The 72,089-nt window shown below is 39.5% G+C and overlaps 2 protein-coding genes across 2 annotated transcripts; one reads left to right on the forward strand and one right to left on the reverse strand.

Moving 5' to 3' along the window:
* Window positions 1–381: 381 nt before the first annotated feature.
* Window positions 382–21,283, forward strand: LOC139455141 (degenerin-like protein asic-2). The gene is made up of 7 exons (XM_071236696.1): window positions 382–572; window positions 5,889–6,081; window positions 12,935–12,998; window positions 13,354–13,501; window positions 17,045–17,146; window positions 20,099–20,218; window positions 21,136–21,283. Exons 1-7 carry the CDS (start codon window positions 382–384, stop codon window positions 21,281–21,283), a joined length of 966 nt encoding a protein of 321 aa, XP_071092797.1.
* Window positions 21,284–28,765: 7,482 nt separating this feature from the next.
* On the reverse strand, window positions 28,766–39,248 carry LOC139456561 (uncharacterized). Its single transcript, XM_071238343.1, has 2 exons — window positions 39,045–39,248; window positions 28,766–29,965 (listed from the first exon to the last, which is right to left on the reverse strand). Exon 2 carries the CDS (start codon window positions 29,876–29,878, stop codon window positions 28,868–28,870), a length of 1,011 nt encoding a protein of 336 aa, XP_071094444.1. The 5' UTR covers window positions 29,879–29,965; window positions 39,045–39,248; the 3' UTR covers window positions 28,766–28,867.
* Window positions 39,249–72,089: the final 32,841 nt, after the last annotated feature.

Here is a 72,089-nt window from a genome sequence, read left to right on the forward strand (position 1 = left end):
CCGTCATCTCAAACATATCTGTGTACACATTCATCTCACACCAAGACTCTCTGCAGTCACCTTAACCTCTATTGCATTAACTACTGTAAAGTTGAAGTCATCCGTCTTGTCATAAAACACTTTTCCAATCTTGCAACACAACTGTCAGATTATAAATAAAACACGTGCAACGAGTGAAATTGATTCATTTGCAATCAATCGTTCATTATACCGGAGGTAATTTACAAATCGAATATAAATCAAATGTGATGTCATGTGGACAGTATCAATGGTATGTGTGTGTGTATATTGATTACACAACGACGTATGAACGGCTTGCATCGTGATTAGGAGTACGGTGTGTTCTCCTTTGGTACACAAGTGGTGTTTGAACGAGAGAAGATGATCACCGGCAGGAGAGTGCCCACGTCGCGATTGCTGTGCGACTTTGCGGACAACACGTCAGCCCATGGTGTCCGCAAGTTGCACGAGAAGGGTCACTGGCTTCTTAAAGTGCTCTGGCTCCTTCTTCTAATGACAGCAACAGGGGCTATCCTCGTGCAAGTGTGGCAGCTCATCAACCTCTATCAGAGGTGAGTCAAACAGTATCATAGGTGCATCTCTTGACAGCGAAGGGTACTATCCTCATGCAAGTGTGGCAGCGCATCAACCTCTATCAGAGGTGAGTCAAACAGTATCATAGGTGCATCTCTTGACAGCAACAGGGGCTATCCCCATGCAAGTGTGGCAGCTCATCATCCTCTATCAGAGGTGAGTCAACCAGTATCACAGGTGCATCTCTTGACAGCAAAGGGGTCTGTCCTCATGCAAGTGTGGCAGTTCATCAACATCTATCAGAGGTGAGTCAATCAGTATCATAGGTGTGTCTCTTGACAGCAACAGGGATCTCATGCAAGTCTGGCAGCACATCAACCTCTATCAGAGGTGAGTCAACCAGTATCACAGGTGCATCTCTTGACAGCAAAGGGGACTGTCCTCATCCAAGTGTGGCAGCTCATCAACCTCTATCAGAGGTGAGTCAATCAGTATCATAGGTGTGTCTCTTGACAGCAACAGGGATCTCATGCAAGTGTGGAAGCTTATCAACATCTATCATAGGTGAGTCAACCAGTATCACAGGTGCTTCTCTTGACAGTTACAGGGACTATCCTCATGCAAGTGTGGCAGCTCATCAACCTCTATCAGAGGTGAGTCAACCAGTATCATAAGTGTGTCAATCAGTAAGAGAGGTACGTCAATCGGTACCAGAGGTGAGTCAACCGGTATCATTGCTGAGTCACTCAGTATCAGAGGTGAGTCTACTAGTATCATAAGTGAGTTAATCAGTATCAGAGGTGATTCAATGACTACCAGTGTTTAGTCATTCAGTATCATAGGTGAATCAACCAGTACATTTATTAGAGGTAAGCCAACTAGTATTATAGGTGAGTCGATCCCTATCGGAGGTGAGTCAACCAGTATCAGATGTGAGTCAATCAGTATGATATACAAATCATACCCTAACAGACAAGACGACTTATGCATAAAATATAAAGCATAGTATGTATTTATCATAAAATGAATGTAAGACCATTAAGTGCTTTTACAAAATGCATTTTGAAAGTATCTCACTTCCGGTCCTGGATCTGATTGACTCACCTCTGATGCATGTACTGGTTGACTCGCCTATTATACTGATTGACTCTGTCTGCAAAATGGTGACATTTTTGGCCATTCGTGATATTTAAGGAGGTCTTTGAGGCTTGAGGGTTTCGCACCTATGCAGATAATGAAATTTGTTTCCGATATTGTATAACTATATTAACTGAAAAATCTTTTTCTATAATTATATTATGTCAACGCCAAGTTTTTACTGGTAGAGAATGGACCGAAGTTCTGAATTATAAAATAGGTAAATATAGAGAATTCTATCAAAGTTTTGTTTTGTTTAAAGTAATTGACAACATATTCCCTGAGGGCTTGATAATAGTATTTGTTCGACTTATTTGTAAGGACAACGAGACTGTTGAAGGATCTAAAACTATTTCAGATAAACCTATTTTTCAAGTAATTTATCTATAAATGCATCCATGTGTATGGGCTATGATCAGAATTATATTTTGACAAAACATATTTATATTGTACATTGGCTAAATTCATCGGACTCATATTTGGGGTGAATTTAAGCCAGAATGTTATAATTTGTTTATAGATCTTAATAAAAATGAGTTCTAGTCCGAGTTCACTATATGTCTTAATGTGAGGTGTCAGGTTTCTTAATTCGCATGAATAAATATGAATGTTTTCTGTGATATTTTTCAAACACCATATTTCAGAATTGCACTTTGAAATCAGAGCAGCCATTACATCAAAAGCGACAAGTAGGCATTCAAGTGGCAATTTTGCAATTGTTGATTTTTTTTAGTAAAGAGTATTATAACATTTGTTCATTTTCAGTCAAAGCTTAAAACTCGCCACCTTTCTTTTATTTCGATGTACATTTACCCATTTGATACATTAAAGAAACATGTTTCCAAAGTAAAGAATAGATTTGTCTCAATTGCTGGGCTGGTCTTTTTAAACGTTATCGTCTCGTTTAAATACTTTTGAAAATAATCTAAAGATTTTACTTGGTATGTACATGTAAGTATCATCTGCATATAATCACCAAGATGAACCCACATTAGTATGTCACGTTCTTGTTCTTCTTAAATGTGTATACTGGTGTATCCTGTTTCAATCAAACATGATTCTATATCAATACGATATATTGCAATTAGAAGTGGGGATAACCCTTATCCTTGCCTAACCCCAGACATACATAGGAAATGCAAGGATGAGATACCATTTGATATTATCTTTGATTTTATGTCATTATACATATCCTTTATAAGTTCGAAAATGTTTCCTTGTATACCAGTTTTATGCAGTTTTAAGTCTTCCTCTACACACGATATAAAACCTCTGGAATATTCCCTAGCACAAATACATACAGTAGCCTTGTTTCGAATGATTTTGACCCTTTAATCTCAGTCGTTCAGTAAATATCAGAGGAGAATGAGAGAGGTATTGCTGCATGCTCGCTATGACCTACCCAAGAGAACAAAACGAAGAAATGCACATCCAAACTATCGTAGTATCGACTCGATCAGTGTCTAGACTGACAGTGACATCTATAAATTTGCATCAGTATCTATTTGACACACCTTCACAATCACCTTGCAATCATAGGCCAACTGATCAGTGATGATTAACACTTGTAATCGCAACAGGTTCATGAAGAACTTCGGAAATCTCTCCCGTCACGTTTATCGTGTCGGCCATGTTGACGTTCAATATTTGATGTAAAATTAATGTATTCCGACGCGCTGTCACTGTACTTGACTAATTGAGGTTGTTCGTAGGACTCCTTCGTCATTTAATGATGGTAGTATTTGAATTTATTTGTTGGAACTAAGCAACAACAGACGTTCTTGTAGAGCAAGTTGACATACATACGCTAATGTTACCTCGCCTTATGATGAACTGTTCTATTCCGTGTTACAGTTGGTTATTGTATTGCTATCAGTGAGAAAAAGAAGTCACGCGTACTAAATGAAATTGTGTAATACATTCCTCGAGGTATAAAAAAAACTAAGAACTGACTTTCACTTTTTGTGAGTTCATTAGCATATGAACCTTCATTGAGTGATGGCCAAACATTGTATGAACCTCATCGCAAGCACCGACGTTCGTGCCGTTTGGCCCTCTACTCAGAGAAGGTTCATACTCCAATGAACACAAAATGAAGGAGAGTTCTCAACTAAACGTTGGGCAATGAACAGAAGATTATTGTGCAGTCATCTGTTGGTGTTTTCATGGGAAATCCTGTAGGATGAATGCACAACCACAGAAATCTAAATAATTTATCTGGAAAAGCGATAAAGAGCTCTGCGCTTTGTTCTCAAATACATTTTCATGATAACATAATCAAACAACATAGGTCAGATAATTGATAATCGATAATGTTTGAGACATTATAATTGACACCGATTATTGTCTGGCGTTCACGTTTAATATCAACATGAACTGGTTTCGACTGGTGGAGGTGTACTGAAGTCCCCGACTTTTATTATTATCAGCTTATTAGCATTTATCAATTCTTCTCAGTCAACTACAAAAGAAATGTTTGGACCGAGGTATTAAAACGGTGTTGCAAAACGAACATATCTGGAATGATTCTCTTTATTTGTAAGCAGCAGACGAAAGTCAAAATCAAAATACGTTTTAAATCTCTACAAAATGTGTAAATGTGCCATCGTGTCAGTGGCGTGTCTGGTCCATCTCTTGATTGTTTGGTCAAGACTAGATTGCCATGCTTTTTGTGGCAGGAGCACTACAGTGCGGCGTCAGGCAAAAAACCATTAATTTTACCTTTTTGTGCGTGGTGTGGGTGCTACCGGTAGGGCAGGACATCATTACTTTTTTCTGTTGTCATCACTGATTTTCAGTTATCCATTAGGCCCGCGAAGATCCAGTCTTCTACAACCCATGCTTGCCGTAAAAGGCGACTATGCTTGTCGTAAGAGGCGACTGACGGGAAAGGGTGGTCAGACTCGCTGACTTGGTTAATGCATGTCATCGATCCCAAATGCCTGGATCGATACTCATGTTGTCAATCACTGGATTGTCTGTACCAAACTCGGTTATTTACAGACCGCCGTCATATAGCTGGAATATTGCTGAACAACAAACAAACAAACCGTGATCCATTCATGTAATTTTGCCTTTTCCGCATAAGGGAATTTTTGGGCAGATACTCGAGACTGATTATTCTCAGGCAATGACGTTTAATATTTCAAAGACTTTTAAAAGGTCTATCTTTCCAAAAAAGGGGTGTTCTTTTGAAATCCAAATTTAAATTCAAATATTAATAACAGTATAATAATGTGCCCTTATAATGCGCTAGACTCCATGTAGCAGTTCACGCTCCAAAGCGTTACATTATTACCCCAGCCAATGGATCAGTGAGCACTCGATTTTCATTGCATGAAATATTTCAGGTCCAAATACATTAAGCGCATATTGTAATGCGTAGTATCATTTTAGAAATAGATTCACTTGTTTCATGGCAGTACAATCCTGCTTTTAGAAATGATGTCTCCTTTGGGGATTCCGAGTCCAAATAGACGTCCAGTCCCTTACGCTCGTCGTAAGAGCCGACTAACATGGAATAACATTGACTAGATAACTTACTCCAACTAATGCAGCTGCGGGGACCAATCACAATGAACATCACACATTCTATGATGTGAGTGAGTGAGTATACTTTTACGCCGTTTTTAAGCAATATTGCAGCAATATCACGGCGGGGGACACCAGTAATGGGCTTCACACATTGTACCCATGTCGGGAATCGAACCCGGGTCTTCGGTGTGACGAGCGAACGCTTTAACCACTAGGCTACCCGACCGCCCCTTCTATGATGTGAGAACCAGACTTACGTCTTCGGCTTGACGCCTTGTCAACCACGAGTCAATCCCTCCGCCCTGGCTACAAATAAAAAAAGCAGCTTTACATATGTAATACAGATGTTTTCAGGCATTTTTATTTTTGGGTTTCAAATCCTGATTATTACATATTTTTTTGCATTTCGGATGATGATATGTCAAATATTTGGAATGAGTGAGAGACAGAATAAGAGAGAGTGTGAGTGGGTTACTATGTAAGGTTGTATCGGCGTTGTTTCAACCATAAAGCGACAAGAACACGTTTTACTGTTTCACAGATGGAGCTCAGGAAACTACAGTCTATCCTTATATTGGTGTATGTCACGACACACAAGACGTTACGACTTGCGAAAAGTATATCTTTTTCTTTTTCTTTGCGCTCTAAGCGACAAGAAACTCAAACCAATCACCTTTTTCCAGACGGCCTGTTACAACCAAGACAACGATAAACACCCGCAGTCTCCAGTTCCCGAGCGTCACCCTGTGCAACCTAAACCCGTTCAAGTACTCCAACATTAGAAGTAACGACTTCGCAATGGCCGCCCTCAGGGATATTTCCAGGTCTCTCAACGTCTCGCTGGAACAATTTGGTAACACATCGCAGTCAGATGAGGTAGGTTCACTCTTGACATTACCTGAAACTTTTTTTGTAGCACCAACACATCACATTGACGTGCATTCCGTTCACTTTTGACTTTATCTTAAACTTTTGTGTTGCTAGTTCACTTTTGACTTTACCTTAAACTGTTGTGCAGCTAGTTCACTTTTGACTTTACCTTAAACTGTTGTGTTGCTAGTTCACTTTTGACTTTACCTTAAACTGTTGTGTTGCTAGTTCACTTTTGACTTTACCTCAAACTGTTGTGTTGCTAGTTCACTTTTGACTTTACCTTAAACTGTTGTGTTGCTAGTTCACTTTTGACTTTACCTTAAACTTTCGTGTTGCTAGTTCACTTTTGACTTTACCTTAAACTGTTGTGTTGCTAGTTCACTTTTGACTTTACCTTAAACTGTTGTGTTGCTAGTTCACTTTTGACTTTACCTTAAACTGTTGTGTTGCTAGTTCACTTTTGACTTTACCTTAAACTGTTGTGTTACTAGTTCACTTTTGACTTTGGCTGAAACCTGTTCAGTGACAGAAACACATCTCTGTCAAATGCAGTAGGCTCATGTCTGGTCGTTTTGTTAGTCACCAACAAAAATAGGACAATATATGAATTTAATTTTGCTTTGAGGTTTGCGAAAATATAACATCATTAAAACTGGCGTTTTAGAGTTTTTTAGAAGTTTTTGAGCAAAAGTTCTCTCAGATGCCATCTTATCTACAACTGTCGCATCTCTTACAACTGTAGAGTAAAACTATATGCGAAAACACGCCTCACTGCACAAAGCCGGGTCTCTTTACATAAAGCCGTTACTCATAGCATAAAGCCGTGTCTCATTACTAAAAGCCGTGTCTCATTACACAAAACCATGTCTCATTACATAAAGCCGTGTATCATTACATAGAGCCGTGTCTCATTGCATAAAGCCGTGTCTCATTACATAAAGCCGTGTCTCACTTCATAAAGCCATGTCTCACAACATGAAGCCGTGTCTCATGATATAAAGCCATGTCTCATGAGATAAAGCCATGTCTCATTACATAAAGCCGTGTCTCACAACATGAAGCCGTGTTTCATTACATAAAGCCGTGTCTCATTACATAAAGCCGCGTTTCACAACAAAGCCGTGTCACATGACATAAAACCGTGTCTCATTACATAAAGCCGTGTCTCACTACATAAAGCCGTGTCTCACTACATAAAGCCGTGTCTCGTTACATAAAGCCGTGTCTCACTACATAAAGCCGTGTCTCACTACATAAAGCCGTGTCTCGTTACATAAAACCGTGTCTCATTACATAAAGCCGTGTCTCATTATATAAAGCTGTGTCTCATAGCACAACGCCGCGTCTCATGGCATAAAGCCGTGTCTCATTACATAAAGCCGTGTCTCATTACATAAAGTCGCGTCTCACTACATAAAGCTGTGTCTCATGACATAAAGCCGTGCCTCATTACATAAAGCCGTGTCTCGTTGCATAAAGCCAGTCTCATTACATAAAGCCGTGTCTCATTGCATAAAGCCGTATCTCACTACATAAAGCCGTGTCTCACAACATGAAGTGAGGTGAAATGGGGTTTAACGTTGCGTCCAAGATTATTGCACTTATATAGCGACGTGTATGTACGTGTGTATGTTTGTGTGGCTGCTTGTACAAGTCCGGACTGATGCCGATTTATAGTGCTAGCTCACTGAAATACCATGCCGCAGTTTAACATGAATACCCCACTCAGACACAGTATACTGACTCCGAGCCGACCAGTCCTTGTTTTAGCACCTTAATGCCCAGCGCCAGACAGTGTAACAACAAGTACCACCTTTAAACGTCTTTTGGTATGACGCGGCCGGGGATCGACCCCCGGACCTTCCGCTCTCCGGGCGGACGCTCTACCACTAGACCACGGAGGCGGTCCCCACAACATGAAGCCGTGTCTCGTCACAGAAAGCCATGTCTCACTACATAAAGCGGCGGTAAGCATTATCCACGAGATAATATGATGTCAATGTGTTTTCATACTGTTAAACTGAACTTATACGACACAGAAAACTAAGATGACATGATGTCATAAGAATATGATCGGAAGATGCAACAAACATAGGATATTATGATTCTACAATAATAAGGTTCGATGTCACTAAAATTCAAAGGTACAAATATTCGATGATACTACGATACGATAATACCTTGCCATGATGATAGGATAATTATAATAAGATGCGATAATAATAATAATAATACACGATGATACTAAAATACATTAAAAATTATATCTCCTCCAAGGCTGATATCATCTCTTCCTGTATCTTACGGTCTCTCATCGTCTCTCACTGTCTATCATTACCCCTCTATCATTACCCCTCACAGTATCTCACCATCTCTCACTGTCTATCATTACCCCTCACAGTATCTCACCGTCTCTCACTGTCTCTCATTACCAATCACAGTATCTCACCGTCTTTCACTGTCTATCATTACCCCTCACAGTATCTCACCATCTCTCACTGTCTATCATTACCCCTCACAGTATCTCATCGTCTCTCGCTGTCTACCATTACCAATCACAGTATCTCATCGTCTCTCGCTGTCTACCATTACCCCTCACAGTATCTCATCGTCTCTCACTGTCTATCATTACCAATCACAGTATCTCATCGTCTCTCGCTGTCTACCATTACCCCTCACAGAATCTCATCAACTCTCACTGTCTCTCATTACCCCTCACAGTATCTCACCGTCTCTCACTGTCTCTCATTACCCCTCACAGTATCCCATCGTCTCTCACTGTCTATCATTACCCCTCACAGTATCTCATCGTCTTTCGCTGTCTACCATTACCCATCACAGTATCTCATCGTCTCTCACTGTCTACCATTACCCCTCACAGAATCTCATCAACTCTCACTGTCTCTCATTACCCCTCACAGTATCTCACCGTCTTTCACTGTCTATCATTACCCCTCACAGTATCTCACCATCTCTCACTGTCTATCATTACCCCTCACAGTATCTCACCGTCTCTCACTGTCTCTCATTACCAATCACAGTATCTCACCGTCTTTCACTGTCTATCATTACCCCTCACAGTATCTCACCATCTCTCACTGTCTATCATTACCCCTCACAGTATCTCACCGTCTCTCGCTGTCTACCATTACCAATCACAGTATCTCATCGTCTCTCGCTGTCTACCATTACCCCTCACAGTATCTCATCGTCTCTCACTGTCTATCATTACCAATCACAGTATCTCATCGTCTCTCGCTGTCTACCATTACCCCTCACAGAATCTCATCAACTCTCACTGTCTCTCATTACCCCTCACAGTATCTCACCGTCTCTCACTGTCTCTCATTACCCCTCACAGTATCCCATCGTCTCTCACTGTCTATCATTACCCCTCACAGTATCTCATCGTCTCTCGCTGTCTACCATTACCCCTCACAGTATCTCATCGTCTCTCACTGTCTACCATTACCCCTCACAGAATCTCATCAACTCTCACTGTCTCTCATTACCCCTCACAGTATCTCACCGTCTCTCACTGTCTCTCATTACCCCTCACAGTATCTCATCGTCTCTCACTGTCTATCATTACCCCTCACAGTATCTCATCGTCTCTCGCTGTCTCTCATTACCAATCACAGTATCTCACCGTCTCTCACTGTCTATAATTACCCCTCACAGTATCTCACCGTCTCTCGCTGTCTACCATTACCCCTCACAGTATCTCATCGTCTATCACTGTCTATCATTACCCCTCACAGTATCTCATCGTCTATCACTGTCTATCATTACCAATCACAGTATCTCACCGTCTTTCACTGTCTATCATTACCCATCACAGTATCTCACCGTCTTTCACTGTCTATCATTACCCCTTACAGTATCTCACCATCTCTCACTGTCTATCATTACCCCTTACAGTATCTCACCGTCTCTCACTGTCTCTCATTACCAATCACAGTATCTCATCGTCTCTCACTGTCTATCATTACCCCTCACAGAATCTCATCGTCTCTCGCTGTCTACTTCTGTCCATCACAGTATCTCACCGCCTCTCGCTGTCTACCACTATCCATCACTGATGAAGCTCGCTGTCTCCAATGGTATTCGTGAAGACACACGTTGAAACACAGTGGGGAAATGTCTGAAGGATGGATTCAGTTCTTGAGTCCTTGGATAAATGATACTGTGAACTGCGAATGCATGTACTAAACAGTTTTATCTACTCTTAATTTAGAGAGGCCTAACGTCGGAAGGAGTCACATTCAAACCTTTTTGTTTATATGTATACGTTATTTTTAAAGTACAAGTGCAAACAAATGTAACAATCTACGACCAATGACCAAAGTATGGTGGCTGGAGTATACCACTTGGTACTTCACCATGACAACTTGTAGCCTGTAAGAGGAACAACATCGAGCTTGGTACGTCACCATGACTACATGTAGGATGTGACATGAACAACATCTAGCTTGGTACGTCACCATGACTACATGCAGCATGTGAGCTGAACAACATCTAGCCTGGTACTTCACCATGACTTCATGTAGGATGTGACATGAACAACATCTAGCTTGGTACGTCACCATGACTACATGCAGCATGAGACATGAACAACATCTAGCTTGGTATTTCACCTTGACTACATGCAGCATGTGAGCTGAACAACATATAGCTTGGTACTTCACCATGACTACATGCAGCATGTGAGCTGAACAACATCTAGCCTGGTACTTCACCATGACTTCATGTAGGATGTGACATGAACAACATCTAGCTTGGTACGTCACCATGACTACATGCAGCATGAGACATGAACAACATCTAGCTTGGTATTTCACCTTGACTACATGCAGCATGTGAGCTGAACAACATATAGCTTGGTACTTCACCATGACTACATGCAGCATGTGAGCTGAACAACATCTAGCCTGGTACTTCACCATGACTTCATGTAGGATGTGACATGAACAACATCGAGCTTGGTACGTCACCATGACTACATGCAGCATGTGACATGAACAACATCTAGCTTGGTACTTCACCTTGACTACATGCAGCATGTGAGATGAATATCATATAGCCTGGTACTTCACCATGACTACATGCAGCATGTGAGATGAATATCATATAGCCTGGTACCACACCATTACTACATGCAGCATGTGAGATGAATATCATATAGCCTGATAATACAACATTACTACATGCAGCATGTGAGATGAATATCATATAGCTTGGTACTACACCGTTAGTACATGCAGCATGTGAGATGAATATCATGTAGCCTGATAATACAACATTACTACATGCAGCATGTGAGATGAATATCATATAGCCTGGTACTACACCATTAGTGCATGCAGCATGTGAGATGAATATCATGTTGCCTGGTACCACACCATTAGTACATGCAGCATGTAAGATGAATATCATATAGCCTGGTACTTCACCATGTCTACATGCAGCATGTGAGATGAATATCATGTAGCCTGGTACTACACCAATACTACATGTAGTATGTGTGATGAATATCATGTAGCCTGGTACTACACTCTTATTACATGTTGTATGTGAGATGAATATCATGTAGCCTGATGTTACACCATTAGTACATGTAGCATGTGAGATGAATATCCTATAGCCTGGTACTACACCATTAGTACATGCAGCGTGTGATATGAACAATATCTAGCCGGTTACTACACAATTACTACATGTGGTATGTGAGATGAACAATATCTAGCCTGGTACTTCACCATGACTGCATGTAGCATGTGAGATGAATGTCATCTAGTCGGGTACTACACCATGACTACATGTAGCATGTGAGATGAATGTCATCTAGCCGGGCACTACACCATTACTACATGTAGCATGTGAGATGAATGTCATCTAGCCGGGTAATTCACAATTACAACATGTGGTATGTGATATGGACAATATCTAGCCGGGTACTACACAATTACTACATGTAGTATGTGATATGAACAATATATAGCCGAGTACTACACAATTACTACATGTAGTATGTGATATGAACAATATCTAGCCTCGTACTACACAATTACTACTTGTAGTATGTGATATGAACAATATCTAGCCTCGTACTACACAATTACTACATGTAGTATGTGATATGAACAATATCTAGCCTCTTACTACACAATTACTACATGTAGTATGTGATATGAACAATATCTAGCCTGGTACTTCACCATGACTACATGTAGCATGTGAGATGAATATCATCTAGCCGGGTACTACACAATTACTACATGTAGTATGTGATATGAACAATATCTAGCCAGATACTACACAATTACTACATGTAGTATGTGATATGAACAATATCTAGCCTCGTACTACACAATTACTACATGTAGTATGTGATATGAACAATATCTAGCCTCGTACTTCACCATGACTACATGTAGCATGTGAGAATAATGTCATCTAGCCGGGTACTACACAATTACTACATGTAGTATGTGATATGAACAATATCTAGCCGGATACTACACAATTACTACATGTAGTATGTGATATGAACAATATCTAGCCGGGTACTACACAGTTACTACTTGTAGTATGTGATATGAACATTATCTAGCCTCGTACTACACAATTACTACATGTAGTATATGATATGGACAATATCTAGCCGGGTACTACACAATTACTGCATGTAGTATGTGATATGAACAATATCTAGCCGGGTACTACACAATTACTACATGTAGCATGTGATATGAACAATATCTAGCCTTGTACTACACAATTACTACATGTAGTATGTGATATGAACAATATCTAGCCGGGTACGTCAACATACGCAACCCACTTCGTGTCATAGGGAGACGATGGTGGCGGGGCAGATTACATCGATGGTCCTATTACGTCAGAGAGTTCATTCTCAGGTACTGTGCCTTATTACTTTAACATTGCCAAAACGTATATTGAATACTTGAGTAATTTTAGTATATTTTGTATTTATTAAGTAATCTTGTGACCATGTGATACCACCTATGCTGAAAAATATATGGGGGCTTCGGGTAGCCTTGAGATAAAACAGTTGACTCGTCACGCTGAAGACCGGGTTCCATTCCCTACAGGAGTACATTACCTGAAACCGATTCCACCGTCATAATCATAAACCAAATTCAGTCACACTACAATTACGTTGTTTCCCACTTGGACGTTATAGATTTATGTTTTCTTATACTCAGTTGATGCACTTCTAAACCATATCACACTTTACATTGACGTGTTCAGTGAATCAGTTTCTGACCCAAATATCCAAGGACTTCTGGATAGATACTCTGCTGTCTCTGGGAGACAAGACAAGCGTGAGGGAGTTGGCACAGCCTGTTTTGGAGCTCATCGTTAGCTGCACCTTCGCCGGCATGGACTGTCACTACAGGCAAGTGTCGACCACGTGTAAGCCTTTACCTTCAGAACAAGTCATCCTTGCGAGAAAATCTTCCACTGGCCTTTATCAAAGTCTAGTTTTCATCCTTGCCATTTATATGTCTGTCCTAAAGTATGATTGGTTGATTGGTTTGGAGTTTAAGGCCGCACTCAGCAATAATCCAGCTATATGAAGGCGGTCTGTAAATAATCGAGTCTAGACCAGACAATCCAGTGATTGATATCATGAGCATCGATCCACGCAATTGGGATTGATGACATACATCAACCAAGTCAGCGAGCCTGACCACCCGATCCCGTTAGTCGCCTTTTACGACAAGCAGAGTCGCCTTTTACTTTTTGTGATGAAGGATTATTCGCTGATCTCTGGGGGGAGCATTTGTCGCGATTTCTGATTCTCATGGACTTCGGCTGTCATTGCAGAAGGAGATGCTACTGACACCTTGACGATTAGCAGCCTTTCATTAATTATTCCATGAGGAGGCTATTCACCACGCCAGACACTTGTCCGGAAAAGCATTAATTTATATACCATGTAAAGCCAATTCCCGTTGTGTTATTACTGTATTTCTCAAAGCCTGCAAATCTTTTTAGGTAATCCGCATACATCAGCCAGCCCCATACGGCAACTGTGTGGCCGACTACCCTCACGGAGACATTGAGGTAAGCAGGAAAGAATCCCCTCCGACAGAACTGGGAACGTTCATGATGTGACTTTCTCTTCATTCAACCCAGATGGTAGATGTCGTAAAATTTGTTGAAAGTGTTTCTAATAAATAAATAAATAAAGCGATAGACCCGTTTCCATCTCCAATAGAAATCTCTGCTTAAATCAGAGTCGATTTACAATTCCGACTATACCATAAGCAATGCCATGTATTTATGACTGGACTAATTACGAAAATGATATATGTATAATTGATTGAACTCTCTTTCGATTGTGAGAACATAATGTATAATGTAGGTAATATGATGACAAGGTTGTTGCTGTGGTTATAGACATGTCAGCGAAGCTGCCTGGAGGATCTTATAGAGGCTGTGTGTCAGTGTTAGCGAAGGATCGACAACCCCAACAACATCGAGATCACGTGCTCTGAATTCGGTGAGAACGACTAATTATTTTGAGCATAATTTACTTACCACCTCCAAAGTATGTGCTCACTTTGAAACATAACGATGACCATGCTGGTTGGTTGGTTGTTTTACGCCGCACTAGGCAATATTCCAGCTATATGACGGCGGTCTGTAAATACTCGAGTCTGGACCAGACAATCCAGTGATTAATATCATGTGCATCGATTCACGCAATTGGGACCGATCACATGCATCAACCAAGTCAGCGAGCCTGACCACCCGATCCCGTTAGTCGCCTTTTACGACAAGCATAGTCGCCTTTTACGGCAAGCATGGGTTGCTGTAGACCTATTCTATCCCGGATCTTCATGGGTCCCATGCTGTGTGGCATTGATGTCCTTTAAATATATCAGGGTAACATAAAAGCGAGAATTAGTACCTAATGAAGCTTTCACGCCTTAAAGATTTGACTGAGTTGGAAGTACTTGATTCTTGATAGTTGCTTCACGTTCTCTGTCGTTTCTGCATGTTCCCTCGTCCTTTTGTTCAATAGTGAGTTAGTGAGTGAGTATGGTTTTACGCCGCATTTAGCAATATTCCAGCAATATCATGGCAGGGGACACCAGAAATGGGCTTCACACATTGTATCCATGTTGGGAATCGAACCCGGGTCTTCGGCGTGACGAGCTAACGCTTTAACTACTAGGCTACCCGACCGCCCCCCTTTTCGTTCAATAACACCTGCCATGGAAATATATGTAGTGCACCTCTATGCAGGTCATTTGAATAACGCCAGGAACAATACATAAATGTGACAGCCATGAGATACAGTGGCGTTAACGTCAGTTATTAACAGGCAACGGGTTGAGAGTTTAAATCCGACAAACGGGATCGGTAGGTCAGGCTCGCTAACTTGGTAGATACATGTCATCGATCCCAATTGCGTGGATCGATGCGCATGATAATATTCACTTGATTGGCTGGTCCAGACTCGATTATTCACAGACCGCCGTCATATAGCTGGAATATTGCTGAGTGTAGCGTTAAACAACAAACAAACCAACCAATAGGAAACCACTGAATTTATCCCTGTTACATAATCATTTTATATGGATTATTGCAATAGGATATTTTGATCAGTAACGATATACCAGTATGATGAAGCTTCAGCTCTAACGGGGCTGGGAAAAATTACACACTTAAAACTATCATCTGTTCCTATATCAAAACTCGACCGGCAGCAAATAGCTTGTAACATGGCTTAGATGGCTTGATAAGGCGGGATGAGTTGTCTTTCTTTGGACGTTCAAGCAGCTTGGTCGGAAACACAAAAGGAAGTTCCCTTCTACGACAGAAGCAGACTTGGCTGTGCAGAGTTGCGTCCCTTGGGCACGGCAGAAACCTATGATGATGGCTTCGAATCCCGGTTCGCCCCAATTATGTTTCTAGGTTTATCAGCACCATACCCGTACTCGTGGGTTTCACCGAAGACGTAAACGTCTGAGACGTGCACCACTTCCGGCTTTCCTCCCACATTAAGCTGACACGCCGCGATAAAACTGGAATACTGTTAAAGGCGGCGTTAAACCTAACTTACTAACTCACATTGAAATAGGGTAACGGAGAACGCGTATCTGCGCAAGTGTACAGTGCTGAACCATGACATTGCCAATGAAGTCAGTGAAGAACAGAGAACATGGGTCCAGCTTAATGTGAGACACACTAATGAAATCAGAGCTGAACAGTCCTTTCACTGAATGATTTACCACACTCATCCTTTGCAAAACCATCACAGTTGGAACACGGGTTTTGTATGATTGATGAGAATTTTGAACTTGTGGGCGAAGGATACTCACGTAATTGACAGACAGAAACTACACACAAGAGCACACAACCTGATAATGATCACCCGTCTTAGGATGGACAAGTCTTTTTATTAGACTGGGACCCGTGAATATCCGGGCTAGAATGGGTCTTCAGCAATCCATACTTGCCGTAAAAGGTGACTATGCTTGTCGTAAAAGGCGACTAACGGGATCGGATGGTCAGGCTCGCTGACATGGTTGATGCATGTCATCGATCCGAATTGCGTGGATCGATGCTCATGATATCAATCACTGGACTGTCTGGTCCAGACTCGATTATTTACAGACCGCCTTCATATAGCTGGAATATTGATGAGTGCGGCTTTAAACAACAAACCAAATCAAACCAAAAAAAAGGCGACTATGGCTTGTCGTAAAAGGCGACTAACGGATTCGGGTGGTCAGGCTGCTGACTTGGTTGATGCATGTCATCGATCCCAATTGCGTGGATCGATGCTCATGATATTAATCACTGGACTGTCTGGTCCAGACTCGATTATTTACAGACCGCCGTCATATAGCTGGAATATTGATGAGTGCGGCGTTAAACAACAAACCAACAATTTTATTAGACTGATGTTTCTTTTTGGCCTTAGCGGTGGAGAACACTTCTTGGGACCAGACATATCAGGTTTGTTGATAAGATCTATAAGACCTTGTGATAGAAAATATTTCGAGGCATGTCGGATATCATGCAGGTGAGTGAGAGGACACAGTTTCTGACTGATATTTTTATTTTTTTTATTTTTTTTATTTTCCCATTGCTGATTGGCTGATGTCCTCTGACATTGTGAACTCAATAACACATCATAGTAATATTTTGAACCCTTTGGACTCTTCGTAAGTACATGAATGTTAAATGGTAAAATTGGGGCTACCAATGGTGTAACATCATGAGTTTCTAAAGATTTTAAATAAACATTTATAGCATTTCTTACCCCGTAAAAGGTTAAACGATTACACGAAACATTGTATCTATTCTCAAATTCTAAGTATGAAAGAATCTGACTGATATTAAAAGCAAAGTTTCGCGCCGTCGGAGTTTCGTTTGTTTGTTTCTTGTTTAGAGCCGCATTCAGCAATGCTCAAGCTATATGGCGGCGGTCTGTATATAATCGAGTCTGGACCAGACAATCCCGTGATTTCCATCATGAGCATCGATCCACCCATTTCGGATACGATGACATGCATCAACCAAATCTGCGAGTCTGACCACCTGATCCCTATCACGACAAGCACAGTCGCCTTTTACGGCAAGCATGAAAAGCTATTCTACCCCGGCTCTTCACGGGTCTCGCCGTCGGAGTACGATGAACCACAAATATATACTACAATAAGCATATTTTGCTTGAGACCAATTCTAACGACTTTTGGAAGTATGGTAAGAAGTGTCTAAAGTTACAGTCGTTACTGTGGGCGTTCGTATGCGAGTGAGTTTTGTTTAACACTGCATGGAAAGTATTTCACTCACATCACGCCGTGTCAGCTTGAGGACACCCAGAAATGATGCAGGTCTTAGACGCTTACCACATATATTTTAGGCGAAAGCCATGACCACAGCAATGGTTCCGTCAAACCTAGAAACATAATCAGGGCAATTTGGGGACTTGAACCCCCATCATAGATTTCTAGTGTGCCGCAACGACGAATTGCGGTACCACAAACTGGAAATTCAAGATAACCTAAAGTTATCACAATATGTTCTTGTATTATCAAAATAAATAATTCTGTAAATCCAAGAGATAATAGCTGGTTGAACAATGTCCAGAAAATTCATCATAACTGTGGCAAATCACATTTGTTCATTGGACCGTCTCCGTGGTCTACTGGTAGAGCGTCCACCCGCAGAGCAGAAGGTCCGGGGTTCGATCCCCGGCCGCGTCATACCAAAAGACGTTAAAAGATGGTACTTGTTGTTACCCTGTCTGGTGCTCGGCATTAAGGGGCTAAAACAAGGACTGGTCGCCTCGGAGTCAGTATACTGTGTCTGAGTGGGGTATTCATGTTAAACTGCGGCATGGTATCTCAGTGTGCTAGCACTATTAATCGGCATCAGTCCGGACTAGTACAAGCAGCCACACACACACACGTACATGCACATTGCTATATAAGTGCAATAATCTTGGACACGACGTTAAACCTAATTTCACCTCATCTCACATGTGTTCATTGACCTAATCTCAAAGGTAGAGTTAATGTGAAAAGATAAATTTACACACTCATGGCGGATTACTATGTGCAATAGTTCCAGAGGAACTTACTGTAAATTACTTAGATCTGTACCATCTTTTGACAAATACCTACTCCTTCCTGGAACAATATCTTTCCCGCTTCTAACTTTTAGAATCTGTAACCATAATGTACCTGTAGAGACTGCCCGCTGGTTTGGTATGCCCAGATCAGAAAGAACCTGTACCTTTTGCAACTCGACAGTTATTGCTGACGAGTTCCACTAATTATTCAAATGTTAAGCCTTCGATACAACCTGTAGTGGATATATACCAGACAAATGTTACTTATGGCCAAACTTTATAAACTCTAACATTTACTGTGTACAACGAAAATAGCTGAAACGAGGAATTTGTCTAGGTTTATTTCCAATGTCTTCAAATACTTTAGAAATAATATTTAAATGTACTTTCCCCGACGGAATGATCACATTTTGCTGAACATATATTTGTTTGTAAAACACGCTATTATATTACCGTTGGTGGTTCCATGAGAATAAAAAATTGAAGTAAATTGAATTGGTAGTTGAGGCGAATTGGCAACAGGTGCTCCCTTCTGCTGGATAGTCAGTACACAAAGCGAGAAATGTCTCTACGTATAAGTCCGCCCGTGAAGATCCGGGGTAGAATAGGTCTTCAGCATCCCATGCTTGCCGTAAAAGGCGACTATGCTTGTCGTAAAAGGCGACTAACGGGATCGGGTGGTCAGGCTCGCTGACCTGGTTGATTCATGTCATCGATTCCAATTGCGAGGAACGATGTTCATGATATTAATCACTGGATTGTCTGGTCCAGACTCGATTATTTACAGACCGCCGTCATATAGCTGGAATATTGCTGAGTGCGGCGTTAAACAACAAACAAACAAACAAACGTATAAGTCACGACTGGAGTTTTCTTTCGGACTGATGTCACATGATAAATTGTTAGACTGAGTTGACTGTCCCACCTCACAAAAGTAAGTTAGTGATTTTAAAGCGGCTGTGATCAGTATTGCAGTCCTATCACGGCGTGTCATCTCTATTTTTGAGAAAAGCACGAAGTGATACAGGTCGAAGACGTCTTCCTCTATGGGTAAATAAAAGAACATGGGTATCAAATTAGAGTCACGGGTATCAAACAGAAGCATGGGTATCAAATGTAGTGCGTGTGGACATAACGTGAATGCTTTGATAATCAACATTTGAAAAAATTGACACTGAATGAACACGTTTTACAATTCTTGATTTAGACAAAAACAGAAACGTTTTGTTATCGCCCGTTCATAAAGCATTTTTGAAAAATGATACACACATTGAATGTTAAAATAAAAGGTTGAGATAATGGGATACTTTGACATTTAAACAACTAGCCTTGTTTTACTTTAGAATACATAACAAAAACATTATTTTAAGTAGTATATTACTTTGTGTTGACCTTCAGACAGCATGACTACATACAACGTCTCTCCATGACGACATGGCCCTCGGACCACCACGACATGGCTCTCAAAGCTGCCATCAACGCCAACAATGAGAAGTCACTGGGAGACATTGATACAAGGTAACTCTTCGTGAAACGTTTCTCAAGCTTCCTCTATGGGGTAGTTAACTATTTCACTGATGACACAATGCTTTGCATGACTCGATTTGGTATATGGATAATTCCTGTAGACGTTATGAACTGTCAGGGTTAAAGTGATGATGAGTGAGTGAGTTGGGTTAAACGCCGCTTTTAACAGTATTCCTGTTATATCGCGGCGTGTCAGCGATAATTGGGATCGATGACATGCAGCAAACATGAATCTTACAATGTCAATGTGAATACCACGCTGTGACTTCAAACTTTCAATTGGACATCTTTCACGGCGCCAAGGAGACATGGATGGTCCATTCGTCTAAGGCATCGGATGTCGCTGCACCTAATAACCCTCCTTAGCAGTGTCATGATCCAATGATCATGGATTCGAATCTCATCTACAAGTTAATGTAGGAGGAATATTTATGAAATGCTGGGCTATATACTGATTTACAAAAGTATTTGCCTCCGTATAATGGATAATTCTTCAACAGAATACTAAACTACAAACTACTATCACCACAACTCCTATATGTAATTGGAAACGTATTTGTATGTGTGCAGAACATTTTAAACTAACACCACTAACATACCATGTGAAAACAAAGCAAAATTTGGAGAATAATTGAAAGCGGTCCAATGTTCATTTTCACTCTAAACTCAGTATAACGAAAACATAGGCAATTCATGGATACAAAATTTAAGTCTCGATGATCGATGACATGCATCACCCAGGTCAGCGAGCCTGACCACCCGATCCCGTTAATCGCCTTTTACGACAAGCATTGTCGCCTTTTACGGCAAGCATGGGTTGCTGAAGACCTAGTCTTCATCGGATCTTCACGGGTCTTTATATCATGTAGTCATTCACCTTCCACTGATGTTTTTGTATGCTTTTACAGGAAGAACCTGGTGTCCCTCAATGTCTCCTTCTCCGAGCTGACTGAGGAGATCTTGCAGGAGGAGCCAGCGTACATGGTGGGAAATCCTCTTCTCCATCCGGAACTGTTTTGTTGTTGTTCTCTTTTGTCAAATGAGAGTTACTTATAGAGAAATTAAACAAGCAATGAAAAATGAATTTATATTTCAATGCTAAATTTCAATTTTTACCTGTACTAGTTTGTAACTGCATCTGTTATTTTGGACGACGAAATAAGCTCGAGTCAAATGAAACAGTTACCATCTGATGTAGATCTATAAGAATATCAGAAAATCTAATAATGAAAAAAAGATGTAGGAATTGGCCAGGACGGACATTCAGTTTGACACAACCGAGATTGTGTCACTCTTATCTATCCGAATGGCCGACACAACGAAATCATCCATGTAATTCACAATAGAAAATTCATAATATTCATGCTATCTGTATTCATGCTCACTGTTTCACTTTCGTTGTTTTCGTGAGTGCAGGTTCTTGAATTCAGTTATCCAGTTTTGGCGTTTTTTGGGCCGCTAATAAAAAGGATCAATAATTATGTTGTGTTACGGTTCCTGACGAGTATAAGAGGTCGATCTGTGTTTCAGGACAACAATGCAAGGCCACACAGACCTAGGAGCGTCTACAGCAACACCCTACCAAACCACAATGAGCTTCAATCATTGCACCCTGAGGAAAATAGAAGGCAGGGCTTTGGTGTCACAAAAGACCTCACGAACATCCCCGGTTGTCTGTGCCTTCAAGTGAGACAACATCACGCAATTTTAATAAGTATGAATAATACTTATCACCTCATCATTAATCTTGCATCTATTTGATGTGAAAGCATTTCCAGAGAAGATGCAAAGGTCATAACCATCAGCAGATAACAAGGCGAAATAATATAAGTCTCAAACAAGAGATAAAAATAATAGAGTAAAATGTTTTATTGTATTAGTCACCACACCATGTAAGTACTTGTGTAATGGATGCCAGATCCAACATCAGGCAATTTGTTCAGCACATGGGACATTTATAGTCACCCCCAGCAGTCTCTGCTAACTTGAAAATATTGATAGCTTGTGTGTTGTTTAATGCTGCACTTTGCAGTATTCCAGGTATATGACAGCGGTCTGTAAATAATCAAGTCAGGACACTGTCCACTGATGGACATCAGAAGCATAAAAAACACAATTGGGATACGATGACATGCATCAACCAAGTCAACGAGTCTGACCACCCGATCTTGTTTGTCTCCTCTTCAGACAAGCATTGGTAGCTGGAAGATCAATTCTAACCCAGACCTTCACTGGTAACTGACCCGTGAAGATTCGGGGTAGAATAGGTCTTCAGCAACCCATGCTTGCCGTAAAAGGCGACTATGCTTGTCATAAAAGGCGACTAACGGGATCGGGTGGTCAGGCTCACTGACTTGGGTGATACATGTCATCGATTCCAATTGCGTGGATCGATGCTCATGATGTCAATCACTGGATTGTCTGGTCCAGACTCGAATATTTTACAGATCGCCGTCATATAGCTGGAATATCGCTGAGTGTGGTGTTAAACAACAAACAAACAACAAACAAATCACTGGTAACTTGAAAACAAGTTCCACATGTCACAATTATCTTTTCACATGAACTTTGATTGTTAATGCTCTGTGTTGGAAAGAACAAGGTATGCATAGACAGTCTGTACATTATGTTAGAAAGGAGCACAACGTCTACAAATCATTGTGAAAGATTTAACATCTGCTCATGTAAATGAGAACGAGTCTTTGTTCATTTGGACATGGTTTGGATTAATCACAACACTAAATATATTCATAAGGCTAAATGCATCAAGATGGTTTGAAACGTTTTCAAGAAACATGTTCTTAATATTTAAAAATGAGCAATCTTTGACCCAAGCTGATCTATTCAGACATGTAGATAGCTACAGTTTGAACAAAATTAAAAAAGTCAACTTGGGTCACACTTGCTCATTGATTGTCTGGTGAAGTTTGAAAATTCTGCCTTTTACACTCATGTTAGCCATGTTTATGTACTAAATCATGACAAAACCTGCATGTGTAAAAGAAAAAATGGCTAGTCGTCAAACATTTGAACATGTCTTGAAAATGTTCATACCAATATTTCAAAGAATACCATAATCTGACATTTTCCATGGGCCAAAAAGGGCTGTAATCATAGCTCATTCTTTGGTTAGTATTAGAAGATATATTGATATATCAAATATTGACAGGATGGCAAACACTGTTTTGGCTATCAATAAGGGGATACACAAATATGGATATTTTATCCAACATAGTCAGGTGCAAAAATGTACCAGATTATTCGTGGACATAAGCATAAATCCAATGCATTTGTTCAGCAGTCATCCTTAAACAGTTTCATGAAACCATCGTTAAGTGTCATATACAGATGAGAAGATACATGGGTGAGACAGGCCACACACTTCAACTTTTATACTTTTCCTAACCCATTAGCTTGAAATTGGTTGGTAGCTTGGGTCGGACAAAATGAATATTATCTTGTGTAGCTCAATATTTGTTAATTTTACAAGGCATAAAAGTTGTGTTGGTCTGTTCACACATGTATATATGCATTTGATCAACTAACACTTAAACAGTTAATAATCATTTTGATTTTGTATGTTTCTTTTTAAGATGACTTTTTTCTAATCCATCAAAAATGGAACATTTGGGCAAATAGAAATAAATTTGAACTATTTCCAATAATTTTTTTGATTTCTAACACTTAAACTGTTAATCATTTTAATTTTAATTTTGTATGTTTCTTTTTAAGATGACTGTTTTCCTAATCCATCAAAAATGGAACATTTGGGCAAATAGAAATAAATTTTAACTATTTCCAATAATTTTCTGATTTCAGTTTTGGCAACTGTCGGTTGAATCGATAAACAATAAAATAAAGGGTCTTATTCCACTTTGAACAGTATTAGAGTGACATTGATATCACAGCTAAAGTGTCGGTGAAGGTAAAAGCATCATAAATATTCACAACTTTGGTAAAAGTGAGTTAGATTAACACTACACTTGTACTATCCATGTTTATGGACACACAACATGGTGAACATGCACTTTACAAATAGAGTCATTCAGGAATACATAGGAGCCAACAAAAAACACAGAGAGAAAAAACACACAGTAAAGCTATGTATGCTTATAACAAGCAAGGATATATCAAACTAACATACAAAATGACATATTCCTATCAATATTTTAGAATAAAATAATATGTCAAATGTTACTTTTTTCCTTTGCTTGATTGAGCTGTTGCCAAAATGAAAAATATAGCTGGAAATAATACTATTCAGTCCATGACTTTACAAACCAGTTGATAGAGACAATGAAAAAGATTGCTTCAACTTCATGCACTGTATCTTTGCAACACAATCAGCAATGAGAATTAAAAACATTACAAAATGCTAAAATATCACAACAATGTCTAACAAATGAATTTAATCAAAGACAAACTACCTCATGTTTAACTACGATGTGGATAAAACATATATCACCAATGTTTTCTAGTCAGCCAATACTGGCCCTTATCCAACCTTGTTCTAACCTTGTTCTGTCCGAGTAATTGAATTACCATATTCGACGTAATAAGCGCACAGGGCGCTCCCAAAATTAGAAATGGGGGGGGGGGGGGGCTCTTATTAGAATATAATTTTGGTGAAAGAGTTGAAAGATCGTAAATTTAGTGGTTTATCCCGACAGCCTGAAATGATACAAAAGAAAAGTCTGTGTGTATTATTCACGACACATATATTTTTCCAGAATTTAATTGCCCGTAATTAAGGGTGCATATAACACACGAGTGCGTATTATACATGAGTAAATAAGTCTTGTGTACACTGATCAATCGGAAGAGTGCTAATTTGGATTGTTAACTAGCCAATATATAAGCAAATATCGTCGTGGGCGCTTATTAGAGAGGGGCGCTTATTACGTTGAATACGGTATGTCTATGGAGCAATGATCTACACATAACATTACAGCAAAACTGGGAGAACACTTCCCACATAATACTAAAACATTTGTTTGTTTTCAAGGATAACAACTTCTTTATTATACTGTAATTGTGATGTTTCAGTATAGAGTCATATACCATTGTCAAGCAAGAGGCTATACCAAAAAATCGCAGTTACATTATAATGAAGAAATTGTTATCCATAAAAAGGGATTTTGTCGACATTGTCATCCCTCAACTTCTAAGAAATGCCTGTCCAACAATGCATATAAACTGTGTTAAACAATACTTTAACAGAGAGAATGCTTTCTACATAATGCTTATACACTGTGTCAGACATTACAGGAATACCGAGAGACAGGGTTAGGGTTAGGGTTAGGGTTAGGGTTAGGGTTGGCACTTCCTATATGGTACACAAGCCAGCACCTTGAAATGCGGTCATAAAAACTGCTGGTCACAGCCAGTTACAACAAAAAAGAATATCAATATCAGCCGAAGCTGCAAGACCAAAAAACATTAAAAGATGGTACTTGTTGTTACCCTGTCTTGCGCTCGGCATTAAGGGGTTAAAGCAAGGACTGGTCGGCTCGGAGTCAGGATACTGTCTAATACAAGCAGCCACACACACACACACACACACACACACACGTGCATGCACGTCGCTATATAAATGCAAAAATCTTGGACGCGACGTTAAACCCAATTTCACCTCACCTCACCTCACCTCACCTCACCTCACCTCACCTCACCTCACCTCACACTGACTCTGGAGTCACCAGTTCTTGTTTTATACCCTTATGAATAACAACAATGCCCAGTGCCAGACAGGGAAACATATTTAACATATTTTGGTAAGTTTCTTTATTCAGAATTTATAAATAATTTATTACAACCAAAAAATTAAGTTTTACTTGCAATCAACCATGACAAAGCTGCTCACAACACAATGTTAAAATATTTACAAAATCAAAAAGACAAGGAGGATTTTGGTTAAGTCATATGCTAAAAAATAGGTTGTTTCACTGACTTTGACACATTTAATTTAAAAGTTAAAAGCCAAGAAAGTTTGAGTGTGACTGACAATATGCTGTAAAAGTTTAATGGTAGATATGTGGAAGACATTTATTTTGACAAAGATCAGTGACAAAAATGATGTTAGATGAAATTCCCTATTTTTTTTACCATACATCCCTGTGTTTTCTCAGGTGAACTGACTTTCCTTTGCATGTGTTTGTGATGGGTGCCACTGGTGGGGCAGGATACACTCACCTTTTCATGAACACCTGGTATCATCACTATTTGACAGTGATTCATAAACACATGCTCATGTTATTTTGGCTGTTTATTAATTATTCAGTGCATTTTATGATAACCTTACTTGTTTGCATGTTTAAGAGATTTAGCTAGGATTCCAAAAGCAGTGCCCTTTCACACAACTAGGAAATATTCTTATTAAAAATTCGGATTTCATAAAACTACTCATTTTCTTACTTTTAATTGTATTTTAACATTATAACTGTAATTGTAACTTTGGATTCACTTCTTTCATCCGTACACTTTGACATCAGTACACTTTGACATCAGTACACTTTGACATAGTAAACTTTGACATCAGTACACTTTGACATCAGTACACTTTGACATCAGTACACTTTGACATAGTACTCTCTGACATAGTAAACTTTGACATAGTACTCTCTGACATAGTAAACTTTGACAAAGTACACTTTGACATAGTACTCTCTGACATAGTAAACTTTGACGTAGTACTCTCTGACATAGTAAACTTTGACATAGTACTCTCTGACATAGTAAACTTTGACAAAGTACACTTTGACATAGTACTCTCTGACATAGTAAACTTTGACGTAGTACTCTCTGACATAGTAAACTTTGACATAGTACTCTCTGACATAGTAAACTTTGACATCAGTACACTTTGACATAGTACTGTCTGACATAGTAAACTTTGACATAGTACTCTCTGACATAGTAAACATTGACATAGTAAACTTTGACAAAGTACTCTCTGACATAGTACTCTCTGACATAGTACACTTTGACATAGTACCCTTTGACATAGTACCCTTTCACATAGTACACTTTTACATCAGTACACTTTGACATAGTACACTTTGTTTGTTTGTTGTTTAATGCCGCACTCAGCAATATTCCAGCTATATGACATCATGAGCATCGATCCACGCAATTGGGACACAATGACATGCATTAACCAAGTCAGCGAGCCTGACCACCCGACCCCATTAGTCGCCTTTTATGACAAGCATAGTCGCCTTCTATGGCAAACATGGGTTGCTGAAGACCTAAGCTACCACAGATCTTCACGGGTCCATGGTACATTTTGACATAGTATACTTTGACATCAGTACACTTTGACATCAGTACACTTCAACATTGTATACCTTGACATCAGCACACTTAAACATAGTATACTTGGACATCAGTACACTTTAACGTAGTATACTTGGACATCAGTACACTTTAACGTAGTATACTTGGACATCAGTACACTTTAACATAGTATACTTGGACATCAGTACACTTCAACATAGTATACTTGGACATCAGGATACTTTGACATAGTATACTTGGACATCAGAATATTTTGACATAGTATACTTGGACATCAGTATACTTTGACATCAGTACATTTTGGCATAGCACTCTCTGACATAGTACCCTTTGACATAGTATCCTTTGACATAGTACCCTTTGACATAGCACCCTTTGACATATTACACTTTTACATCAGTACACTTTGACATAGTACTCTTTGTGTGTTTGTTGTTTAATGCCGCATTCAGCAATATTCCAGCTATATGACATCATGAGCATCGATCCACGCAATTGGGACACAATGACATGCATTAACCAAGTCAGCGAGCCTGACCACCCGACCCCGTTAGTCGCCTTTTACGACAAGCATAGTCGCCTTCTATGTCGACCATGGGTTGCTGAAGACCTTATCTACCCCGGATCTTCACGGGGCCATGGTACATTTTGACATAGTATACTTTGACATCAGTACTTTTACACTTTAACGTCAGTACATTTTAACATAGTATACTTGGACATAGCATACTTTGACATCAGTACACTTTGACATCAGTACACTTTGACATAGTACACTTTGACATCAGAACACTTTGACATCAGAACACTTTGACATTGTACTCTTTGACAAAGTACACTTTGACATAGTATACTTTGACATTGTACACTTTGACATCAGTACACTTTGACATAGTACACTTTGACATCAGAACACTTTGACATCAGAACACTTTGACATCAGAACGCTTTGACATTGTACTCTTTGACAAAGTACACTTTGACATTGTACACTTTGACATCAGTACACTTTGACATAGTACACTTTAACATTGTATACTTTGACATCAGTACACTTTGACATCAGTACACTTTGACATAGTACACTTTGACATCAGTACACTTTGACATCAGTACACTTTGACATAGTACACTTTGACATCAGTACACTTTGACATAGTACACTTTAACATTGTATACTTTGACATCAGTACACTTTGACATCAGTACACTTTGACATCAGTACACTTTGACATAGTACACTTTGACATCAGTACACTTTGACATAGCACACTTTGACATCAGTACACTTTGACATCAGTACACTTTGACATCTGTACACTTTGACATCAGTACATAGTGACACTAGTACACTGTACTGTTCACCAATTTGAAATCACACATCTCGTCATTTTCCTTCCAAAACCAGTGGTGAAACTTGCGAGCTCGCCTCATCTTAGCCTTGTTGCCGGTGACCCAGTTATTGTTGATGATGAGGGGTCTGAGTGTCTTCTTTTTCTCTTCATCCATCTTGTACCATCGACCATCAGCAAACTTATCTAAAGACACAGCAGTTACTTCAACAGACCCATATTTCCTACCAATCAATTTGGACAGGTACATTTGATCATTATCACCTTCTGATAAGGACACTGAACCATCCATCTTTAGAATCCTTTGCTCAATCTTCATCAGCTTTTGAGTCAGCATCCCCCACAGATTGACCACCTTGCTGTTTGGGATCATATAGAGGAAGCCCCCTCCCAGAATCCCTGGCCTGTCACTGACCTTCGTAGCAAGAAGGTCATAGCCCCTAATTTCCCTCTGACATTCAGGGATCGGGTCTGTGAGCCACAAACAGTCCACCTCAAACAGAAGGAGCTCCACTTGGTTTTTGAGTAGTTCCAAAATGATCGTAGTCCTCCGGATCATGATTCTCACATACCCAACATGACTGTACACCTGGTCTCCACTAAACCCCTCTGCTCCTGGTATCAGGAAAACATGGATGTCCGGCCACAATCGAGTCAGAGTGTCCCGACTCAGTTTATCAGTTACAATAATGAGCACCTGTTTGTGTATGCCCATATATTTAGTATTGCACAACCAGCTGTGTGTGAAAGGAAGGTATGCATCATTGATGATAGTAATCAGAACCGGGCCATCAGTTATTTTCTGAGCAATCTGAAGAATTTTTTCTGATTGATCTGATTCTCCATGATAACTTACATCATCTGACATTATTTGTTGGAAGTCATTCTTGTGCATCAGCTTCTTGTGCTTGCTGGAGTGGAGGAAGAAGTGGCTGTAGATGAAGGTGATGAAACAGAGGATGAGCATGAGCAAGATGTAACGCTTACGGTAGGGGAAGGCCATGCCGTTGATGATGGTGTCGAGAGACTATGATGCATGCTGATACCCTCTACTGGTTGCTAAGTGTCTTCCTTTGTTCAGATCTTTGGCCTGCCAAAAGAGGAGAATTTGAATGTAATCATAGGTACAGAAGCTCACCTTTATGACAGAATTCCAGGCAGATACAGTTCAATAAATCCAAATCTTGCACAGATTATTTTGAATGAGTGGTAAAATGTGGCCGAGACTGATAACATATATTGGTTGTCATGCCTGTTTGCCATAATTTAACCAAACATTTCTGAAATTATTGAATACCGTATTCAACATAATAAGCGACCAGGGAACTCTGAAAATACGAAATAGGGGGCTTTTATTAGAATAATATTTTGGTGGAAACCACAGAGTTGAAAGAACATAAATTTTGGAGTTTATGCTGACAGCCTGAAATGTTTATATACGACAGATATATTTTTCCAGAATTTAATTTCCAATAATTAAGGATGCATATCACACACGTATTATACACGAATAAATAAGTCTTATATACATTGATCAATCAGAAGGGGTGCTAATTGGGATTGTTCACTAGCCAATAAGTTAGCACACATCACCGCTTAGAGGAGCGGGGCGCTTATTACGTCGAATACGGTAATTAAAAACATTTCAGAGTAGGCTTTAGTCAGGGAAATAGGAAATAAAAGAGCAAAAGAAAGAAAACAATATTGTTACTATGATGTCAATGTCTAAAGGTTGATCAGAATATTGAACATGATCTTCTATGGAAATTCAGAAACATTGCTTTAATCATATATTTCACTAATTGTGGTGGATAGTTACATCTCTATCTCCAAATGTTTGGTTTGTTTGTTTGCTTGTTGTTTAATGCCGTACTAACCAGCTATTCCAGCAATATGACTGCGGTCTGTAAATAATCAAATCTGGACCAGACAATCCAGTGACTGACATCATGAGCATCTATCCACATAATTAGCATAAAATGACATGCATCAACCAAGTCAGGGAGTCTGACCATCCGATCCCATTAGTCACCTCTTACGACAAGCATAGTTGCCTTTTACATCAAGCATGGGTTGCTGAAGACCTCTTCTACCCCGGATCTTCACAGGTCCCAAATGTTTGGGAACATTCGTCAAAAATTAAATTAAATGTCATTTGAAATTTACTGAGAAACTATGTGAAATGCTGGACTTCGTAATAGCTAACTAAGCCAAATTTTAGGATGTGACATTTAAACAAAAAGTAGGCACCCCACATGTACCAAGTGTGCTCCCCTTCTTGCTGATCTGTTTCTTCCTACTGATGAATTGAAATGGCTGCTCGGTTTGGCAGAATATAAAAATGGAAATTTTGCCAGGACTTTAATTTACTTCTGGTATTTTGATGATTTGATATCAATTAATAATCATGAAAACTCTTTTTCACTTATTTAACCACCTGAACTACCGTAATAAGCACCCCGCTCTAATTAGCGCCCACGGCGATGTTTGCTAATATATTGGTTAGTACACCATCTCAATAAGCACCCCTTCGGATTGATCAATGTGCAAAAGACTTATTCATTTGCGTATTATACGCACTTGTGTGTTGTATGCACCCTTAATCATGGGCAAATACATTCTGGAAAAATATATAAGTTGTATATAAACATTTCAGGTTGTCAGCCTAAACCACAAAAATTTACGAACTTTCAAATCTGTTTTTTTCACCAAAATAATATTCCAATAAGAGCCCCCTATTTCTAATTTTGAGAGCACCCTGGGCGCTTATTTCGTCGAATACGGTACTTATCATTATCTTGTTTCATATTTTTAGACTTTACTATTTTATTTCTACATGGAAATGACTTTATGATATATGATACCTTTCCTAGCAGGTTTTCAATGTTGCGTTGATAATATCCATGTTCCCTTCACACAAAACACAGGCAAACTTTAAAGAATGTAACTGGTTCATGTCGAAACTCGAATGCAAAAGGTCTACTCCATAGTCAAGGTCAATACTCTCTGTTAATGTGTTACATATGTACATACAGGTCCCAGCTTGCAGACAAGAGCTTACAGTTTAATTACATATATTTAATAAGTAGACACGATTTATGGAAAACAACTTCTTTATTTACCATAAAGGTTACATTTCTGTTCAGATCCTTATTGCTATCCATAAATTGTGTCTACTTTGCCATCCGTCAACTTCTAAGTAATGCCTATCATGCCTAATTCATATATTTATCCAAGGCAAAGACTTTTCATGTAATTTTGGACAACAATGGTTGTTATCGACTTGAGTATTGGTTGATAACAACACTTAGAGTAAGAATAGGAAATGTTTGTATGTCTGTGAAGACTGGATATTTGATATTGACCAAACATTTTTGTCAGGAATAAGCGCTAAATTAGTTAGCTGAAGAGACAAATAAATATCCATATATCCCTTTAAAATGACACGTGTTGTTTATGCACTCGAATTAGACCTTTAAGGTTTTGTGGGGAGAAATCAGGTCCACCTCCAATGCACAGACTACGTTCACCAAGAACATGGAGCAACACTCATTTTTACTTGCTTTACGGATCCGCAGACTGTAAATTTTGATGTAATGGAAAAATAAAAATTCAGAATTTGTTCTCTTTTTCACCCCACTGATAAGCTGACAGCATTTGGCACCAAAATTATTTTCTATACAAGGACCCACAGAAGTTGACATATATTACACATGGGATTGTTCCAGGAAATTAAAAGGAGGCATCACATTCACCCTAACAATAATAAAATACATCACTTTGGCAAAGTTTGCTGCATGACGTGTAATAACTCTCCATATAACAAACATGGAAAGTATGACATCTACATTTGGTACCTTGGCAAAGTAAACGTGGCATAGATGCTGCTGCAAGGCAATACTCTGTGTACGTGTGCGTGTGCGTGTGTGTGCGTGTGCGAGAGAGAGCGCGCATGTACGCGAGTTTGCTTGTTCTAGTCTGGACTTATGCCGATATTATAGTGCTAGCCCACTGAGATACCATGCCACAGTTTTAATAGTGAATACCCCACTTAATACACTGGCTCCGAGCCGGCCAGTCCTTGTTTTAGCCCTTAATGTCAAGCGCCAGGCAGGGTAACAACAAGTGCCATCTTTTAAAGTCTTTTGGTATAATAAGACCGGGGATTGGATCCCAGACCTCTCCTGGCGGACAGTCTACCACCAGACCACTGAGGGGGTCTGGAGTATATGACATGTACAGGGTGTACCTAGGCAAAGTTGAAAGAAGCAAACTTGGCATCAGGTGCTGATGTAAGGCAATGCAAAACCTTGGCAAACTTTGCAGAGCATGAAATATCATAAATCAATAATACAGCTGTACAAGATAAACTCCCACCATTGCAAACATGGAATGCAGAGGATGTACATGGTGTATCAAGCCATTGACACAAGGCAAAGCATCCATAGAAAGTAAAAAGCATCAGGGATGGGAGGGTGGTTAATCACAACACAATTTTTTAGCACTGCAGAAAGGCTGCTCACTAAGTCCCAGTTGCGCTCGCAGTCCGCCCGACCAGGATAAACTTGTATTTTTTCTTCATAACATTTACCGTAACAACTCCGGATTGGGCACAATAATATTTATTGAACAAAACTACATTACAAAATACAACACTTTGGCCAACTTTGCAGCATATATTCCAGCGATATGATGGCGGGCTTCAAATAATCAGGTCTGAACCAAACAATCCAGTGATTGACATCATGAGCATGGATCCACACAACTGGGAAAGGATGACATGCATCAACCAAGTCAGCGAGCCCAACCACCCGACCCTGTTAGCCGCCTCTTGCGACAAGCATAGTCGCCTTTTACGACAAGCATTTATTGCTGAAGACCTATTCTACCCAAAACTGGTACTAGTGAGAGAAAGCCAATTGAACTGTTTGAAAATCACTTTGTAAATATGTTATTTACACACAGAAGAGATGGTATATTGTTCGATATGGTGTACATGAACATTATTTATGACTTGAAGCGTTTGTCTGACAATATACCCATCCTGAGCTCTTGAAAATTAATGAAACTAGAATTGTAAATTGTAACAGTTGTAATTGACTCAATAATGAGTTGTATTATACAAATAATACACAAACATCTTGTTGAAATTTCGGAAATTATAATTTCAAAATCTATTCAAAAACATATAAACACTACAGATCTAATCAACATCAGCTATTCCAAGTCATATATTTCAACAATATTTATTACATACTTAAAATTACCTATTAAATATTTATTTTAAAATGAAAGCTTTATTACTAGTTCATGAGTGCCCTCAAAATATTGTCTTCAATTACTGTATTCGACGTAATAAGCGCTCACGACGATATTTGCTATTAAATTGGCTAGTGAACAACCCCAATCATCACCCCTTCGGATCGATCAATGTACGCAAGATTTATTTATTTGTGTATGATACACACTAATGCGTTTATATCCACCCTTGTTTATGGGCAATTAAATTCTGGAGAAATATATCTGTCGTATGTAAACATTTCAGTCTGGCAGCATAAACCTTAAGATTTACAATCTTTCAACAGTTTTTGTCATCAAAATAATATTCTAATAAGAGTTCTAATTTTGAGAGTGCCCTGAGAGCTTATGACATCAAATACGGTATGTGGGTTGTGAGGCTCACATTGCCGCAATTTCGTAATAGTGAAATCTCTTGTTGTAGACATTACATGATGTTATAAAGGTATATCCAAAAAACCTTGAGACAAATGAGAGATTTGTTTCACTCGGACAAGTCATTAACACAAGCAGGTGTCAGTGACCTTTGGAAAATGGACAAACGCGAGGAGCGTGCAGAAAAAGGGCTTATTGCGAAAAGCCATCCATGAGAACATGACTACAGCACAAGGGAAGGATGCCCAAAGATTCCAAAGAGATGGGCAGCAGAGTTGCCGAGAGAACCTAGAAGACGACCCCCATCCGGGGAGGCCTGACATGTCAACAACACCAGAAATGATTCAGATTATCCACGATGTACTGACGACTGATCAGCGATTGACTGAGCATGATATTGCTTGTTCAGTAGGCATTTTTCAGGAGAAAATACATTCCATTATCATCAAAACTTTGGCAATGATGAAAGTATCAGCTTCATTGAGTTCCAAAGCTACTGGGGGGACACGGGTGGCACAGTCGTCTAAGGGGCCCGATTTGTTGTGCATAGTTGCATCCCTTGGGCACGCCAGAAACCTATGATTGTGGGTCGAATACCGGTTCACCCCGATTATGTTTCCAGGTTTGTCAGCACCATACCCATGCTCGTGGATTTCACCGAAGTAACGTTTGAGACCTGCATCACTTCGGGCTTTCCTCCCATATTAAGTTGACACGCCATGATATAACTGGAATAATGTTAAAAGTGGTGTTAAACCCAACTTATTCACTCCAAAAGCTGCTGACATCTGATAAAAGACATACCACGCGTAACATGTCTCATGAAGATCAGCTCTGTTTGAAGCTGATCCTAACAGGTTCTTGACATGATTTGTGACCGTGGATGAAACCTGGGTTTAACACATCCAGCCTGGTATGTGTCACTGGTAGCATTTAATATCACCACCAACAAAGAAGGCAAACAGACCCATTAGCAGGATAGCTAGTGGCCTCCGTGATCTGTAATACCAAGGTTGTTTGGCTGGTTTGTTGTTTTACGCTGCAATTAGCAATATTCCAGCTATGTGATGGCGGTCTGTAAATAATCGAATCTGGACCAGACAATCCAGTGATTGACATCATCAGCATCAATCCACGCATTTGGGATATGATGACATGCTTCAAACAAGTCAGCGAGCCTGACCTCCCTATCCCGTTAGTCGCCTCTCACGACAAGCATAGTCGCCTTTTATGGCAAGCATGGGTTGCTGAAGACCTATTCTACCCCGGATCTTCACGGGTCGTGATGCCAAGGGTCAAATTATGGTGGAATATCTTCCAAAAGGCCATACAACAAATGGAGCATATAATGCTGCACTTTTGAGAAATTTACCGGAAGACATTACAGAGAGACATCGGAAGCTTTTACTTAGGCACGCCAGAAACCTATCAGGGTTAGAAACTAACAGTTTTTGTCCACTAGTCCTTATAATGATAACAAACAGCGAAACCCTTAAAATGGGCCAATTTCTACTAGTCCTTAGGATACCTTTACTATTGGGCAGTTTGGTAAGGACTACATAACTACTGCCAATTTCTAACTCTGCCTATGATTGTGGGTTCGAATCCCGGTTCGCCCCGATTATGTTTCTAGGTTTGTCAACCATACCCGTGCTCGTGGGTTTCCCCGAAGTGGTAAACGTCCGAGACCTGCATCACTTCGGGCTTTCCTCCCACCTTAAGCTGACACGCTGCGAAATAACTGGAATACTGTTAAAAGCAGCGTTAAACCCAACTGGCTTGCATTACAAAATATGGCTCTTCCATAAGCACAATGCTCCAATGCACAAATCAGTCACTGCCACTACGACTGAAATGGTAACGGAAATGTCAAATAGGAATTTTCACGCATATAGTATTGGTTCCGACGAGAAGAAATATATCGTATGCATAACTCCATTTATCCTTTCTTTCTTCCAGCCCCTCTCCAACCCACCCCAAAATAACCGAGCCCCATTTTTTAATATAGCCCCTTAAAAAAATTCCCTCCTTTAGACTATTGAATGTTTCTCAAGATAGAACATATGTGAGTGAAAGTTCCCGAATGACCGGAACAAATTTCAGCGTATTAGGAAGCAAAATGTGACACGACATGCACCTCCAAAGGAGCAAATGATAGTCGATAAAGTTCCGAACTTATATATACTCGGACCTTGTGGTACCGCGGCATTCATTGTATCGTGGCATATGTGATTTCCTGTAGTTCATGTGGGACACGCCTCTTAGCTGTGTATTAATGCAAATCAGTAACCAGGAAGTGCTCCCTTCGTAAACAATTTCTATTTCTAATGTTATATTTGGGATAACACTTTCTTAGTAAAGTACAGATTCTAGTACTTTTTTGGGTTGAGTCCCGTCCGGGATTCGAACCCACACCTGCCAGGGTGAGGCACCTAATCGCCAGCACACAAAGTCAGCGATCTAACCCACTCAGCCACCAAGGCTTCCACAAAAAATGGAAGTCCGACAACTGGTAGTCTAGATCACATACTTTGACTACCCCCCTGACAAGTGTAAATTGGCACGGCTCCCATGGCCGAAAGCTATGAATACACAATGCCATTTAGAAAGTGGACAAATGTAACTAATGTTATATTTGGGATAACACTTTCTTAGCCCCGGTGGCTGAGTGGGTTAGATCGCTGACTTTGTGTGCTGGCGATTAGGTGCCTCACCCTGGCAGGTGTGGGTTCGAATCCCGGACGGGACTCAACCCAAAAAAGTCCTAGAATCTGTACTTTACTAAGAAAGTGTTATCCCAAATATAACATTAGTTACATTTGACCACTTTCTAAATGGCATTGTGTATTCATAATTTCTATTTCCTCGGAATGTTCCGTCTGCTATAAGTAAGGAGTTATTAATGTGTTGATACATACTTCTGGCATTTTTTTTAATACTACCTTATCCCCATCTGTCAATGGCCAATGATATAACCCGCTGTTCCCAAAGTAAACTTTCTCTATCGACCTGAACTACAGCATCTGCATATTCATGGCGACTAATAAGGTAACGAAAGTTACATAGTCCCCACATTTTCCTCCCTCTCTGTGCCCAGAATCTATTGGGAGATCATAAGGGCCATAATGCCATACTTAGAAATACGTTTTTCACTAGTAGACAAAAGATAAATACATATTTTGAGCATACTAGGAGTGCTTTTTATACATTAAATTTAAATACAAAAATCTGATTTCTGATATTTTGTTGTTGATATTTTCAAATATCTTTCTATTACTTTTTGGTAAATGTGCATTGAAAACCTACTACTGATAATACATTTACAATTTTATTTGTGCTGTCTTTGCACTTGTCTGGACAAATCACTTAAGTCTGGCATCATCATACTTAGTGGTTAGTAGAATTATGTCATGTTTTTGTCAAAATAGGACTTCCATTCACAACTTTTCCCTGTACCGCATTATGATGGAGTTCTCTGCCTTGTCAAACTGAGCACGAGGCCTGACTTTTACTCAGCGCTACTAATGTAAATAAAGAACTTTTATCAGTAAAATATTCATAGATAGATAACAATGTGATAGATACATAACAATGAACAATCAATCAACGTATTATCAGTTAACCCTTTGAACAAAGTATGTTGTTTTTATGAGTGTATTCCCTTTGTTTTAGTAAACCTAGACATGTAAACGCTCACTTTTGACATATCCTCTGTACAAGATAACAGTGATTAATCAATCAACATAATTTCTGTTAATCCTTTGATGACTAGGAACGATCCGTTGATTTACAAAAAAAGTAAATCAACTGATCATTCACCTCTTGCTGCGCTGCCACATGCATATTACATAACACACATTTCACCTAACTTCAAACCTGGATTTAGAAGGTTCTTTTTGTCTGTTTGTTTAGGCTGAAGAAATCAATTAACATGCACCCTTTGACGAAATCTTATAGATCACAGTAAACCAATCCGTGTTCAAATCCAATCTGTGCATAAAACAAATATTGCCTCAAGCCTCCAAGTTTATTTAGCTGTCCTTGCAGACGGTAGCCCAGTCTCTGTTCACGCTCAGTTGCGTTGCGTATCATCCGGGTACTCACGGGGGGAAAAAACAATAACAAAGGCAACAACCAGTCCGGGGAGTTGCATTAGATCAGAGCCCCTTTAAAAATACTGACTGACTGACATTGACCAAATGCAAAAGTAGCTTTGATTCTTGGCAATCTCAACAATAGAGTTTTGCAAAACCTTCCAGACGCAGTTAAGGCTATTGTTAGCCACAAAACTTTACAGATTTACTGTATCGATACTGGGCTATTTGTTGAGTCAGTCTTTTCTTCACATTGAAAAGTAATGTTACTTTTCTTCACATTAAAACGTAATGTTACTTTTAAAGATGTCATTACTTCTTTTATGATCTGTTTTCAAGACCCTGTGTGATTTGTAACTTTTGAAACAATTATCATTTGCTGGACAGAGTACGAAATCTTACCTCAGTAATGCTCCTTTTGCAGTTTTAGTACTTTCGAAGAGCGACCGGTAGAGACACTAGGCGTAGGAGAGAGCAAGTACCTGAAATCACGATTTCAGGTTTTTCTAAAATGAAATCAATATCTCGATCAATACCAATAAGTATCCCATTGCCCCTGTTTACCGTGATGTGTGAAAGGAGGTTTGACAGCTGTTGCAATCGTGAAGCACGGATGACAATCTAGGGGAGGTAACTCTAAATTCTATTTCATTCAGTGTACCACTAAGTAGAACCCAATTGTTCCTCTAGAATAAGGTACTTCATTTTGTTCTTCCCCCATGTGTAGAGGTAGAAAAGTATAATTTTGAACTAAATTATTCTGGTTAAAGCACGAAGACGCTTGCTGAAGTGCCCGGGTCCAAATTAATGTTTGAGGTATCTGATGTACAGTGCGACTTCCCTACCTTTAGGTGCTTGATTTACAAACATTTCATCGTGTAAGCAGTCAGGGTTGCGGGCTAGAACGTCAAAAACATCTGACATCAAACTACCCCACTTCCTCTATTAGACGCTAGACCGCCTATTAATTTCACAAGAGCCATTGACTCGGCGTGTATAAGAGCGCACCTGGTTTGTATTTGAGGCCCAGCGTGTAGAGGAAATGTGAAAAGGCTTATATATATATTTGAAAGGGGTTTCCGTAGCAAAAAGCAAACCTCTTTTTAACCAATCAAAATCAAGCATTCATCAATGTCATGTAGAATATCCCATGACGTCGTAGTTTGTGAAATTTTGTTGCCAGATACACCGGCAAAACAATGCCATGTGACATCAGCCTAGCAATACGGTTGCAAGGGATCATTATAAGACTGCATGCCTTACAAGGGCTGTCCACTTTTCCAAAAGGCGCTAATCTAATTGACAACGCACACCTCAATAGTCTTTAGTAGGCGCTGCAATGAATGTTGTGTTGATCTTTCACATAATGCTTTGTTTATTAGTGATGCTCTGGGTCTTAAAACTGCTTGCACTTCGTACAACAATACAATGAGTGCATGGGGTTTGCATAAAAGTCGGCCGGGCCGGGTCGGGCCAAGAATAGCCAGGGTTTTATTGGCTAATTAATCCATTATCGACGACCATGCCTACATATTATTGATGAACAGACACAAGTGGCACTAATGAACAATCACAAACCAAAACCGTGCAGCATAATTAAGTGATTGCGAGTAAATCGCTTGAAAATCAGAAAGTCGAGCTGCGTGTAATCGTCGCTAGCTAAGATACGGGGAGCACGGGTGGCCCAGTCGCCTAAGGCGCCGCGATTCAATGTGCACAGTCCCTTGGGCACCCCAGAAACCAAGCTCCTTCCCAGCGCATGACACCTTCGTTACACTATCGGTAACATCGCTGCCACCAGTGTGGGCGCGGCCATTTCAAGAATCTTGAAATTTGCCCTCCAACCCCATATGTAGTAACGTTGATACTTTTGTTTATGTCTTTGGGAATGCCATGATATTTCATTTTGAAAAGGTTTACGACTGACCATGTTTTCCAGATGAATTTACTTTGTTGTTTTAATAATCAGATTGGTTCGAGATTGCAGACTAACGGAAAACTTCTCCCTTACATATCAATAACACGAAAGTTATAATGAAACAGAAATTCAAATTGACAAACAAAGAAAGTAATTTAGCAGGGGTAAGTGTATTCGGCGTCACGACAGTCGTCACTTGTTTTTAAACATAACGGTCATTCGGTTGCGAGTTCAACTCCAAGCATGGTTGTGGCCACCTATTCACAGTGGGGAGTTTTGACTGGTGGCAGCGATAGTATCGAGAGCTCTGCGAACGGGCTATCGCTGTGAGGAGCTTGCCCCAGAAACCTATGATTGTGGGACCGAATCCCGGTTCGACCCGATTAAGTCTCCAGGTTTGTTAGCGCCATTTATACCCGTGCTCATGGGTTTCACCGAAGTGGTAAACGTCTGAGACCTGCAACCCTTCGGGCTTTCCTCCCACATTAAGCTGACACGCCGTGATACAATTGGAATACTGTTAAAAGCGGCGTTAAAACCAACTCTCTCTCTCTCTCTCTCTCTCTCTCTCTCTCTCTCTCTCTCTCTCTCTCTCTCTCTCTCACACACACACACACACACACACACACACACTACTACATCAAACCAAATATGCATAAATGAATTAACTGTTCAATAATTAACGATAAGAAGCATTGAGAAAACTGTCTAAATTCTGTAAAATCATCAAGTCATTGCTAAAACCAATATTGTTACCCAAGTGAATCTGTATCAATATGCATGCAATTTCAAGTTTGGCAAAGATGTTTTTGTATCTATTCTATATTTATATGTATATGTATACTCAACCGCAAAAGAAACGACACCAAATAACATTGCATGAAAAGTTGTCATTTAAATATCTGGGTAATTTTTGTCAAAGTTTCTCAAATTTAACATCACCTTGTCCGGAAAAATGAAATTTGATGATAAAAAAACCAAAGCAGATGACAATAAAGCCGATCGCCCAAACGTACCACGGCAACATCCTAGGTAACCTGATGCACGTGAGTTACGTGCAAATTGAATTTCACATGCATGTGTTCCCCCATTTCTTGCCCTACTGTAATCCACCCAGATCCGATAACATTCATTCGTTATTGAATTGCTACCACATGCCCAGATTGACACGAAATAAGTGACACCAAGCACTTGGACGATTACAAGCTGGACAAACCGCCCGGCAAGGAGTCAATGCATTTCAAGTCGACGTAAGGACCATATATAGGCTCCAGCAACGATACCAGACCACCAACACTACAGATGACCGACCACGTAGTGGCAGGACAAGGGTCACCACCCGACGTCAGGATCGTCAGATTGTGCGATACATACTTCAAGATCGCTTTGTTACTGCTGCCGAAACTGTTCGACAGACCACGGGGACACACCGGCGACACATTAGTGCGGACACCGTGCGTCGACGATTGACGAGCAGACATCACCACTGTCACAGGCCACACCGAGGACCCATTCTGACACGAGGACATTCTTCAGTGGGCAAGGCACCACCAGCATTAGCGACACCAGCGGTGGAGAAGAGTCCTCTTCTCAGACGAGAGCCGTTACTGTATCTCAACAGCAGATGTCAGAGAGAGAGTCTTGCGACGCCGTGGGGAACGTTATTCGGATGCATGTGTTGTTGAGAGAGACTCGTGGGGTGGTCCGAGCGTCATGATGTGGGTGGAATTGGTTTTGCACAGAGGGTCGGCCCTGTGGTCTTCCAGAACAACGGTCCAGGGAGAGGCAATGGTGTCACAGCAGCTCGGTACAATGGTCAAGTCTTGAGACCACACGCCATACCTCATTTGGCACGTCGCCGCAACCACGAGTTTCAGCAGGATAACGCCCACACTGTGAAAGCAACAAGAGACGTCCTCGAGCAGAATGGTATCAGAACCATGCAGTGGCCTGCCCTCAGTCCCGATTTAAATACCATTGAGCACCTGTGGGACGAGATTCAAAGACGGCTGAATGACGTCTGACTAAGGCCAACAACTGCAGCTGAACTGCATCATGCGTTCCTCAGAGTGTGGGCTCAAGTGCCTATGGTCTTCATCAACCACTTCAATGATTCCATGTATCTACGTTGCACGGCAGTCATCAATGCACGTGGCGGACACACGAGATACGGACTTGTGATGCCCCTTTCTCAGAGACTGATATTGTATTTCACTTTAAGAACATTTGACACTTTAATTTCAACCTTGATGATCAGTTTTGCCAAGTTTCATCTTTTTAATATGTCTCACAGTATGTTTACAGTGTTTGGACAAGGTTTCTCATATAACAACCCATGGTGACGTTTCTGTTGCGGTTCAGTATATTAAGTTGGTGAAATAATTTTGTACTTTTGATGCCGCTGGTAACGGAGTGTAAATACAAAGGTTCAGGGGTGCTATTTCTGATGTCCCACTCACAAACATTAGCAGTATTAGAATAAGAACAGTTAATTAAACACGGTATGACATGATTATGTTTAAGCACAAAAAACTGAATTTGTTTTTCAGAAAAACCTGGTTTGGTTAACCAGCACAATAATAATACCGCGCTGGGAACAGAACAATTACAGAACAATTACAGTGATTGAGTATGGTTTTACGCCGCTTTTACAAATATTCCAGCAATATCACGGCGGGGGACACAAGAAATGGGCTTCACACATTACAAACGTGGTTACAGAGTGCAAATTGGCAAAATAACATGAGAAGGAGCTTGTTAGCATCGTTCCCTCGCATTAAATTCCGATGTCAAATAACGATGTTATTTGGACGGAAAACCGATGGTTAGAAAGTGTTAAAAAAAGTAGTATTTTCATCCAATGACCATATACGGAAAACAAAAACTGTGGTGTTTGTAGTGTATTGTTCAGTGGATCTAAATACGGTTACCATTTACATTTTAAATATAGAACGTCATCGACAGGTCTCTATTGTCTATTGAAAAAGATTCCATTAGGCGTAAAAGGCAAAATAGTGATGACAATAGACCGATCCAGTCTGTCAATCAAAACAAGCGCATGCGTGAGTTTGATCCAATCAGAAGGCCGGGCGCGCTTTGTGGATTTGTCACACTTATTTTCGGGGTCATATCATATCTAAGAAACGACGTGGCTACGATTTGTGTTTTTTTCACTCGCGATATTCAATACATATCGCTGGGATTAGATGTATACCTTTACCCAAACCCACAGGGTCGGGAGAACAATGTTTGAGGCTGATCAAGGTGTGCGGTAGGCCTCACAATCAGTTAAATGTCGCCACCATCGGTCACGGGACCCACGTCTGCTCGAAGGTGAGAATTTGCACGAATTTCCTCACTTTTGCACATATGCATATTAATACGAGTAAATAACAACACGTAGCAAGTTTTTATTTTACGCATGTTTTAAGCAAGGATAATGCTTGTAACTACAAAAATCCTGTTTAATTATGTATTTTGTCAACATCGGACATTGAGTTGTGAAATGTGACACGCGTGACGACCGTGACACTGTAAACAAATATGATCTGATTTCGATAAGTGCAGAACGAAATCTACTATCATTTACATTGAAGTACAATCTGGTTGAAATTGTATTACTCTCTCTTAGATGTTATTTATTTTGTTACAGATTTTTAGATAAGATTTAATTTCAAAATCACAAAAAAACATTTAATGTTGCACATTGCTCGAGTATAATAATGCAAATTACTCCAGCAGTGACTACTTATTTAAACATAGATATGTAATCATTGTCAATTGTTCCTTAAAATCTTTCAATTTAATTCTTAAGAGTTCCCATTAAATCATGCTTTCAATATTTCAGCATTTGTATGAAGAGACAGGACCCATGAAGTAATGAATTACCTGATCCAATTCTTGTGAAATGGAATCATCCCTTGAAGGTTAGAAAGAAGAGGAAAATTTCGTGAGAAGGAAGTGCATTGCAGAAATATTTTGACAGATTGAAATAAAAAAAATCTTGGTTAATATAAGAAAATCATTGGTTTAGAATTTGTTTAGAATTGTTTGCAACATAAGTTATTCACTGGTAGTTGAGGCTTACTCATATCCATTTTAGTGAACTGTTAAACACGATAAGTGATAAGTCATTTCAATTAATGTAGTAGAAATGATAGCAAGATTTTTTTTATGAATTTAGCGTAGAATAATTTAGTTAATAATTATTCCAACTAGTTACTAGTATTTAACTGATGCCGTATAAAAGTGAGATCAATAGGATATAATTGCAGGATGAACAAACACTAAATGTTTGATGGTACAACATCCACCTGGTATAAAACTTAGCTTGTTGGCACTTTCCATAGGATATAATATTATTTCTTTTTAAATATTTTTTTTTCAAAATATAGTGTTGAAGGTTAGACAGACAGACGGATTTATTTGTATAATAAGTGATTACCAGTATCATAATTCATGAAACATATTTGAAGACACAAAGAATTTGTAAAAACAAAGCAGTATCTCTTTGTCACACCCTGATCAGACACCATCCAGAGTGCCCGATCAATTCTGATACAGAATAAAATATATAATTCTTAATACATTTCATATATAACTGTGATGAATATTGAACCGAAAATTTAATTCATTACCTTCATTTGAGGTGATTGTCAATATTTAATAAATAAGCAAGAGATGGTGTTTATTAAGGTTGTTGGTTATTTACATATTGTTCAATTTTTGGTTATGATTATTTTGAGAATGAGTTTCATATTTGCTTCACAATGATTTTGCTGCATTTTCATGTAGTTTTTTTCTTATCTTTTGATAGGGCTTTACCAAATTTTAGAACAACTTTAGGACATTATGGATGACAATCAGTCTGTATTCTAGAAAAGGAATTGGTCTGAATCCCTGTCTGTGTGTATTTTTATTATTTAAGAAAAAGTCATGTTCACACCAGTATTTGTGAAGCATGCTCGGGATATATGCTTAAATATCCAATGAACTCCAGGTGTCCAGCTATCTGACATTTGCATCTAAATGTATGTTGTTTCATGTCAAAGAAATACTTGTCACTTCACATGTGCTTTGTAAAATGAAATATATATTATTTAGTGTTGTGTCCTATAGGCATGTGGATTCTGGTGCATTGAAACCATTATTTCTTCTTAATCAGTAACAGTCATGATGTCAACAGGTAATTGTTTTGATTAAAGCTTTGAACTTATGAGATATTTAAGTCTTTGGATGGCATTCAGAAGTGATACACATAAGGAGGAGAATATATGGATCATCCGATGGTGGTGTAAAGAAGTTGACATCCAGATATTTGTTTACTTAATTTACGCGTTAAGTTGTTATCAGTAATACTTCTTGGATTCATAACAATTCTTTTGAATAAAAGATAATATATGAAATTTAATTAGTGTTGTACATTTTATCAATGCAAGTTAATTGATGGGAAGTACTGCAGACCCTGTCTTCAGATAATTTTGCCATCGCAGGTTTTCCTTTCTGGAATATGGATCTGACTGATGGCAATTACAGGTGCTCGTTTTATCTTGGATCCTCTCAATGGTTTCCACTTTTCTCACATACATGTACCTAAATACTGGCTGTTCATTATGTCCAATATTCTGGAAGTGTGACCAGGGATTTTTTTTTCTCTAAATTAAGAATTTCAAACTAAGTGCCCCTGCCAAACATATTCGGAAAAAACTAAAAACTTATGATTTCTTTACATTCTGCATAGATATGTTAAAACGTTTGAAGAATTTTTGTCATCTGCTGCAGATTTGGGGCCGAATATCAGCCTCTGAGCAGGTCTAGATTTATCCCTGGTGACATGCCCGACCCCATGTTCCAGATGCCCAAATAAAATATATGTTATGATTCATTTATCATATAATAAAAAACAATGTAGCAGTGGGGAAAATAATGTACTGTTTTGACTTTATCAACTATTCTCTTATTTTATTCATTAAAAAGACCCACTAAGTCTATGCCATTCAGGTTTTATTGGTTTTACCTAGAGCACCAGGCAAAAAACGTAGGCAACGTAACTGGTTACAATCTATTTCTAGATATCCACATGATTTGTTACTTGTGCTTAATTTGTGTTTACGGTTTACAATATATACACTTACGATGGAAAGGGAAAAAAATTAGCTACCCTTCCCTCGGATAAATAATATATTATTGACATGCCATATATCTGATATATTGACAATATAATATACTCTGCCTGACATTGAGTGCTTCGAAGTAGTGCACGCTTCTAATTTTTCAGCCATGGTAACTTCCTCATCGACCGATACACCATTACATCGGACTTATGACTCATTCTCACACCCCATATGCAATTTGACACCTAAAATATAAACAAACAAAAAAGATTTAATATAACTCTCTTTAGATATTTTTGAAATATGAATGGTACCAAAATATTCTGAGCCAATTCATCGCAGGCGTAAGCAGGTTTCGCCGGCTGTGACGCCATAGCGAATGGCGACTGGTTGTCCTCCCGATCGCTTAAAACGAGGACGGCAGTGTGTGGACGGGGCTCTAGCGGTCGGGACTGGATCCGTCTATTACCGGAATGGATAATTGATCGTCTTCTTTTGGGGACTTGTCCCCACTCATCCCCAAACTGTCATCAGGCTTGTCTACTCTCTGCATTTCACCTTCATAAAAAAACTGCCTTGAACTATAACTTCAGCCATATGTTTCTCATAATAAACGGTCATACCATCTCAAAGTTTTCGAATGATTTCCGTCATTCATTTTGTATTTTGGTTTGACAGATTTGATTAATGTGTCAATGCATTGTTCTTTCCATACCAATGTTTCATTATCCTCATTACCATATCACATCAAGTCCATATTCCACCGAGCATTACGTCCCGAGGCTTTCTCTTGAACTTGTAATGTAAACTTTAAACTTAGTAAACTATAAAAGTTACCTTCCTTTTCACCTTGTAATAGACCGCCTCCGTGGTCTAATTGTAGAGCGTACTTCCGGAGAGTGGAAGGTCTGGTGTTCGATCCCCAGCCGCGTCATACCAAAAGACGTTAAAAAATGGTACTTGTTGTTACCCTGTCTGGCGCTCGGCATTAGGGGCTAAAACAAGGACTGGTCGGCTCGGAGTCAGTATACTGTGTCTGAGTGGGGTACTCACGTTAAACTGCGTAATGGTATCTCAGTGTGCTAGCACTATAAATCGGCATCAGTCCGGACTAGTACAAGCAGCTACACACACACACACACACACACACACACACACACACATACACGTGCATGCACGTTGCTATATAAGTGCAATAATCTTGAACGCGATGTTAAACCCCATTTCACCTCACCTCACCGTCACCTTATAATACAGTTTTGATGGAAACGAAGACGATGCTGGATGTTTGAGATCGAAATATATAGCAGACAAGTATTCCTTCCAACCTTCAACAGGCATTCTGACCTAAAACAGTGATGTATATATATATATACTATGCCGGCATATTTTCACTGTAATTTAGAAAGGTATCGTCATGAATTAATATTATCGGCCAACTGTTATTCAAGAACCAGGGAACAGCTCTAGACTTTTTAAACCAAATCATGTGTAGTTGTAAATTTGTGTGCATTTAACATAGAGAATCTATAAAATGTATCAACAACCTCAACAGTTTTTAACTTTTATCAACTCGAGTATATATATATTTGATAAATTATATATGTGTTGTTAATATTCTCACAATATATGTTATATAACTACATTATTTATTACCAATAGAACGCAACCTCAGTAGCTTATTTCTCATAAGAGTGAAACATTTTAAATGTCCGCGAGAGGGAGAGAAAGAGAGGCGATCGTATTGATGCAATAATTGCATAATGACGTTGACATTTTCAAGATGCATCAGTTTATTTCACGAATGGTGGATGATGTGTTCTGTGATTTGAACAAACATGCAGTGATACACATTAGCTGGGCGTATCATGTCATCAACAACTTTACATTATTGAGGCTGAAAGCCAGAATGGCCAAGAGCCATATTACAATTGTTCAAAATTTTATTTTTATCGGATGCAGCCTGCAGCGACTTGTATCCTCTGATTCACCAGCGCTTGTTGTGGCGAGGGAGTGACATCATCCAAACGATTGCTCTCTGCCGTAAAGTATTTCAGGGTTTAATGGGGGAAAACGACATTTGAGTAGACTGCCATTGAAATATTTTAATGTTAGTCTATCCGACAGCCTAAAACGCTTAGGATAATTTGTTTCATCGCACTCGTAAATTGTAAGCGTTCCCATGCAAGTAACCTGACGTATTCTCCCTCCCTTTGGTACACACGAAGAATGTATGACACTCTGTATACAAGGCGAACCAGCCAGGATCCTGGTGCCAAATTTGTTCATCTGAAGAAAATAAGCCTTTTTATATCGGATTCAGCAGTTTAGATTACTAAAAATTGTAAAATACGATTTCCACTATAACTTTATCTAGGATAAATATGGCGACAGTTATATGTTATTTTTTACGGACACATACTCTTTATGTCACGCGATTCGAACTCTAGATAGATCTTTGTCCAGATATGAAGGAGAATGTCGACCATTATTATACTCTTTAGTATGACCCTAGTCACCCCATGTGTTTAAACAGGAAGGCCAAAGTCTAGGGGAAAGACTTAGTCTAGTAGGGGAATGTATGTTGGTCTCTATTGGTCTAAGCCTCCAAAAGTACTCAATGTCCTTTGATGGAAAGGAAACAAAATACACAGCAAAGGGGAGTAACGTAGTATGAAAGAAACAAATGCCAAGATCACATGTAATTCTCTCACAACATATTACTTGTCGGTTAAGGGTATGTTTCAATTACAACTTCAGTAGCCTTCATGCACGGACTATATATCTTTAGGATAAAGTGACTTCAAATAGAATTTATACATCCTTCAGTTACGACTTGAGCAGATGATGATTGTGTATTACTCTATTTGTCCATATCTTATGTTGTTGATGATTATATATGTGAATACATATACCTGTAATAAAACTTGAAAAACTTTGCCTGTGCCATCTTGAAGCTCCTCCAGCTATCTTGAAGCTGACATCTATTAAAAAATCATGTTTCTACAACATTAACGTGTTCATCGCACCACCTTCTGACATTCTGGACATGTGGGCTCCATGGCTGACAGTACTTGAGGTCTGCTGTTACATTTTTACTACTTATACTCGTTGTAGATTGATCTCTGGGATTCAGCTGTTGAACTGTTTAGAATAAGCCATTCTCCAGACAGAGACTTCTTTTTGATCATCTCTTTCTCTTCTTGAGGACTTTTTTTCCACTCGGCGCTTGTCAGCTCTCTGCATTTCATTTTCATAAACACTGGCTTGAACCAGATCATCTGCCATGTATTTCACATGATAAACAGTCATGTCATCTTTATTGTCTTCGAATGATAAATATGTTCTCATCGTTTTTGATAGTCTCGTTGAAGGTATGTCCAAGAGGTCTCATTTGATCTTCAACTTCACACTGTATGGTTTTTTTACAGGCTTGTGCTTGGTTTGGACTTTTGGTTTGACAGGTTTGACAAATGTATCCATTTATTGTCCTTACGAAACCTTCATTATTGTCTTGAGGTAACCTTTGGTTTAATGATCCTGTGAGATATTCAGGTAATATGTGAGTGAAGTATCTGTATATAGCTAGAATGTTTGAGGGTACAACTCTGAAGACATGGTATGTTGACGTAAAAAGATGGTACTTGTTACCCTTCCTGGCGCTCGGCAGTACGGAACAAAACAAGCATAGGTAGGCTCGGAGTCAGTATACTGTGTCTGAGTGAGGTATTCATGTTAGACTGCGGCATAGTATCTCAGTGAGCTAGCACTATAAAATCGTCATTAATCCGGACTAGTATAAACAAGTAGCTACACACGCAGGCCCCACGCACACAGACACACACACACACGCACAGACACGCACACCCACACACCCACGTGCATGCACGTCGCTATATAAGTGCACCTGACCTGTGCATGTGTCCACAGCTGCAGCTGGGATGCTTACATGATTCCTCGCATTTATTTAGCCTTGGTCGTATGTGAGAAGACATGTTGTCGTGGCATAACCCACAATTGGCCTTTGCAAGTCTCGTCTCTTTTCAGAAAGGTTACTGAGGTGTGGAGGCTAACAAATCTAAAAATGAGATGATTCAATGTTGCTCCTTCATAAAATTGAAATTGCAATAATTATGACGGCTGTATTTCTTAAATAATGCCTATTCGTCTAAGGCGCCGCGATTCGCTGTGCAGGGTTGCGTCCCTTGGGCACGCCAGAAACCTATGATTGTGGGTTCGAATCCCGATTCGCCCCGATCATGTTTCTAGGTTTGTCAGCACCATACCCGTGCTCGTGGGTTTCACCGAGGTGGTAAACATCCGAGACCTGCATCACTTCGGGCTTTCCTCCCACATTAAGCTGACAGGCCGCGATATAACTGGAATACTGTTAAAAGCGGCGTTAAACCCAACTCACTCACTCACTCATTCTCTTAAATAATGCCCATCTAGTCCATTGAACAGTTTGCGACAGAGAAGAATGTCACGCTGGAAATGTTTAAACTTTGAACTTAACAGTAAATCACATTGAATAGAAAGTTTACATGACCATGAAATAGGATTTTTACCACACCTGTTTGAGTTAATATTAGCGAACGGGCTACGAGGAATTATGTCCCGGGTGAAATAAGCATTTACTGTCTCGAGCCTTGGGAACCGTGTTTAGAGTGACTTATTTATATTACAACCTAACTTCATCAATCTCTTACAAACCGTGTCAGTTTTCGTCAACTGTAAGGGAGACGATCCTTCAGAAATCACAAGTGTCCATCCGCGTGTCAAACGTAATTTCTATTGCACAACGAGGCCGATTGATTGTTAGTCATCAATTTTTTTCAATCGCAAATAAACAAAACACAGAACTGTTAGTTTTGACCATTCAATAGCCAATCACTCGAGGATGATATACATCAAATCAATCACCTTTTGTGTTATTGTTCAGGTGAAACTTCTGGAGGACTACCTCCAGTTGGATTCCTTAGAAATCCAAAATAAACCCCGAAGCCATCACCTTCCAAATTATGGTACAAACTTTGCCTGCTGACGGTGGAGTAGATGTGTCCACTGCTGGATTGTGGTTTAGTGTGTAGTGATATTGCTGAACCACAGACTCGTCCATGGCTACAAATCGCTCCACAAAACCAGCTGAGTCTGCTTCAAAACGAAGTAAATTTGTAAAATCCTTGGAACTCAGCGTGCTGAAACCTTTTTCATACTATGTTCATTCTTTAGTATGTTCTCAAGCTCCTCTCATGATACCATGCATCGTGGTATTTATTGAATATGTCAGATCACATCGATGGATCGTCATTAGTTGTTGCATCAATACAAAAAAAGAAACTGGACTTTCATTGCTGTAAAACTAACATTACTCGGGGGTCCGTGGTTTGGCAAATGTTAGTGTACCAGAGGACCGAAAAACATCGTCGGAACACATGTACTCAAGATGGAACCATTGTATTATACATTATGCAACATCAAGGATGCATTTCATGTGATGAACACTAAGCTCAAACCCCATTTTGCACTCTTTTCGAATATTGTACGAGTAGAAAGATCAGGGGTTGGAAATAGGAATATATACGAATATATCTTTTGTGTGCAGTGTTAAAATATACAATGTCAAAACGAGAATAATCAGTCTCGATTAAAAGAGGTATACAGCATAACCATCTTAAATTTGAAGAAGATATCACCATCGAAATTTAATACACAACCTTTACTTTTTACACACCAATTTTTAATATAAAAATTATTTAACAACATTTCAAGTTACGGGAAAAGAGCCACGTTTTCATTGTTCTATACAAACACCATAACATGTTCAATTTCGGAACGTGTTGCATCTCATTATGTAAATTCCACAACTTGTGGCTGTCAAGACACATCATACTTCTCCCAATCTGTTGGTCAAATTATCACAGGTGATTTCTGCATTATCGACCACGACAACCTACGAACACGTCAGTTCTTCAAATGTCACACAATATCGTGCTACCAATTTGGATCAGAATTTTGAAATTTTATGGATGCTGTCGAAAAGTGATTTTATAAATTGCGCCAGAAGAAAAGACGAACCTGTTGAATGTAATTCAGAGTGGGTTGCGACAGAGGCTGATAGTCATTAGCAGAATGCACAAGTGAAAAAAGATGAAACAGGATTGGAGAAAAAACATTCTCTCCCTGCCAGCTACCGTCAAAAATATCGCTGCTCTCCATGAAACGTTTGTAGTTCTTCCCACAAACAAGGAGCGGTCGGGTAGCCTAGTGGTTAAAGCGTTCGCTCGTCACGCCGAAGACCCGGGTTCGATTCCCGACATGGGTACAATGTGTGAAGCCCATTTCTGGTGTCCCTAGTCGTGATATTGCTGGAATATTGCTAAATGCGGCGTAAAACCATACTCACTCACTCACTCACTCACTCACACAGACAAGGTTTCCAATATCATAACCATTATATGTAAGCATCACAAGATTAATTAGTTGGGCGAAGAACTTGGTATACGCAATGCCACGCATAAGATCAGTATGTTACCTGGAGGATAAAATGCCAAATCCATGCTTCAGAAGCATCAACTTTCGGGTTGACTCTAAAACCTGAACACATGTCTTTTCCTCTTTTGTCCTGGATTTCAAACCTTCATGACATCCATACCAAGAGAGCTACACCGGAGCTTGCCCCAACAAATGTAATCACTAAATCTTTGTATCAAGGATAAACCATAATCCTTAAAAGTAATCAATGAAGGAAATATATATATTCAAGGAAATATATGTATTTGAGAGAAGTGGAATGAATATCATGTGAATTGTCAAAGACTACAATAATTTGCTTGAATTACTGCAATGTAAGAAAATAATCATTTGATTTCAAAACATTTGATTTCTATATTTATAGTCTACTATACAAACGTATCGAAAAACTCCATGCCTTGATCCATGGGGCATTTGTCTCCATACATGGTGACTATACATATATAGACATATCACTTTCTTCAGTAGTTCATGACAATTTTCAGACAACATTAATGTCTGATGGTATTCCCTATTTTGACTTGTACCATATATTCTCATGGGCTGTTTATGTTTGTTTTGAATGTATTTTTTTATTTTTTATTTATTTTTTTCTATTTTTTTTTTATTTATTTATTTATTTATTTATTTTTTTTTTTTTGGGGGGGGACGATTGACTTGGCTTTGCATGTGCTAGTGAGGGTGCCTCCGGTGGGGCGGGAGACGTTCACTGTTTAGCGAACAACTGAACACAATAGAGATAACCACTCTAAACGATTCATATCAAAGCAAATATCTTTTTCTCTGAATATAAATATACAGGTGCAGCTCACATGGTTTGATACAATGGAATAGTTCAACAGGATCTCGCAGTTGTCGTTGTATCCTCACTCGGGTTCAGCTTTTCTTTTCTTTTTTCTTTTTACAAAAATCGTAAAGTTATCGACAAGTGGTTGCTTTTTTGTAACACACCCGCTATATTTGAAACCCGTCCATCACATCATACTGTTCCAATAGCACGAATTTACCAAGTTTGTTTGTTTGTTGTTAAACGCCGCACACAACATTATTCCAGCTACATGTATATCACGTCGATCTGTAAATGATCGATTCAATCCAGTGATTGATACCATGATCATCGATCCACGCAATTGGGATACGATGACATGCATCAACCAAGTCAGCGAATTTGACCACCCGTTAATCTTACGACAAGCATAGCCATCTCTTACGGCATGCATGGGTTGCTGAAGACCTATTCTTACCCGGTTATTATACGGTGTGATTTTACCAAGTAACGGGTCTGTAGAGTACAGTGTCGTTCCTATGAAATTCACTGAACAAGTTATAAGTTTTCAGGTGATTTAAATACATACATGTACTGTTGAAATATTAATACTGGGTCCAAATATAGTATAACACTTTCTAAATTTGGTAAACCGGTTACAACACATATATAGTCCTGAACCATTGAAAGAAATTCTATTTTGATCAATAGCAATCTTCCATTTATCTATGAACAAGTATTTAGGTGCGTATGAAACATACTATAAATCTAATCCCAATCATATCAGATTTCAAGGGTACTGGTATTCGTGTCATACACGCAGAACATTTACGATTGTTGCACACACTGGAAAATATATGAAAACGATGACCACATCCAAAACAACTCTGAGATATACGTTCATAGTTACTTGAACGTTCTTTCATTTCAAGATCCGAGTTAACATGTGCAAATTTACTGACCAAATGAGACGTCTATTTCAAACGTTTAACCTCGGATTACAGGTTCCTAGCATGAACATATTTGAGAAATGCTGTTGCTTCGTGTGGTTGGCTAACGTTAGTGGTGAAAGCGCAAGTTTTTAATTTCCACGGCGGACAACGCAACAACTGCCAATATCCAACGACACGAAACGTTGGCTTTGTGTTTATATGGGTCACATCGGCCCTACGATGTCAGCTTGTCAGTGAAAAACACATATTGTCTGTCTGTCTGTATACGCCAGATATTGTGTTGATGAAAGGCGACGAGGAAAATAAATGTTGCGTACATATGACACAAACTCATGGCCAAGTGACAGTTGATAACAGGTAAGGAACTTCGGAGGTCTTCTCAGCGACGATTTCGCCAAATGGATAAGGGTTTGGCTATTTACTGAGACACTGAGGCCGGTCCAGGGTTTTTCCCAAATTTTGAACATTGGATTCGAACCTCACAAAGCCCATGGCTCTGGATCCGTCACTAAGATATAATACAATGGATAATTGAGTGAGTGAGTGAGAGAGTTGGGTTTAACGCCGCTTTTAACAGTATTCCAGTTATAGCACGGCGTGTCAGCTTAATGTGGGATGAAAGCCCGAAGTGATGCAGGTCTCAGACGTTTACCACTTCGGTGAAACCCACGAGCACGGATATGGTGCTGACAAACCTAGAAACATAATCGCGGCGAACCGGGATTCGAACCCACACACATAGGTTTCTGGCGTTCCCAAGGGACGCAACTCTACACAGTGAATCGCGGCGCCTTAGTCGACTGGGCCACCCGTGCCCCCGGATAATTGAGGACGTAACAAACATCAGTCATCCACGTTGGTGTCGCATGCATGTACATTGGGAAAGCGCGGGAACGCATGCGCCACGAAGTCCTTGATTAGCATTCACAACTTCTTAGAACCTTGAGACGATGACAACTTATTTATGCATACGTGTCATTCGGATCTAATATCAATAAGACGTTCTGATACTTTGTTGGAGGCATTAACAATTTGTCATACGTGAAATGCATCATGTCTACATGTGTCATAAGTGACCAACGAGTGATTCAATGACCAAGGCGTGACTATTCACTGACCAACTTGGGACCAAGGAGTTTGGTTCAAAGCCTATTTAAGCACATAGTATATTCAGTATGTGAGTGAGTTAATATTTATCGTCACATCGGCAATAATGTACCAAACATTGTTTTCACGTATTATACCGTTGTAGGGAATCGAATCCGAGCTTCGGCTCAAAGCTTCAACGACTAGGCAAACCGATTGCCCGTTGACCAAAGTGAATCCATGTGACAAACGTGTCACCAACACCTAACAGGATCAATGTGTGTCCAACAAGTGACTAACCAGTGACCAACGTGTCACCCTAATGTGACCAGCAATTGATCAACGAGTGATGGTCGCACGCAGAAATAATCCCTCCATGTGACAGTGGTCTGTAAATAATCGAGTATGGCTCAGACAATCCAGTGATTGATGTAAAAATGAGAACAAATCCATACCATCGGGGTACGATGACATATAAATCAACCAAGTCGCCGTACCTGACCAACCGATCCATTAATTCGCCTTGTACGACAAGCATAGGTTGCTAGGCACCCGGAGTCCCCATGGTCAACAACAAGTGACGGACGTGAGAGCAACGACTAACAAGTGACCAGTGTGTGACAAACGTGCGACCATCATTTAACTAACGTGTGACCACAAAGTATAAACAAGTTACCAAAGAATGCCTAACATGTGACCAGCACGTGATCGACAATTGACTAGCCTGTGACCAACACATGATCGACAAATGACTAACCTGTGACCAACACATGATCAACAGTTGACTAATCTGTGACTAACTTGTTACCAACGCATGATCGACCATTGACTAACCTGTGACCAACACATGATCGACCATTGACTAACCTGTGACCAACACATGATCGACCTTTGACTAAGATGTGACCAATACATGATTGACAAATGACTAACCTGTGACCAACACTAGATCGACAATTGACTAAGCTGTGACCAACACAATCAGTCATGATCGAGAATTGCCTAAGCAGTGACCAACACGTGGTCAAAGAGTAACCCAAGCTCCAACAAATGACTATACTGTGACCAATGTGTCACAATCCTCAGACTAAGAAATGACTAAAACGTGATCATCAGGTGAACATTGTGACTACCGTTTGACATACTTGGAACCAAAGAATGACCAGCGATTGACTAGCCACTTATTTATAATTATGAGTGATGAATGTGTGACCCACGGGCCACGAATAAAAAGAATTGAATTTAGTGTTCAACAATTGATTATCAAGTGAAAACGGACTGACCAGCGCGTGACAAAAAAGGCAGAGTGACCGACAAATCCAAACAAGTGACTACTAATAACCAACGTGTGACCATATATCAGCAAACCTGTGACAAAGGAGCAGCAAACGTGTGACGAAGAAAACCCCAACGTGTGATTTACATGTGACCAACAGGTGACAAAGAAGGGACGAACATGTGTCCAAAGTTGTCCAAAGAGTGTCCAACGTGTGACCAATAAGTAACCAATTTGTGACCATCGCGTAATCAACGAGTGACCAACACGTAACCAACGAATGGCCAAAGAATAATGAACGTGTTACTGGCGAGTGTCGAGTGAGTGGTACGTGTGACAGGGTTTCGTTTAAAGCAAGTCTATCTCAATTGGTTGCCTCCGTTGACAATTGCACCATATTGATTGCATAGCCCATGGGTAACTTAGACATGCCAAAACAATGTAAGAACTCCTTAATATTGGCGAGAAACCTGTGTGCACCAAGCATGTGATAGTCTCAAAGATGGCCGTACAAAGAACAAATTGCCATGGAGATTGAATACTGGACAAAGGGATGTGTTAGTACACAATATTGACCATGTCAGTGACCGTATGTAATAGGCCCGTCTCGCCTTGATGGGTCAATTCGACACAGACTCTATTGTTACCAGGAGTCGTTATAACATTCCATCGTTGTTATTCATAAGACAACCCAATTAATTGTGTTTCCACAGAATTCATGTTTGAAAAAGTAGGCTATAGACAACGAAAATAACTAGAAAGGAAGGGCATCAGATCGGTACGTTACTTACATATTTTTATGTCCACTGAAGGTAAAGCAATGAAACGTGGATACAAGCAGCATTTTCCTACATGTAACGTTGCCGTTCACTAATGATAGATTGTGTTTGTTGTTTAACGCCGCATTCAACAATATTCGAGCTATATGACGGCGGTCTGTAAATAATCGAGTCTGGACCAGACAATCCAGTGTTTGACATCATGAGCATCGACCCACGCCATTGGGATACGATGACGTGCATCAACCAAGTCAGCTAGCCTGACCACCCGATCCCTTTAGTCGCCTTTTACGACAAGCATAGTCGACTTTTACGGTAAGCATGGGTTGCTGAAGACCTATTCTACCCCGGATATACACGGGTCTAATGCTTTATACAAGAATTTGAGGGTGTGGTAAACATCTGTCTGTCCCCCCATTACTGTTATTATTCGTTTGCATGTAGTACACAAATTTGTTTAAATAACAAATGAGTTCGTTAGCGAATGTGCTTATACTCCAGACAGCATTAACACTACAAAAAAGTCCCGAGTCTAAACAGGAGATGACATGTACAGATGAGATATCCAAAGCCTTTACAATTTTGTGTATATGAGATATCCAAAAAATGTTTGTCTTTGTATATATTGGTAAAGGGAGCTAATTATGGGCACTGAGTTGTGTACTTCATCAAAAGCAACAGTGTTTTTTCCTAAAAACAACACTTAGGTTATATCAATGTTTATTCGGTTTGCGGAGTAGATGTCATCAAACTGGAAGGTCCTCGCCCCAGCAATGGTAACACTACAGGATGTCAATTATGTAATTTATAGTGTTTGAATGACATATTGTTCACAATAAACCGTAATGTGGAAATAGATAGTTGTTTATATTCAAGTTGATATTTCCGCTATTCAAAGTGTGCAGTGAGATCGTCTTATCAACAGTCATTTTCTGAGACATAAATACTAAGTTTTATTAATTAAGTCCACTCTCATTTTTTTGCATTTATAATTAACTCTAACGTTAATTTCAAGATTTACAGTACATACTATTCAAAAGAAGGTCACGAACACCCGATTCTTTCATATGATTGTGGTTGGTCATGAGAGAAAGCGATAGAGCGAGAAAGCGAGAAAGCAATAGAGCGATAGAGGGAGAAAACGATATTTCCCATAATGCCGTACGTTAAAACGGCTTTTGCTGATATTCAGCGATCCATTCACATAATTCTCACCGCTATTTTGCCTCTTATAATGAGTTTTTTTCAACATCTTGTAGATAAATATCTTACATTTACATACATAATGCTATCTCGTATAGGTTTGTATACACGTATGTGTGTATTTTTCTCGTAGTGTAGTAAATAAGCAAGATTCACAGACTACAACAGAATAAGCTAATCATATTTTCATTTTGTTCATAAAACCACCCCTTTCTTCCATCAAACCTGAAACTTTAAAGGATAAATTGAACTAGACACATATAGATCATATATTGACAAATAATTGCCAGTATTATCAGCCACTGTTTGTATTGTTTTCAATGTCAAAAGAATTATTTTGTTGGTCAACAGAGTTGGAGATGAAGCCGAACATGTGCTCTTACGATTTAGTGATGACAATTATATTGATAAAGATGCATGTACATTATGCAGACAAAAGTTTTACATGTGCACAGTTATGTTTAGTTTAGAAAATACGGATCGATAAATAAAACTGATATAGTGGTGTGTAACATTACTTGAATTTGCTTTGAGTTGCAATTAGTATAAACTCACAATGCCATTTGGAAAGTGGTCAAATGTAACCAATGTTAAATTTAGGATAACGCTTTCTGAGTAAAGTGCTAGAATCCCAAATATAACATTTGTTACTTTCAATTAGTACTCCATTCTGTTAGCGGGATTGCGTACTCTTGCAATGATATTAACAGGTAAGTGATTTAGGCGTCTGGTACATTTCCTGGCGCGTTGTATGGCATGTGAGTAGACATTATGGTCTAATATGTTAGAGGATTAGGAGATGGAGGTGATTGCACTGGCGGTGACATTTTCATTATAATCTCTTAAAAGTGTTGAAATTAGTTTGTGCTGAGCTTGGCTTGGTTTGTACGTATGCCACTATGTGATTAGTACAAGTGCATATAGAACAGGCCAAGGAGGTGCAAGCTTTATCATAATCACCAAATGTTCAATTTGGTTTGTGCTGAACTGTCGTTTTGTACGGTATACATTGAATGTGAATAAACATCATGTTCTGATGCAATGGCCGTGGAATTTCGCTTATTATTACTATATTTAAATCAAGTTAAGCTCAGCTTAATACTGTTGGAATAGTCACCAAACTACGACTGCAAATGTATTGTACAACAGACGGAAGAAAAAAAATAAAAATGTTGGAAATACAAATTATTGACAAGGGGGATACTAATACTAATACCTTTACATGGACACTTTTCAAAACAGAAAATTGACTCACTGATGTATTAAGCTTTTATTGGTATTTGTTACTTATGTAAATGCAAAATGTTGTTTAGTATTTCCTTATCTAGATGCAAAACCTGTTTTACAAGGCACACAACTTGCTTAAAGTTTGAAACAATTTCCCGATCTCCATAGTGAGATACTCACTATTGCGCAAAGAAAAGTCCAGTGCCAATCAGAGTAACACTATGCAATCAAAAAACCGATGTTATGCAAATCAATCACATTAAACGTTTAAACTGATAATTATCAACACTCACGTCGTTTGTCAACATAATGATGATATGAACTGGCACCCGATGGTATTTGAGTGAGTGAGTGAGTGAGTGAGTGAGTGAGTGAGTTGGGTTTAACGTCGCTTTTAACGTTATTCCAGTTATATCACGGCGTGTCAGCTTGATGAGGGAGGAAAGCCTGAAGTGATTCAGGTCTCAGACGTTTACCACTTCGGTGAAACCCACGAGCACGGGTATGGTGCTGACAAATCTAGAAACATGATCGGGGCGAACCGGGATTCGAACCCACAAGCATAGGTTTCTGGCGTGCCCAAGGCACGCAACTCTGCACAGAGACATCCGTGCCCCATTGATGGTATTTGAACAAGGAATAGGTTCAAACATCAAAACTGATGTCGTGTATATAAAAAATACTGAACGACCTCCCGTGTAGAACGTTTTGTTTCAGGAGGGAATAATTTGGTATCAACTCAGCTTGTAGCGAGATTCATAAAAATCGGAAAACGAGGAAGCTCGTTTAGTATTCTATGTTTTCACATTACAAATTAAATTATAGGCGATCGGATAATTTCATGCTTATTTGTCTACGTGACGGAAGATATCTATTGAATGTTTACTACATTAGATATTAATTTATCATCCCACCAGAATTCACAAAGTACATACGTTAGCAGTTTAGGAATTTATCCAACTTGGGAAGCCTGATGTAATTTACATTTTACATTTAAAGTGTGTGTGTGTGTGTGTGTGTGTGTGTGTGTGTGTGTGTGTGTGTGTGTGTGTGTGTGGTTTTACGCCGCTTTTAGCAATATTCCAGCAATATCACGGCGGGGGACACCAGAAATGGGCTTCACACATTGTACCCATGTCGGGAATCGAACGCGGGTCTTCGGCGTGACGAGCGAACGCTTTAACCACTAGGCTACCCGACCGCCCCTATTTAAAGTGAAAGGGGCGTGATTTACATCATTAAAGATAAAAGCAAGATCTACACGATGATGCAATCGTAAATGACGACTTATGATTTATTTAAGAAAGAATTGTAATTCATTTATTTAGACCAAGAACGCATGCATCATGCCACTCGCGTTTGGACAGCATAATCAATTATCTATTTACACGTTCATTAACGAAAAAATAAAAACATCACAGCACTAATTAGATAGTTTAGATTAGATAGCAAACATTTATTAGCTTTGGTCGGTTCGGTCATGTTCAAATATTAGAGATTCTGTCCCTGTAAACCTATAAAATCAGACTTTTTATCACATATGTTGCATTTAGTCCAAAGCGGCGTTTTACACTTCTTATAATTACTCAGTAGTTTTACATGGGTACACGTACTACACTGAACTATCTTCAGGTCCACTTTAATATGACGTGAGCTGGGAAATGGGTCCTAACTGGGTAGCCCTTTGTGGACCCTTTCGTATTTGTTCATATGTTCCATCTGGGTCTCAATGGGCATATTGCCGAAATTGGACATACATGTGCAGAGTCTGTGGGTTTTTTCATTGATGCTTACTATTTGCTACCCTTTGTGGTATCACTACCTCATATATTCACATGTGTATAAAACGTGAGGTGTAAATTCTATATTTCATGTTTGTACGTGCCCATTTTCTATATACCCAAGCTAAAATTACTACGCAGGTCACTTATAGATTATATATAATATGTAACTCTTTTTTTCGAGCAAATGTTATGATTCAAATCAACATTTCAATATCGAGTAATATTTCCTATTATCCCATTAAAACGGTCTAATTAAACGGCCTAATTTGTACCATCCTTTAGATGAACAAATCAAATATAACCGAGTCGGGGAAAGAAGCGTTGCTGACACCTGGCTCAGGCGAAAACAAATTCTAACCACAGTGCAGGGAGTTTCCCAATGAAGAATTTTATATTAGTTGGTTTGTTGTTTAACGCCGCACTCAGCAATATTCCAGCTATATGACGGCGGGCTGTAAATAATCGAGTCTGGACCAGACAATCCAGTGATTAATATCATGAGCATCGATCCACGCAATTGGAATCGATGACATGAATCAACCAAGTCAGCGAGCCTGACCACCCGATCCCGTTAGTCGCCTTTTACGACAAGCATGGTCACCTTTTACGGCAAGCATGGGTTGCTGAAGACCTATTCTACCCCGGAATCTTTACGGGTCGAATTTTATATTAATGTGCATACATGTGCATACATGTGCATACATGTGTATACCTTGCATACTTAGAAGTTCCACATCCCAAAGCAAAGATTGGTGATACATTTATGACTTTTGGGACTCGAATGTCATATTTTAATACTTTTTACATTTTACTTTGGAATCAGCATCACTCTAGATAGACCGTGTCGTGAGGTTTTGATACAATTACAAAAATCCAACAAAAAGTATGTGTTATGACCAATCCAATATGTCCTGTTGTCATTAAAACCAATAGGAATATGAGTTTTAAAAGATATCCATAATAGTCTATTTTGTATCAAGTAAATGACAATTTAGTTTGTTTCTAAATGCATGCAGTTGATGTTAGGAGATCGTTATAACTGTATCTCATAACTCAATAAACAGTCACAGTTTCCTTTGTACTGATAAACTGTATTAAAGAAATACGACTGTGTGACTCTGTGTGATTGTGTCTGTATCAGTGTATGTATGTGGTGTGTGTATGTATCAGTGTATGTATGTGGTGTGTGTATGTATCAGTGTATGTATGTGATGTGTGTATGCATCAGTGTATGCATGAGGTGTGTGTATGTATCAGTGTATGTATGTGGTGTGTGTATGTATCAGTGTATGTATGTGGTGTGTGTACGTATCAGTGTATGGATGTGGCGTGTGTATGTATCAGTGTATGTATGTGGTGTGTGCATCTATCAGTGTATGTATGTGATGTGTGTATGTATCAGTGTATGTATGTGGTGTATGTATGTATCAGTGTATGTATGTGGTGTGTGTACGTATCAGTGTATGGATGTGGTGTGTGTATGTATCAGTGTATTATGTGGTGTGTGTATGTATCAGTGCATGTATGTGGTGTGTGTATGTATCAGTATATGTATGTGGTGTATGTATGTATCAGTGTATGTATGTGACGTGTGTATGTATCAGTGTATATGTGTGATTTGTGTATGTATCAGTGTATGTATGTGGTGTGTGTATGTATCAGTGTATGTATGTGATGTGTGTGTATGTATCAGTGTATATGTGTGATTTGTGTATGTATCAGTGTATGTATGTGGTGTGTGTATGTATCAGTGTATGTATGAGGTGTGTGTATGTATCAGTGTATGTATGTGATGTGTGTGTATGTATCAGTGTATATGTGTGATTTGTGTATGTATCAGTGTATGTATGTGGTGTGTGTATGTATCAGTGTATGTATGTGGTGTGTGTATGTATCAGTGTATGTATGTGGTGTGTGTTTGTATCAGTGTCTGTATGTGGTTTGTGTATGTGATGTGTGTATGTATGATTGTTTAATGGGCCTGTGTTTGTATATTGATATTTATGGAAACCCCGTCTTTTGGGGTAGAGTCATTTTTAGTTTTTTTGGGAGCAGCCTTGATTTTTAGGGGATATTTTTTATGGCACATTTCAAATTCAACTTATGGAAAGAATGTTAAACTTTTCTCACTGTTCACTATAATGTAACTGTACAGATGTAGATGATTATAAAACAGAACAATGAAAATAGCAGTATAATAAAGCATGTTTTTGTAAGAAAAGACCATAAATTATGTAAGATCGACGATGAAGGAGGTGTTAACTGACATTTATAGATAGCGCTGGGGATGAAGGGTCCTGCCTGGAGGGGGCTTATGATTAGAGGGGAATGTTTGCTGTATACATTAAACAGTTGCGCGTTGGAATTTATTGAAATAGTTAAGTATTTTCGACAAATGCAGTTTTTAAAGAAAGCTATTGAAGTGGATTGGAATATAACAATACCCCTGAATATCGTGGAACATTTGTCCTCAAAGGCCTTCAAAAAATAGTAACAATATTGAAAGTACAATATACAGTACAATACATGTCTCTATTCACAAAGATCAGGTCCTGAATCAGATTGGTCAGGATTAGGACAAACTCACTTACATCATCACAAAATAGAAACAGGTGATGCCAGAACCATTAGGCTCACTTTTTATAAACAAACTACAGCCATTCGGAAGGAATGTTCCAGACACATGCAATAAATGTTAGAAGCCAATATCATTCAGCCCATCCCAGTTAATATATTTGGATGACATCAGGCAGTATTCCGAAAGATGAAAGAGGCAGGACTCACTCTAAAGCTAAGCAAATGTAAATTCGCGACAAAACAAGTCACCTGCTTAGGGCATGTCTTCAACAAAAATGGCATCCATGTCGACCCTTCAAAAATAGATTCCCGTTGTTATCCGTAATAAGATAGCAAGGGAAAGGAGGCTAGTACCTTTGTACTGCAATAAGTTACATAGAAATCGGTTAAAAGGGTCAGGAGTTGTAACTCCTTATATAAAGCCTGCATACAGCAACAAGATGGTTGTTGTAGAGAGGGAACCAAACCACGATGAGTCATTTGCACATCCAGACAATGTGTAACGACCAATTAAACCTGTAAAAAATGTATGATCTGTCGCTTCAACACTTATCTTGAAAAGAGGGCACGGGTGGCCCAGTCGTCTAAGGCGCTGCGATTCGCTGTGCAGAGTTGCGTCCCTCAGGCACGCCAGAAACCTATGATTTTGGGTTCGAATCCCGGTTCGTCCCGATTATGTTTCTAGGTTTGTCAGCACCATACCCGTGCTCGTAGGTTTCACCGAAGTGGTAAACGTCTGAGACCTGCATCACTTCGGGCTTTCCTCCCACATGAAGCTGACACACCGTGATATGACTGGAATACTGTTAAAAGCGGCTTTAAACCAGACTCACTAACTCACTCACTTATCTTTAAAATACTTACAGTAATTATAAAAAGAGTTAATCCGCTACCTTTTTCGTAAACATTTTTACATTAATTATTATGTTACCTCCAGTAAAATTATTTTTACAATAAGGGTTAATACGCAACTCTAAATGTCCAAATGTTTACATTAAGAGTAATATCTATATTAAGGGTTGTAACAAAGCAGAAGCGAGGTCGGCTGCAACCCGTATGTCCAAGAGCACACTCTCTATAGTCTTGGTGTGGACACCAGATATAGATAGAACGTCAATGCCAGAGAATAACCAGTCTTGATTATTCGACGAAACATTCCCATTTGTTTTTAAAGGATCGTGTAAAATCATGGTAAAGATCATACGATTGGATCTGAAGCACTGAAAATCAGTGATGACACCAGGTGTTCGCAATATGGGCAAGCATGTCCTGCTATGTCGGTAACACCAGCCACTCACACAATTTACACACAAAGGTAAGTGTTTGTGGCCTGAGCAAAACCATAGTACATCACATGACAGACTTAGGACAACTAGTAATAGACTTTCGAAGGAAGAAATGAACAAAACATCATCAACAACAAACTAACATTTTTACAAAATATGGAAGCTGTTTACAATAAGTGCCAATCACGTGTTCACTTTTTAAGGAATCTGAAAACTTTTAATGTTCACTGTTCTGTTAAGTCAGTGTGTTATACAAATTATATTAGGACCGTTTTAATCTCCTGTATTCAGTATTCAGACCCCTTTGAGCACAGAACAAAACGAAACACAAGAAAATCATTAATTTTGGAGTCAAAATCTCAGGATGGCTGTTCGAGGGGGCACGGATGGCCCAGTCGTCTAAGGCGCCGCGATTCGCTGTGCAAAGTTGCGTCCCTTAGACACGCCATAAACCTATGATTGTTGGTTCGCTGGGTTCGAATCCCGGTTCACCCCGATTATGTATCTATGTTTGTCAGCACCATACCCGTGCTCGTAGGTTTCACCGAAGTGGTAAACGTCTGAGACCTGCATCACTTCGGACTTTCCTCCCACATTAAGCTGACGTGCCGTGATATAACTGGAATACTGTTAAAAGCGGCATTAAACCCAACTCACTCACTCACTCAGGATGGCTGTTCGAATCCATAGATGAGCTGTATGCTAACAAAGTTTCTAGCTTAGCCGGAAGAATTTTAGATGATCTTTCTTAATTTATATATCCATTTTTTAATGTTCCCAGAGTTGTAGTGTAATACATGATTGCGTCAAAACATATTTAAGATTGCTCAGAATGACACAATACACTCTTTAGATCCTTGTTATCCACCTTTTACCATTCGGAGGTGTATACTTGTTCCCAAATTTAAATCCAAAATATCTTAAATGTCTTGCATTCCTGTTAGCATTTCCCTTTTAAATAATCGTTTAGCTAACTGGTTTCTGTTGTTCATCATTACTTTTTAAAACTCCCTCTTTTGAATTACTTTTCCCACTTAGTTTGGTTTAATCTGTCACCTTGTCTTAATAACATGTTATTGTTCTTGTTTATATTTTTCCTGTGTCTCATTTGATGTGTGTCTGGTGTAAAGAAAATGCCTTACGGGTAATAAAGCAAAGCAATATCTTATCTTATCGTATCTTAAATAAATCTTGTAAGCTTCAACGAAATTGGGAAAGAGCTATTCCAAACTTACGTAACTTTACATATATAAGATAAGGTTCTCCTACTATAGCAGTTTTAAACATAGTGTAGATTTTAGCTTTTCGAGGACTGGACAATGAACCATGCCGTTTTTGGATGTACAACTATTTTAAAGTGTAAGTATAGTGAAATATAGTTATAGATTTGTTTTACACCATTTATGTAGCCAGTATGATGTACAATACGATGGCCGAGAAAAAAAACAGTGTGAAATATAAACGTAACCTGTTGCGTTTATTTGAAAGTACGTATTTTGAGGTCTGTGTTTGTCACAAGCCAAACGAATCTTAAAAGCATCAACGAGGAGGCGTGGCTTAGTGTAGCAGGCTCAAATCAATGTCTTAAACATTCACTCAAGAGTGATTTCAGCCCAAATTTATTCATTCTCGAATGTTTTCACCCCTCAACTAGGCCAAAAACACTCACTCCAGGCTCAAATCACTCCCCGTACATTTTTAAAGTATTCTACAGTTCAGTTTTGGCATATAGTTTTAACCTGAAAAGCTAGTAGCTGATTGTTCAAATTTCGACATGTTTATTGTTTTTGTAGTGTAGTTTTTATGCTTGTTTGTTGTTTGACGCCGCACCCAGTAATATTCCAGCTGAAATGTAAACGCTGCTATACAGAACGAAGACTGTCTTCGTCCTAATAGCCACAGCTACAAGTGGCAATACCTTTACTAAAACTATCAAATTTGTGTCCATTCAGGTCGCGACAACCAAGTTGAAGTTGAAGTCTTGAATATGTTTGTTTGTTGTTTACCACCGCACCAAGCAATGTTCCAGCTATATTCAAGCTATTGGTCTGTAAATAATCGCGTCTGGACCAGGCAATGCAGTCATTGGCGTCAAGAGCCTCGATCTACGCAATTGGGATGCGATGACATGCATCAACAAAGTCAACGAGCCTGACAAGCATACTCGCTGTTTAAAGCAACGACCTATTCTAACCATTTTTTCTTCACAGATCGTAATGTAGGTAGGTTTGCATGAAATTAACCAAATATAATTTAACACTAATGGGAACCCGGGGTAGATAAGAATGTGTCCTCAGCATCCCATTGCTGGTCGTAAAAGGCGACCGAAATGGGCAACCCGTTTGTCGTGGGTTGCGCTCCTGTATCGGTGCAGGACGGTAGTCTGGAGACAGGAACAGGTGTTCACCAACACACCACTTTGACCCTTACTTCACCTAGACGGGTGGTAGAATGGGCCCGAATGGTAACGCCATGCCCTGAGCATGGTATATATATTTTTTTAATATTCTATTTTCCACCTCGTAGTTTTGGAAAACATCACATTTTGAATATCCTACAACCCTGCCAAGAGTCCTATGCCAGAAGGCGCTGGCTCATGGGCCAATATGGCATCATTGACCTCCGGGTGCTATTTGTTATAAGGTGTCTGTCTGGGGCGGAACCAGCCTGACTTTTAACCCTGTTTTGCAATTTTAGCGACCTGTGTTTTTTTGCTGGAGTATAGCACCCCTGTGGCCCTGGTGTATGCAGTTGGTTTCCACTTCAACATCGTCTCTGTTGACACTCCATAGGGGTAGGGGAGCAGGTGTGTTGAATTTCAATTGTTTCATTATGGCTACCCCATTCACTGGTTCTATATCAAAAAGCTAAATGAAGAATTGTTGATACAGATACTGCCACATCTTTTGATGAGGAGGTGATACACAATATTGATTCTTGGCCACGATTTCTGGTTGGCGGAGGAGTTGATGGAGAGCCCCTCAAAATCAACCCCTTGGTTGTTTCAAAGTCAACAGAAAGTATTTGTGGAACAGTTCAAAATGTTACTCGTCTCCGATCCGATTCCCTGCTTGTGGAATGTGCCAAGAGACTACAATCTCAAAATCGTCTTAAAGCACATCATTTTAAAAATATTGAGATTGTTGTCTCAGTGCACAAAACATTAAATTAACGTAGAGGCATTGTACGAGATCGTTCAAAATGCTTCTCGAATATGTCTGAAGAAGAGATTGAAGCAGAGTTGCAGCATCAAGGTGTATCGTCCGTCATACGGTTCACCAGGAAAGACGGCGATACCATCATCAAAACGAACACATACCTATTTACATGTGCCCTTATTAAGCTCCCTTCATCTGTCAAAGCTGGGTATTTTAACATCGGCGTGGATTAGTATATTCCAAGCCCACTCCGTTCTTTTAATGGTCAACGTTTGGGCATGGTGTAAAAAAAACCTGTTATGCCACCCATATTTGCTCCAGCTACATAAAAATCATGACGGCACTGACTGCACTGTAAACATCAGGTGTGCCAACTGCGGCGGTGACCATATGTCCTTTTTTAAATCTTGTCCCGCTTTTGTACGGCAAACAAACCTTCTGAAACTAAAGTACACAAATGACAACTCCTTTGCTTATGCCAAGAAATATGGTTGATCGAGAGTCACCTACTTCCTCTTCAACGTTGACCTATTCTTCTGCAGTCTCCTCTTCTCTACTCAAAGTTGATACTAGATGCCAAGCGGCTATTAACGGCATCTCTGACGAGCAGACCATATTGTATGAAGTTCATACGTACAAATCCAACTTCATTTTCAGCAGCGTCACAAACTGAACTGTTCAAAGAACCTCTGCTAGAATCTATTCCTGAACTTGAAATTCATTGTGAACCTGTCTCTTAAATGAAAACAAATCTACATGTGTCACAAAAAGAAAGAATACAACAACAGAAAAAAGTATCCATGGCCCTCAGACATATTGCGGTGTCTTCACCTGTGACAGACTTCTGGAGGTTTTATATTATAACCCTTTATAGGTTTTTATATGATTTTACATTATGATGTATGATTTTACATCACGAATATGAAAAGCTTCCAGAACACAACAGCGCATTCTATTAGCCAAAATTGTAGGACTCGGTGATAATCTCACGATTCTAATTAGTTGTCTTGCCAATAAATAACAAAAACACATTTTGTAGCTTCAATAATTTGTTATGGAGTTACAATTGAGCTCAGGTTAGAAACAGGGTGCCTTCGTGCTTGCTAATTCAGTATATGGGTTTATGAGTGCGTTTATCAAACATAAACATGATCCTACGTAGCCGATCCCCTGTCCTTTCTTTCACAAATGACGATTGAGCAATATCGCCATGCCGCAATATCGTAATATCGCTATGTCGCCGTATCGCCATTTCGCCGTATTGCGCTACCATTTCGCGTCGTATTATCGCCATGTCCTGTCGTGTTATCGCCATGTCGTGTCGTGTTATCGACATGTCGTGTCGTGCTATCGCCATGTATCGCAATATCGCTATATCGTGTTGCGATGTCGCTTTGTCGCGATATCGCATGGATTTCTCAGGGCGATATGGCGATGGTCCTAATAAGCCACCACAGGAAAGCACTTAATAGAGTAATTGTGAGGTATACGATTCCAGTAATATTCCAGCTATATCGTTGCGGGCTCTAAGTAAACTTTTTAATGCCGCTTTGAACAGTATATCGCATCACAGTCGTGTCACGGCGTGTCAGATTGTTTAACGCAGCACTCAGCAATATTCCAGCTATATGACGGCGGTCTGTAAATAATCGAGTCTGTATCAGACAATCCAGTGATTAATATCATGACTATCGATCCACGCAATTGGGATCGATGACATGCATCAACCAAGTCAGCGAGCCTGACCACCCGATCCCGTTTGTCGCCTCTCAGGACAAGCAGAGTCACCTTTTACGGCAAGCATGGGTTTATGTGGGAGGACTTATGTCACTTTATAATTACTTACATACCCCGTTGGTCGGCTGAGCCCTTAAGTTGATGTTACTTCTATATCAATAAGCTATTGATTTGATTAAAATATATATGTCGCTGAAGTATAAGCACACGTAGAACACTGATAAGACTCTTTTATAATATAATATTAAACAAATAATATAGGTTTCAAAATGATTTCACAATTTCGAATTTTCATCTTTACATAAGTATGCAGTTCTTCTATCTATTTATATATAAAACTAGAAAGAAAATAGTGACTTTTATTATTAGGCCCTGGCAATATTAATTGTAGTGAGTGAGTGGGTTAGAATTTAAAGTCACATTGCCATTATTTCAGTCATATCGTCATATAAGTTAGTCATAAATACATTTATCCCATATAACCTGTAACACAAAAGACAGTAAAATAACTGGGCAATCAGGGGAGGGGGGGGGGGGGGGGGGGGGGGATTAAAACTAGTATGGAAACATAAAAAGATGGGACATACACAACAAATACATTATAGGAAGCAGGCTATTGATCAATAGCAACAAAAGTTAGACCACCATACAGAACTAATTATTATTATGTGCGCCGCTCTGCACAACACATTACGATACCGCTGGGCCATCCCTCAACAATGTCAAATGGCCTTCAATCCGTCATAGTGATCTACCCCATACCATCAATAAACAATCACATAACCTGCCGTATTTACAAACATTGGCTTCGGCGATACACCTCCAAACACACCAGCGCCGTTCAGGTAAGTCTAGGGTGCACCTGGATTCACCTGAGAATATTACAAGTGACCATCGTAAATTCACCTGGTGACTTCGTGGACGACGTAAGTACGATTGGCGTTGGGCTGCAACGATTGACACCATGAGCATCGATCGACACAATTGGGATACGATGACATACATCAACCAGGTCAGCGAGCATGACCATTCGATCCTGTTAGTCGCCTC

This window comes from Haliotis cracherodii, unplaced genomic scaffold, assembly GCF_022045235.1.
Source record: "Haliotis cracherodii isolate W230 unplaced genomic scaffold, xgHalCrac1.p SCAF_11, whole genome shotgun sequence".
NCBI classification, from domain to species: Eukaryota; Metazoa; Mollusca; class Gastropoda; order Lepetellida; family Haliotidae; genus Haliotis; species Haliotis cracherodii.

Coding starts and splice junctions, on each gene's coding strand:
- LOC139455141 (XM_071236696.1), top strand. CDS start 382: ATGATCACCGGCAGGAGAGTGCCCACGTCGCGATTGCTGTGCGACTTT. Junction 12,999..13,353: donor GTCAGAGAGTTCATTCTCAG/GTACTGTGCCTT, acceptor TGACGTGTTCAG/TGAATCAGTTTCTGACCCAA. Junction 20,219..21,135: donor CTGGGAGACATTGATACAAG/GTAACTCTTCGT, acceptor ATGCTTTTACAG/GAAGAACCTGGTGTCCCTCA.
- LOC139456561 (XM_071238343.1), bottom strand. CDS start 29,878: ATGGCCTTCCCCTACCGTAAGCGTTACATCTTGCTCATGCTCATCCTC.